This window comes from Uloborus diversus, chromosome 1 (genome assembly GCF_026930045.1).
Source record: "Uloborus diversus isolate 005 chromosome 1, Udiv.v.3.1, whole genome shotgun sequence".
Lineage (NCBI taxonomy): Eukaryota > Metazoa > Arthropoda > Arachnida > Araneae > Uloboridae > Uloborus > Uloborus diversus.
The window spans coordinates 190,965,400-191,037,488 of record NC_072731.1 but is presented as its reverse complement, the minus strand read 5'-3'; the positions used below and the strand labels follow the sequence as shown (position 1 = coordinate 191,037,488).

The following is a 72,089-nucleotide window of genomic DNA, read 5'->3' as shown; positions in this document are numbered from 1 at the left end:
GGCCAACTTGTGGCAAGTTAGGAAATTGTTTTGCATAGATCCTTGATTTTACGGGGAAATAGATGAAAACCCGTAAAATCTCGAAACGTTCCACAGAAATAATCGGTAACGTTACAGTTTTGTTTTTTTTTACAATGCAGATGCTTGTGCCCATATACATACATATATTCGAAGTAACATTTATTAAATTCATACTTTTTGACACCTATAAAAAATGTACAATATAGAGTTTTGAACTCTCAAAAAAAAATTTTTTTGTTTTTGTTAGCGTCATGTATTTAAAATTTGAAGGAGAACACTTCATTGTTTTGTAAGAAACTATGTTCGCAATAACTACTACAATGAAAGTAATTACTTAAAGCATTGGTTTTGAACAATTCTTCAATAACAACAATTTTGTTTTTAAATGAAATGAAAAAAAAAATGATACGAAAAAATAGTAATGATAATTTTCACAGTAAAAAAATGCATAAAAAAGCATTTTTTGAACTAGTTTTGAAAAAATTTTCATGGGGTTTGAACACCAAAAACTCACCTCTTAATTAATGCACTGACTTTACGTTATCTGCAACACGTTTAGTTCTCAGCAGAAAGATGAAAAGATAATCATTTTATGCTTCATACGTATTAGTAATGTGTGTCCCAAGACAATAAATAAACCTTTACTTCTTGCTGTTACTGAACAAAAAGCAAGCCAATAAAAACGACACACGTATGTAGCAAAAGTGGAAAAGTGTATTCAGTCGTTGTCGCCCTTGGCCACAACAAAAGAGACTTGTTCCAGGCCAGTGGTCCCCAACCTTTTTTGGGCCTATCACCCTCCTCTAGAAGTTGATTGACAACATCCCCCTCCCCATCTTAATTGAAAGAACACCATAAAGCCCCTTTCTAGATCGATATAATTTAAAATTTAAATGCCTAATTTTAATTTCAAGAAAAATTCAAATTTGAATGTATTTTTTTCCTATTACTCTTAAACCAAAAATTAATACGTAAATAAAAGTAAAATATGTAACTAAAAGAACCCTTTTTACTTTTATTTTGTTTCCTCTTTCTAAAATAAAGTGAGAGATATTTGATGGAAAGTACTTGAGAAGACCATTGACGTAATTTTCAAAGACAACATATTTCAATGAAATGATTTTTCTTTTAAAATTTGTTATCTGGAGAAATTAAAAACATGGCCCTTTAAAATAATAAAATGTGAAAATTTAAAAGTTTAAAAACTTGGCGCTGAATTTTGAAACAATTCCGTATGGCTCAAAGCAGTGATGGGCCAAGGCCGACTAGAGGAGGAAAAGGCCACCTCTGTCCGAAATGACGTCACGAAAATCGTCTGAGAGTGTTTAGCTTTTTCACCTCTGATCTGACTCTCGCTCTGTGTTCCCCATACAAATACAATACGCACAAGTGTGGATATATGTAAACGCACATGTATAAATGCATATAAATACACGCACAAACATGCACATGAATATACATCATTTCAGATTTTTTTGCAAGCAAATGTGCAATTTTTCGAAATGTTTTTATCATTTTTAAACAATAAGTACGAACACACTGCTCGTACCATATTTTAAATTACCAATGTGATTGACATTTAAATAAATAGCATAGAATAATGCAAGTGAATGGGATATAAGTAACTATATCATTCCATCTGTTCAGCTATCTCTATCTCCATACATATACACAGACATTCAGTTATGTACATAGGAAACTAAGAGATGCATTTTTAAAAAGTTTTCTAAGATTACGAAATTTAAGACTTAAATTTATTTAGATATTACGTAATACGATAAAAGAATTATGCACTCACCAGAAAAGTCGGTCATTTCTTGAATTTCTTTAACTTTCTTTCTTCGGAAGTGCACAAACGTTTGTCGATGCGACACCTCGTGTAATTGTTTAAACAAACGTTTGAAAACATTTCAATGGTCTTTTTCAGACCAGAATAAAATGGCTTGTGACATTCATCACAAGCATCATTTGGTGAAAACAGTTTTGAGTCAACTAGAAACGAACTAATCAATAGCACTAGTAGTGTGTGCTGTGGAATATGGCTTGTTATGAACATTTGTTCATACTCTTCACTTACTAATTTTTGAACGATCAAATATGTCACTGACAGAACAAGCATGGTATTTTTGGAGGGATATTTCAAACCACCTATGCTTATGATGTTGGTATATTTTTGATTTAATGAGTTTTCGGTGTTATCCGTCTCTAGGCATTTTTCTGAGGCAAAAAATTATTGGCATGTCGGGCAAACTATCTGAAGTTTGTGGACACAATATCCACCTATATAGGTCAAAATTTCAATGTCAGTAGACTTTATGGAATCCAGATCAATATCATCTACAATCAATTGAAACTCTGTTATGTCAACTTCAGCTGAGGGATCAACATGGACATCAGTGGATGAACAAATGTCATTAATTAATGTTTTCAATGGAATATTTCCATATTTGTTTGAATGCAACTGGAGAATTGATTTTAATCTTAATTTCCTTTCAGATTCTAAAATTTGCTGCACACTAATGTGATAATTTGCGCCACTCATTTGGCGGTAAATACCAAATCTGGATTCTAATTTATCTGATTGAAATTTTGTAGTTAAGACATATTGAGCTCCATTAGACAATAAACATTTAATTACTAAAATCATGGTTTCTGTTGTTTGAATTAAGGCGAAGAATGTTTCTTCCGATAAACATCCGTTTCTTGGTTTTTGTTTGATATTTCTCCAGTTATTTAACCATTTAACAATATTTTCCAACAGTAACAATCTGTTGTCATTGACACATTTAAATGGATGACTATTAGCATTTCTTTGAAAAATTCCTTTTCGAGGATGGCTGACATTCATAATATCCCACCAAGATTTAATGATTTCAATAAATTTTGCAGTATGTTTCCAGTTAAAAAATCTGCTATCTGTCTCGCCATATCTTTGTAAGGCTACAATATTGCTTTCGTCAAAAATTTTGCATGCTAAATTTACATTTTGCCTTTCTAAGTTTGAAGGGTACAGAGACTTATAATTTAGTTTGTAAGCATATTTTATTATTGAATCTTTTTCAGTCTTCAACATCAGTCTAAGCAAATTAAAGTGAACAGGTGTAATTACATTAAAATCTTCAAAATCAGGGCAAAGAAATGTATTTTCAACATCAGCTTGGTTTATCCAATTATTTCTGATCGATTTCAGCAAATGTACAGTATCAAACAATAAAAATAAGTCGTCAGAGGGATTTACTGGATTTTTAATTTTTCCCGTTGAGTCATCGCCGTTTGAGAGCTTTTTAAACATATTTCTGTTGACTCGATTATTGTCAGATATGAGACATAACACCGAAAACCCTGCTTCATGAAGGAGCTTTAGAGCTTGAAGGGTTAAGGAATGCAAATCGTCAGCAGTCATTCTACTTACTGGGACTAATGCAATAATTTCCTTAAAATTTGAAAATATTGAAGTTATCATAAAACTTTGCACTGAACTAGCTTCTGTATTTGGAGAATTTTGAGCAAAGCCTAGTAATGTTTTCCCTTTATATGTTATTTTGCTATTTACGTGAATTTCATCCAGAATTAAATTTACCACTTTGTCTTTATTGGATAATTTGCTACATTTTTGTTGGACATACTTCAGATTGGAAGAGCTATTGGTGGACATTTCAGTTAAACTTAAAGCTCAAATCAGTCTTTTTAAGTGATTTATTGACGGTATTGATAGCAACCGGCTTTTATAAATGGTTGAATAACTTGAAGGAGATACAATATATACAGAAAATGCAAATACAATTAAATGGCTACTATATCTTTTACCATGAATATTAATATTGCACAAACGCATTTGCTCCAATAAAAATTTCCTAGCGCAATAATTTTCTTCATCATTATTTTGGTCATTTGACTCTTCTATTGCTGATTCCCAGTGAAATATTGCTTTCTCATAATTAGACATGGGATCAATATTTTTTACAGACAAGTTTTTCTCAAAAGATAATAGATTTTCTAATTCGCTCCATAGTAACAATTTTTCTTGCTTTAATATGTGTTTAAACGTCGAATATTCAACAAGTTTGTTTTCAAAAGCAACACTTACGGTCAGATCGGTACTAACTTTTATTGATTTGTTTGAAAAGGGAATTGGTTCCCAGCTAAAGAGAAATAAATAAATTCCGTTTTGCCTTTTATGACACACGATATTTTCAAAACATGCAAAATTACAAATTTTTTGAAAAATTTCAGAAGAAAAATCAGCAAAATTGTTTACCTGTTCACTTGCCATGAATTTATCTAAAGTTATTTTGTCAATACACTGTAACAAATTTCGGAAACGTTTCTAGATATATCGGAAACGTTTCCGAAATAGTAGGAATCCTTCATCCAATAGCGAACTCCTCAATATTCAGAAAGCTTTTTGTTATTTCAAGATATCTAAAAGCGGAAGTGATGACGCAACGCTTCGAAACCTATTTCATCCTTCCAACACAGGCGCCAATGAGTCGGAAATAACGAGAACTTCTTTTTTTCTTATCTATGGTTGCTGCAGTCAGCAACTGTTTAGTTTCGACACATTTTACTACTCTCTAGACATGAAATAACAAGCAATCCAATGCTAATTTTACGTCTTTGCATTTTGGACTGCCCTTGATTTTTTAGACGATGTACGCAGCTATTAAGTTAGTTAATAACCATTTGCTTCTTTACAATTTCCAATGCGACCATAATTAGATATATATTGTGTGTTCAAGCGTGAATAGTTTTAACACCCGTGTTTATACTTAATGAAACGAAACCCTTTGGATTACTTATTCAGTTGTAATGGAGGTACTTAGATTTTCTTCCGCTCATGTTCACTTGTAAGTATTAATGAATATTTTAAAACATGTTGTTATATACATTTATATTTTTGTTGATTTGCATTTGATGAGGCTCCAATTGTAACTGTTTTTGGGTTTATCGAATTAATTTAAAGTTATCCTACATACCTATGTGCGCGGTGTATTATTTGTTGTAACCAACTGAAACTGATTAATTACGCAAAAGAAGTAAGATTTATATTTGAGAAGCAATCACAGAAAAGTTATTTCGAAATACTTGGATGTACATACATTTTGGTTCAAAAAGAAAAAAAAATCAATTGTTTAATTCATTAGAAATATGGTAATGCAAATATTTTCTAGTATTGTAATATGCTTCACAAAAAATGTGCCGGTATAATTTTTTTTTTTTTATTATAATTTATTCATTCATTTAAAAATATTTATACCATTAGAAAATGACCATGTTATCTATTAGTAAGAACATAGTTATGAAATTAATTCATCTGCTTATTCATTTTGTTAAATGCGGTTAACAATAAAAAAATTCCTTGACATTAGTTCCGAAGATAACATTTCCTTCGTGGATATACTAGTTTAATGTAGGACAGTCAGGAGGAATGAGTCAGTGGCAAAAATGGAACAGCTGCATTTACATGCTGAAATAAAAAGTAATATTATTTCATGTCATCGTTTTAAAAGTGATCAGTTTTTAAATACTATGTTATTAATATGCAATGCACATATGGTGAGAAGACGAGGGGCGTTCACCACGCAGACTGTGCCATTGACATTTTCAAGGGGTTGCTTTTTTTAAGGTGGGGGGTGCTTTATATCATTTTATGGGTGCACCATCACTCTTATGGTGTGGGGGGGGAACTCTCGTATATATGAAATGGAATAATCATGTAATAGAGTTCAATGTTTTAATAAATAAAATATGCATTTTGCGCACACTCTAAATCAGTAACCTATTTTGATTAAGTATCTATATTTGTGATAAACTGGAAAAGGGCAAGAACAGAGGAATAAACCCGAATGGTTCCAGCAGGGGGACTTTGGTGTCATATTTAAATTCATCAATTTCTCTGTTGGTACTTTTCGGTACACTTTGTTCGTCAAAGAAATTGACTCGACGTGAACGAATTTCGGAACGCAAAGTGTAGGTAAGTTCTGTCAAATTTTATCCGAAAATAAAAGCTATCAAGTTTGATACAAGATATGTTTTTAAGTTCTGCATTAAAAATACAATATGTTGATAATTTTGTCTTGAAAATATTGAGAGAAAAACTGAAGTTTAATATTGTTTAACAAACAATCCCACTTTTGAGAAAGTACTCCCCTTCCCTCCCCCGACGATTTTGTGATTATGAATGAAACTACTATATTATTTTATAAATTTTCAAAAATTTATAACTGTGCATATGTTATGCTGTTAACCATGCTATTTGTCATTAGAAATTCAGAAAAAAAAATCCACGAATGATTCTAAAATTGCTTGTTTCATTGCTCTTAGATATGAAAGAATTGAAACTGATATGGCATGCAATACTATTAAAAAAGAATTATTTTTTAGAAAAAATCACGGAAAAAGGATTCCGAAATTCTCAGAAACGTTTTTGAAAATTGTTCGGAGAATTCCGAAATACTCGGAAACGTTTTCGAAACTTTCATGAACCACAGCTGCACAGAATACTCAGAAACATTTCTGGAAATTACGGAAATAATATTCCGAAATACTCAGAAACGTTTCTGAAAATTACAGAAAGAGGATTCCAAAATACTCAGAAACATTTCTGGAAATTATAGAAAGAGGATTCCGAAATACTCAGACACGTTCTGGACATTACAGAAAGAGGATTCCGAAATACTCAGACACGTTTCCGGACATTACAGAAAGAGAATTCCGAAATACTCAGAAACGTTTTTGAAAATTTCATGAACCGCAGCTGCACGATATACTCAGAAACGTTTCCGAATTTTTTTTACAGTGTAGTCTCCAATTTGTCATCTCTGCTTACTCTTGATGGAAGTTGCTTTTCTGTTAAATATTTCGGACAGTTCAGGAATATTTTTGGATAAGCGCCAGTTTTCAATTTTGGAATTGATCTTCGAATTTTCGTTACAGTTCCATCTTTATTAGGTAATTCGTCAAACTTAATAACGTCTTCATCTGCGAAATGTTTTTCGCACACAACACTCCTAGCTGAAGGAACAAAGTTTTTTCGCGGTATTTTTCGAATCCATACATCACGAAGTTCGGGCTCCTTAGGAAATCGAAACACCGAGAAGTATTCATTAGAATTATCATAGTTTGATTTGCATCCAGTTACACAGCATTTATCAGGCATTTCTTTTTGACAAAAACAAAGGAAAGATTATTATTTTATGTCAATAATGTTTAAATCATGTTTGTACACAAATAAAATAACGAGAAAACACTAAGCATATGCCATGAAAGGAATGACCGTTGAAGAAAGGCGAATCAGACGTTCTTCGTGACGTAACATCACGTGGTTTCTCGTACTGAGGGGGCCTTTATCAGCTCTAGTCGGCCTTGGCATAGTCAAGAACTTTTGATAATCGAGGTCTCGGGAATCAATCCGAGCTGATAATCGATTGATCGATGATGGAGATCTTTTGAAATCGAGAACTCGTGCGATTAATAATCGAGATCTTTTGAAAGTGAGAACAATTGCTGTAATAATCAACAACTTGAGATGTGATAATCAAGAACTCGAGCTGTGATAATTGATAACTTGAAATACTATTATCGAGAGCTCGAGAAAACTAAGTTCTCGACCGATCTTGAATAATCGAGTGACTATGAGAACTCGATTATGCCCACCACTAGTTCAAAGAGGTGTGAAGAAGAAGTTATTGAACTTTAATTTGTTTATTTATTTATTTATTTATTTTTTATTTTATTTTATTTATTTGAATTCATGATTTCAAGCAATCTACTGACCGACAGCTCGGTTATCACATCCGGACTGGAAAACTGTGCTATCTATATATCGCAAGCAGTTATGCCTTAGCCCTGGCTTAGGAGCAGTAACTTACTGTTTCATGATTCCTTGGCTGAACTTTTGTATACGTTTTCAATCTCGATATTCGCTGGCTATTTATTGATATTATTATTTCGTCTTTTAAATACTCATCGCTCCCCTTTCCCCCTTCACTAACTTTTTGCCTCCTTGAAAAGCCGAATCGCCTTTTTTTGTGGGAGGGGGGGGGGAATCATTCACAGGTAGGAAACCACCAGAAACTGTTCCATGAACTTGAAGTTTAACATTATAAATTCATGGTGAGACAATTTTTCAAAATATTTTAATGTCATTTACAAGAAGATGGATAAGTGATTTTACTACCATACTAAAGGAATAGAAAAGAGGTATCAAGGTTCATGGTCTACACCCATAATGGCTGCCCGTATATACAAAAAAAAAACTTAAAAGTGAGCGAAAGGTTTAGGCTCTCTTTTTGGCAATTTTCCTTACGAAATAAGGGATCACTTAACCTCTCTCCGCCCTCTTTTATGAATTCTGAAAATTCATTACCTGTTTAGATACAATACTGCTGAGCATAATCCAAAAACACAAATTACAGTGGGTGACAGTTAATTAAAACAGTGGTTAGTTGATTCAACCGCTTTAATGAATCAAATCGTCTACAACAGAACAAAATCCAGCTTAATTTAATCAGCCGCTTTTTTGAATCAAAAAGGTTTAGAATAAACGTGATTCATATAAGCGGCAACCCCTGTATAAGTAAACCATTTGAAGCATATTTTAAATTCCCAAATTTTTCCCTTTTTTTTTTTTTTCTTTCAAAATTATGGAAATTGCGAGAATGATTTGATTTTGAAATTTAGTTTCCAAAAAGTCATGATGTCATGTGAGTGGGCCGTTCATTGTTAAACACGATGACATTCAGTTAACAACATTGTCTACAACGCTGGACGAATGTGGCAGTGTGATAGCTTTATGAACATGTTTTAAAATAACTCAAAATGTTTACATTTATGGCATTAACACCAATTGCAACGAAGTAAAGCAGTAAATTACGGCTCTAATGTTCAATGTCCTCCTTAGAATGAAATAGATCAGAGTTTCCCAAGCTATGGTCCGCGGACCCCTGGAAGTTTGCGAGTCCATGCCAGGGGTTCCGCGTTGCTATCCAACCAAAACGTTAAATATAATTGAGATTGAAGGTCGAGCAACAATATTTTAATTTCGGAACTCAACACAGTACTCGTTAATTAATTTTGTGTGCATGACTTAACACACTTAAACTAGGCTAACAGTATTTTGTTGACTAGACTTGTCTAACTTCAAAAATCATTTTTAGTAGTAAACTTGTTGTAAAAAATTTGGTGATAACATTTTTATTCCTAATTGAATTTCAAATAGAATTTTACTTCCATAACTCAAAATAATAATGTAAGAAATGAAAACCAGACAAGAGCTCTGAAAAAAAATATATACAGAACAATGAATAAATAAATTTAAAGGGAAAAATGTAAAAATGTATCAGAAAAAAAAATTCAACTGTGACAAATCATTTCTTTTTTTGGCGCGCGCGCCGGAGGGGGGGGGCGGAGTCCGCGAAGTTCGTAATTTTTCCGGAGGGGGTTCTGAGGAGGTCTGAAGTTTGGGAACCACTGAAATAGGTATTTATGTCACTTTTACTCTTAGGTTCGTAATATTTGCATGCTTTAAATTTATGTCGTCTGATTTCTCAAAAGGGTTTTCAGTAGCAATCATAACTGGAACTTACAAAATATTTTACGACTCTAAATATTGATTGGGTTCTTTAATGTTCAATATGCAACTGTATCTCCAGTTCAGCAAGTATATGGTTAGAGTATTGATCACAATGTTTTTTTAACAGCTCAAAAGGTATTAATTTATGACATTAAAACTAAGTTGAACAAAGTATAAACTCTTTATTATCTCAATAAAAGTGTAAAAGAATTAATTTCGTGAACATTTTATAGAATGTGATTTTCCTGTTAAAAGCTAACGTGAATGTAGAAATCTGTAACATTCTACAGTTTTCACTTCTCGAATGCAGTTCCATCGGAAAAGATATTCTTTTCCCGTTTTCATGATTCCTTTTGAATTTTAATACAGAATGTGGATTTGCCTATCATCCTTTAATTCCACCAAAATAAAAACGTGAATGAAAAATCTGCTCTTAACTTTTCGTTTTGTTCGTCTTGGTTACTTCTTGCTGGCCTAAATTCTTCAAACTGAAAGACGTAGAAGACTTCCGCCGACAAAGTGTTTTGAATTGCAAGTTTGACGAAATCCATGTAATAGGATAGCTTCCATTTGGGCTCTTTTCAAATGAAGAAGAATATTAGAAATCGACACTGCACTCTCAAATGCAAGCAGACTCTTTCTTCCCGCGACTCACTCATTTTGGAAAGAAGCAATTGGAGTGTTTTAGATGAAATTCCTCAAGAATTTCAAGTTTTCCGTAAATACAAGGCACCTGAATCCGCTGAGAGTGCTTTCTTCCCAAACTGTATTATATTTTCTTGCGTTATATCCGCTGGGAGAAAAGTGCTTGGATATATTTTGCTAAAGAATACAAATTTTCTTATTTGTTGAACACTTTCTTTAAGCGATTGGCTCGAGTTGGCCTGTTCTGTTGTTGAAAATTGCAAAGCAGTGCGTACAGTTTAGTGAAACGTTGAGAATGACTTAGATGTCTATTGTTTGAGTTATTAATTTAAAGAGAGACAACATAGCAAGGCATAAATTTCCTATAAATATTGTATACAGGAATTTTCGATTGCAGAAAATAGCATTTTCTCTTCATAGAATAATAAATTTCTCCCATTTAATTGTATATTTTGAGTAATAGCCGGTGCTAAAGTAATATTTTTAAATTTTATTGTTGCTAAAATCATACTACCCTATGAGTGAGATTATCTCATTTCAGAGATTTTCGTCACACATGAGGGTGATTCAAAGGTCACGTGTGGGAGAATTTGAACTACATTTTCCTTATAATGTCCGTTTTAAACTGCAAGACGTTTATTTTCGCAACCGTTCGTCCTAGATGCATACTTCCAAGTGCAAAAATTTTCAAAATCAGATGCAAGGTTAAGGTATTGAAAGTTTGAAGCAAAAAATAAAAATGGGTCAAAAAATACAAAATTTATATTTTATACGGGCCCCAGATCCCTTAAGTTATGTTTGGGGAAATATTCTCCATTGAAGAATAATTCCAACACAAAAAGTTTGAAATTAGTACGCCCAATATTCACCGAGATGTGAAACGCAGCGTTTTGTGACTTACACCACTTTACACTCGCCGTCAATAACACCTTTTGGGGGAAAATATAGAGGTTAACAAGTGTTTAAAATTATATGTGAAGAAAGTGGTTTTTCAAATTACTCGAGATTTAGTGGCGTGTTTTTGAGTATCACGACATAACATTTGCATTTATTTTTGAATAGCAATGAAAAATATACATTTTTTTATTTTATTTATTTTTTACTTTGACAACCCGTCATTCTTCTGAAAGGGCGATAAGTTCCTATTTCATCTTTTGTATGGTTCCTTGAAACTTTAAAAGGGAATATCTCCTTGAATTTTATTCGCACAAGTGTCAAGTTTCTTGTGTAAGTAATAGTTTTCAATGGAGAATATTTCCCTAAATATAACTTAGGGGACCAGGGGACTGTATAAAAAGTGACATTTTGTATTTTTTGAATTATTTTTATTTTCACTTCAAAATTTCAATACCTTTACTCTACATCTGATTTAAAAAATTTTTGCAATTAAAAGTATACATCTAGGACTAACGGTTGCGAAAATAAAGGTCTTGCAGGTTAAAACCGAACACCCTGTATATGCAAATTTATAAGAACTGAAAATTTAAAGTTTTTTGACCTTGTGAAAGCACTTGACGCGTGTGATTTATTATGCACGAAAACCTTTTCTAATTCCTTTTTAAATTGATGCCTTTGTAATGAAGTTTATCTTTACGTGTGGAACACACTTTCGGACATCAACTTTAGAATTCTTGATTGCATCAATATATCCTCCGTATCTGTTGCTGCAATTTATTAAATATATACGGGTGGTTCCCCAAAATCCTAACAATAATGTCCCTGGAGCCTAGCACAAGGATTGCTTGACTTAGATTTTTTTTTAATAGTTAGAAATAATTTTTCGCTGTTATTCCATTCCAAGGGTGCCCATATAGGGGGGCAAGGGGGGCTCGAGCCCCCCCCCCTTTGAAATTAGAACTTCCTTGCTTTTAGTACTTTTTTCTTTGCAAAAATGTAAAAACATTTCTTCTCCAGCCATTAATGAATGAGTTATTAAAAATGTCAAATTTTAATGACTCTAATCTGTCTTGAAATCAGTTTCCACGGGGAAAATATCCTGGAAACCCCAGGGAAAATCTTTGAGTCCCCCCCCCCCCTCCCTTGCAAATTTGCATATGGGCGCCCACGTTCCATTCTTATTAAAACAATAACTCATTTATTTTTTCCTACAAAAATTTTTGAAAAACCTGAAAGCATAAGTTTTATTATCTAAAATGTTTTTTTTTAATTATTATTTTCATTTTTTTATGTTGATAACAACTAAACAATAATGAAATCAACAATAGTACTCCTCCCACGCCGCCTTCTTTTTTTTAAATATGAAAATAAATAAATGAAAAATTTTTTACGCAACCAGTTTACGAAACATTACGAATACGTCTATTTTTCTACGGCAAAAATCACGAAAAAAATTGCGACAAAATTTGGTTTTCAAAGCCTACCTTACGAAATGAAGGTAAAAACAGCCGCACTTCCACGTCGCAAAAACCATTTAGGTAAACATTGCAAAAAGTGTACTAAAAACTCAACCCAGCACCAACAAGGCAAAAAACATTAATAAAAATAATCTTGCTTCACATTACATTTACCTCACATCTATGATCTAATCAAACAAAAAAGAAAAAGAAAAGACAGCATCAGAAATGGAAAAATACTAACATTAATATAATCATTGAACTAAATCAAAAACTAAATCTAATCTGGAGGCGAACAACGGAATGTCTAGAAACTGTGTCTAGGGATTTGATGGAGCAATTGCTATAGGGAGACTGGATTCCAGACACGTCTTCCAAGCTTCTCCCAACTGAAGTTTTTCCCTACCTACTTTACCCAATCTATCCTTATCCTCTTCTCTAGTGATTCCTTTTTGTTTTCATCCTATAAGAATGTTGAATTTTGAAACAAGATTCATTTGCCTCATCCTATTCATTCTTTTCCATCTAGCAGTTTTTGTTTGGAAACACGTTTTTTTCTTCATATTTTATTCGTTGAAAGCAATGGAAATTTCGTATTATGTAATAAAGTTTCATTTCAACACGAAATTCGTCCGGAACTAGCAAGTCTATTTTTCCGTTTACACAATCATCAGCCTTTCAGTAGTAACTATCGCAAAGATTCGAGGTCAAATTGTTTTAATGATTCCTCTCACTGGTTAAGAGAATTCTTTCGGAGCAAAAATTTTAATTATTTCGAATAATATATCAAATTTTTCCTTTTATTGCTTTAGGATTGAATCTAGATTCATTTTCTGCCTGTTATTTTATTTTATACCAGCGGTACCCGCACGGCTTTGCCCGTAGTAAAAAATTTAAATTACATTTGGTTCGCCTGTATATAAACAAAAAAAAAAAAGAATGATGAATTTCTCGCCAATGTGCTATGCTCGTCCACGTTATGGTAATTTGCTCGTGCATGTTATGGTAGTTTACTCGTTCATGTTATGATAATTTACTTGGAAAAATGCTCATAAAATTGGAATAGAAAACGAACAAAATCGAATTTTCAAAAAAGTTACTTCGAGGTGCACACCCCCACGTTACAAACTAATTTTGTGCCTAATTGCATGCAAATCGGCTCAACGATCTAGGAGCTATTCGCATCACAGATATCCAGACATCCAAACTTTTAGTCATTGAGACATCCAGACAGAGATCCAAATTTTCAGCTTTATTATTAGTAAAGAAGTTTAATTTCAATCAGAATTTCGTCCAGAACTAGCAAGTCTATTTTTCCGTTTACAATCATCAGTCTTTCAGTAGTAGCTATTAGTAGGGGGGCATACTACATTCCGTGGGAAATTTTGTGAGGAAATTGTGAGACCAACTTTAATATATTCCTTATGGTCTGTGTAGCTATGCCTCACCGGGTGTTTTGCTTGAATTTGTGTCAGACGGCCTGTATGACGTCATCAATCCAAGATGGCGGCTTTAATGAGTTTTTGCAATTATGAGTTAATTTTTGGGTATTTTGTGATAATTTTCTGGTGAATTCACTTGATTAATACTCTATTCATCTTCTTATTATAAATTAAAAACAAAATATTTAATTTTTTTGTTTATTAACTCATTTTTAAAAAAATTCTGATAAATCTTCTTTTTTCACTTTGGCTCTCAGAATTAGTTGTTTTAAAAGTACCTCGGGTAAACTTTCGCAGTTAAAAATACTTTAATTTTCAGGCTAAGATCACTAAACATTAGTACAGTCTAGTCTCGTTAATTCGAACACGATTATAACGAACTATTGCTAAAGCGAACTACATTTGCGATCCCCGTCCTTCTGTTGAAAATCACTTAACACGCACAACACTATTGTTTTTCGGATAAAACGAGCTACTGTTGAGACAAATTCACTTTGAAGGTCCCTTTGAATTCGTTTTAACGAAGTTTGACTGTATAATCGTTTGACAGAATTCTAATAACCTGTATACCCCCTAAACTCTTTGACCGGATATGACTATCGTACATTGGGGGTGCTCTTAAGGAATTTGTAGGGAAAGTAGAAGAGAAAGCTTCTGCGTAGAGAAAGTATTGTTTCTCGGTTCGTTGGTGAATAGTCTGTAAATCTTCAAGTACGGTTATTTTTTCCTTAACTTATCACTGCTATTTTATTCACGATGTCTTCTCTCCCAGAAACTCATTTACAAGTTTTTTTGCCTCCATCTTTGAAAAAAGCAAGGCATGCAGGATGCTAAGAGAAGTGCACTCATAAAGCAAGCATGGACAGAAGTAAGAGATTTCACGAAATGGATAAGAATAAACTATATTGTTCTACTTCCATTCATGAAGACAATGTTGTAGGCTACACACAACGAGATCCAAAATTGTCGTTGGTGACAAAAATAAGTGGTTTTTCTGCCTCGGAAAAGGCGGTGTAAGAAAACCATTGGTGGCGATAAAAACAGATTCTGCAGGTCAGCAAATAAAAAAAACCATTGAAATTTCCGAAAATGAAACTTTCAAAATTAAACTCAGTGACTGTACAGATCCAGGAGACTCTCATGCAAAGAACATTTTACACCATAAATATTGCTGAGCAAAACATATATTTAATGTTTTCCGAAAAAAATGCGATCCTGATGTAGTAACAAAGTAACAAGACATTATTTCTAATAAAGCAACAGACGTAGAATTCCTGTGTGCATTAAATGATTTTCTTGTTCAGGGAAATGTTACTACAATAGCAGACCTTGAAATGAATTATCAGTCAATTGCAAATAAAAATTTAGGAAAAAATAGAACGCAAAAAGAAATTAAAAATCTCATTCAAGAAGAAATTGATGACGCTTTATTTATAATAATCCAACAAGTGTAAATGAGTCGCAACGCGTATCTTTAAAGGAAATTGCAGATATTACCCTATCTAATGCAGAAGATGATTTTATAGACATTGGAAAAAACATGAGAACTATCTTTGAAGCTGCAAACATATTACGCAAAGCAGTTTCATCTGACCAGAAATGGACATTTACAGGACCTCTTGAACAGAATCAGACAGTTGATGCCGTTCCAATCGAAGTTGATCAGTTTTTTAAATGCTGCTGCAGCGGAAAATTCGAAATTAATTCTATTTCTGAGGTGCAGGACAATATCGTGCTGAATAAAGCAAAAAGACCATCACACATATTCATGTATATAATACTGTTTCCGCACCAAGCATCGAAAGAAACTGTTCATCGACACGCCCGAGATATGCCTTTGCAAGTAGGTGTTGGCCTTACTATGTACTCTGTTACCCGAAGCAAATATATAATTGATACTTTACATAAACTAGGTGTTTCGATTGATTATGCCAAAGTTCTACGTTTGGAAACATAGATAGCAAATGGGTTAATAAGGCGCATGGATGATAGTGACGGGATGTATATTCCTCCTGATTTGAAAAAGGCAAGATTTTTATTTTGTGCTGCAGATAACATTGATTTCCTTGAAGACACATCTTATGGGAAGGGTACTTTGCATGGCATTGTAATGGTACTTTATCAACAAAAAAAAAAAAAAAAAAAAGACTCGGATAGACAAATTCCACTTTCTCTTACCATACCTTCAGCATCCCGTTCCCTTTCGACATTACCTCAGTCTCTGACTGAAATAACGTCCTATGAAATTGCAAAGATAAGTAAGCCCAAACGTTCAGCATATGGGGAAGCATTAAAAGATAAAAAAACACAAAGAGAGATATTAAAGGCATTATGGACCAGAAAAAACTCAAGGAATATTAGGACTCCATGCTCTATCAGGATGTGATACAACAGGTTCACTTTCTGAGAAGGGAAACCATCTTTTTTAAAAAAATTTATAAGACGGCAAACAAAAACTCTTGATGCTCTGAGTCATCTGGGGTCAACCGAAGAATTTAATGCAAATGATAAAGTTGCTATTGAAGGATTTATTTACTCCTTGTATATGCCGCTGACCAAGATTTCAGGTATTGGAGAACTTCGTTGGTTCATGTTTTCCAAGCAGTGGGCTCAAAATGAAACTTTGCCCCCTACAGGAACATCTTTGTCCTCATATATTTTAAGAGCGCATTATCAGGTATTAGAGTGGCGTCTTGCTGATCATCAGCACCCAAATTCTTATCACCGTTTGACTTCGGATGGGAAAAGAAAGACAACTTCTATGCTTCAGTTATGTGTACTTCCTTGTGCACCTGAATCCATCTTGAAATTAGTTCGATGTAGCAAAGACAAGTAAACCCAAATTGCATTTGCATGAAACAATGCATATGCATAAAGGGCAAATGCATAGTTGCATGCAAATGCAAATCTTAAAACATTGCATGCACTGAACTTTGCATGTGTGGAGGTGATGAGGACTTATATGAAAAGCACAGCCAACAAAGCGATATTGATGACACTTTAAGTAAGACCTGTTTGTTTACTTTTAAATCTATATTTTTGAATTAAAATCAGAGTTTAAATAATTAATTCATTACTTAGAGCACAAAAAATGTATATAATAAAATTGTCATTGCTTCCGCTATTAAGTAACGGAGTTGTAAATTTTTTCTACATTTAAAAAAAAAAATTGCTTCTTATAACCCCAAAAACACGTGCATTCAAAAAATTTTACAGGTTTTTTGGAATAATAAATTTGATTTTTATCGTACAAGCTTTCCAAAATATTTTTAACTGCTATTGTTTACTAAAAAAAGTTCATAAAATCTGTATCGAAAATTAAAAATAACAAAATAATTAATTTATTTTATACAGATAATTTTTTTTTTAAATTTGAAATATAATAGTATTAAAATATTAAATACATAATAAAAGTTAAAACCTTTCATAATATGCCTTAAAAATGAGTCAAAACCGAAAATTTTCATCAATATCTAGTGCAGCCGCCATCTTGGATTAATGACGTCACACAGGTCGTCTGACACAAATTCAAGCAAAACACCCGGTGAGGCATAATTATATAGGCCATAAGGAATGCATTAGAATTGGTCTCACAATTTCCTCACGAAATTTCCCACGGAGGTTCTTTTACCCTAAGTGTGCAACTGGACTATATCGCAAAGATTCAGCAGCAAATTATCTTAATGATTCCTCTCACTGGTTAAGATAGTTGTTTCGATGCAACTTTTAATTATTTCGAATATTATATCAAATTTATTTCTTTAATTGCCTAAGAATTGAATCTAGATTCATTTTCTGCATGTCACTTTATTTTATTTTTATCACCAAGCCATGTTTTCATAAACAATGTCCTCTTTGCGTCTCATTCGTTGAAAGCAATGGAAAATTTGTATTCTGTAATTTAATACAATTTCAAAAAAGAACGTTGTCCAGAATTATACAAGTTCGTTTTTCCCATTACAATCATCAGTTTTCCAATGTTATCTATCACAGAGAATTGGCGTCAAATGATTTTCAATAATCCATTTGAAAATCATAATTTTATTTATTTCAAACTATGTATGAATTTAATTCTTTAAATGTTTTAGGATTGAAACTAGATTCATTAACCTCATCTTCTTTGTTCTTTTTCATCCAACTGTTTTTTGGACACACTATTTTCACCTTGTTTTAATTAAAGCAATGGCGAATTTGAATTCTGAAATAAAACGCGATTTAAAAAATGAAGATCGTCCAGAACTACAGGTGTCTGTTTTCCTGTTTACCCCATCATCATTTTTTTATTTTCATCGAACACGGATTCAGCACCAACTGATTTTTAACGATCCGTTAAAGAATCCTAATCTTACTTATTTTAAATAATGTATCAAATTTAATCTTTGCTTCAGGATTGAAACTAGATTAATTTATGCTTAGCTTTTTTGTTCGTCTTCATCCAGCAATTGTTTGAAAACACTATTTTTAACTTTTTTACTTCCTTCTACAAAAAAGGAATATTGTATTCGCGAAAATTTTTTCACTCGAAACAAATCGACTTCAATTTCCATTTCACTCACTCCCGAATGAAGATTCAGTTTTGTTTTTCGACTTTGACCACACGTGGATAAGTGCCCTAGACATACGAAATATCCATAATGATGATTCCCGAGTTAATTACAACGAATTTTCTCGTGACGTCTGCATGTACGTATTTGCGGATGTGCGTATGTGCATATGTATTCTTGAGTAATGCATAACTGAAGAACGGTAAGTTTTAGAAAGTTGAAATTTGGTACGTAGACTCCTAGTGGGGTCTAGTTGTGCACCTCCCCTTTTGGTTGCATTCGGGTATTTCTAAAGGGGTCTTTTGCCCCTTTTGCAGGTGCGGGGGAAATCATTGTTAATTTCCATGTAAACTCAAGTGTTGTTATAATTTGGCAGACACTTGGCGATATATCGCCAGTCTTTTGGTAGCCAAGTTTTGTCGCCAATTTGGCGACAAATTTGGCTATATTTTTTTTTTCTTTTTGTCTGTTCCAATTTGACCACTGTTGGTAATATTTAGAGAGTAAACTATTGAACCGCATTAAAATTGCCAGTAATGGGGAAATGATATTAAAGTGGAGTAAAAGGAAGTCATAAGATGCACACATCAGCTCGTTTCGTTAAAAGATATGGAGAGTTTGGATTCTTTAATAAAACTGGAAAGTCGCTCGTCAAGGTATGAAGTGTGAAAATTGCTTCTTTTCTTCTACATTTTAACAAAGCAATTGCCTGTTTGGTGATATTTTGATAGTTGAAATTCTAACCGTAACTCAGTGGATTAACCCTAAACTCCAGTAGATAACGTTCATAGTTGACCGCTTTTTCGTTTCTTCATTCCCCTGAAATGACTTAGTCTCACCAGTAAAACAGTTAAGTTACCGGATCGAGTCAGCCTTGTCACTATAAAGTCTTTCCCTGCATGTTAAACGTTACCAAAATACATTAGCAAATTATCAAGCCGTGGCGCGAGTTTCATTGTTGAAACACGCGCGCTACTCTATCATTGGCTATTATATATATGAGGATTGAACTTTATTAAGAACTTTTTCCAGAACAAAAAAGTCTATTTTCCCTTTCACAATCGTCAGTTTTACAATATTAGCTATCACAAAGACTCAGCGACAATTGTTTTAAATCTCCCATTTTACTAGTTTCTTAACAGCTGATTGAAAACAACACTTTTAATTATTGTCAGCCTTATTTGTTTCAAAGTTGTTGTTTCAAAGCGTTAGGTCTATGTTTTGCTAAGTCCAATTAAGAAGATTTTTTCCGCAAAAAATTTAAGTATTCATACGTTGTGTTTTCATACGTTAGCCTATTAACACGAAAAAATTAATTGTAGAACTGAGTTAAAACAAAAAACAATATTTCATTATGAAATCGCTAAATTTAATTTAAAAAAAACAGCGCAATTCAATTTTAATTGCTTACTTACCACGAAAAAAAGTCTTTACTCGTTGCTAAACAAGAAATAAGGATCTCTTACCGCGCTTCTTTGCAGGTTGAGCAGTTGCATAACTTTTACTTTTTTCTCTTTAAGTTTTTAATTTTTTTTTTTTTTTTAACATTAACATTTTAGCTTTTCAGAAGTGAGTAGTGGCATTTTATTTTTGAGATTTTATTTTTTCAATGCAGAAAATACCGACTAAAACATTGCTTTTTTGTCATTTGTTTAGTAATTACCAAATGCAAAAATAATGCAACAAAGTTATGTGCAGAAGGGTTAATCAAAAACTGCAGTTCTGTGCCTCTGATGTTATGCTTGAGTTTATTTATTTGTGAATCGTCCGAAAATGATAGATCAAGAGAGAATCAAAGCGTTTCAATCCCTCTCTCTGTTTTTTTTTTCTTTTTTAAGAGAAAATACATGAAAGAATCTTTTTTTTAGAAGTGCAGTAAAACCTCTCTAGTGCGGACACTAACGGGACAATTTTTTTTGTCCGTTATAGAGAGGTGTTCGAAAGACAGAGGTTTAATAATGTTATTTGCATAGAAGTGGGGAATTGAAAATTGTTCGCATAAGAGGGGTGTCCGTTTGGAGGGGTTTTACTGTACGTATCTCAAAAAAAAATCCAAAAACAAGTTAAGCAGTGCAAGCAGTATTGTATAATAAAAGTTTTAAAGTAGGATTTTGAGATAGGAAAATATGAGTGTGTCGAAATGTTGCTCTGCACCGTTTAGAGAAAATTTCGAAATTTAAGCAAACCACGTTTTTATCCAAAGAATTTGTTCACGTCCCTTTTATTCCGTGCTTCGATTTGTGATCTAAACAATGTAATTTCATTTCTGAACCGCTCAAGACAATTTTAGCGCCTATGTGGAAATGTTAGGCAAATATAAATCCCGAACTAAAATGTGAGTTTGCTTGGGAAAACATGAAGAGCAAGTAAAAAAAAAAAGTATTTTTGTCCCTCTGCTTCAGTAAATTTCACTTTGCAAAATTAACTTCATCAATGAAGAACTAAAAAGTGTTTTTTTTTTTTTTTTTTAATTTCAAGTCTGCAACCATGAAAGTGTTCAACATGGATTGAAGCTTCTTAGAGAACTGGTCAATAATAAATAGGAAATTTCAAAGATGTTAATGGAAAATATTATCGTACATTTTATAGCATTCCGTAAGTTAAAATAAAACTAATTTTTAATGAGTAAAAAATGGATTCTTAGGTCATTTTTGAGGTGTACAAAATATTTTTAGCCGCATTTAAAGTTTAATAAAATTCAAAGCTTTTTATTAAAAAAAAATCTTTGAATAAATAAAAAATTATCTGATTTTAAAAAACTTCATGTTTTATTTTATTATTTTTTTTTCAAACTGATAGATTCCTCACATTTCATTTTGGAGAAAGAAAATAAATTTGTGCATATAGCAAAAGAACATTTTTCCTCTACTCAAAATTTATTAACCAAAAACTTAAATTTAATTAAAGTTTTTAGCAGATTTTGACGAAGACAGAGAACAGTTTTGTTTCTCATATAATGATTTGCGAAATGGTTGGTTAGAAATAGTTTATGTGTTCTTATTTTTAGAAGTGTGTCGATAAATATCTTAATAAATATTTTTAAAAAACACTTTAAAAAGTGATTAATTCACGTTTTTCTACTTTTAAAATACATATGATGTCTCTTTTTTAGGTAAGTTTTTTTTCTTTTTACTTAAATTACATTTTTTATGCCCCTTTTAAACGCTTTGTTTCTTAAAATTATTATGGTAGGTGATGAACTGAATGTTTTACTCAATTTGATACTAAAACCTCGCTAATAAATAACACAAACATTGGGCCGACGTTCGGGAAAATATACTCATTTATCAGAAACCTTTTATGCCAGAATTGCAGGCGCGTAAAATTTCTGATACTTACTTGCAATTCTGTCTTAGCTTTGGCCATGTTTGCAATACTGCTTTTTGAACTTTCTGCATAAATCAGGAAAGTGTCAAGCTATTATATCATTCCCACCAAAGTTTACTCTGAAATTTCAGAAACACGACTGGCTTTAAACTGATAGGTTCCTGAATTTTCTCGGATAATTTTAAGAAGGTTATTGAATTTTAGTGGAAAACGTTCCTGGTTTCTGCAAGATACGTTACTGGCAGAAATTAGGCACATTACCTGCCCATTATTTTCCAGGAACGTTTCTGAATCGTTTTTATTGTGTAGTAACAAGCTTCAGGATAGAATGCTAATTTTGTTTTGTAGAGAAAATTAATTTCTCGGTAAAAAAATTTATACAGAAATCGTCATTTCTTTATATGATTGTTTATGATTGTTTTTTTTCTCATTTAAATTTGAATTCTATTTTGAAATATATTTTCAGGTTTAATTTATTTGGATACATTTTTCTCTTCATTTTTATGTGCACGTAGATATTGAAAAACAATTTTTATTTATTTATTTATTTTTATTTTTTTTTAAATTTACCTGATTGAGTACATGGGAGTAAAGGCTGTAACAATAGCCTGACTGGCTCCTACAACTCAGAAAAGAACTTAATGAAATAGAACTTAATAATTAAATCTTTGAAGTAGGAATGCTTTAAAATTGAAAAAAAAGTTGAATTTATTGAACTAAAATGCTTAACATACAGTACAAGAGACTCATTTTAATATGATTTTTTTATAACGTTGCTTACTTTCTTTTCACATATCGTCGCCTCAAAGCAACAGTAAGATAAATAATCCTCAGAATAACATTAGATGACTTACTGTTGTTCTAAGATCACGGTTCGTTATATTTTGTTTTCAAATGTCCTGTTAACATTTTAAAACATATATTTTGGTAAAAGTTGATATCTGCTGTAATCAAGAACGGCAGAGATCTGTCTGAAGTTGAAAATTCGGTTGTGATATATGGAAAAGTAGACTTCCTTAGTTTTGGACAAACTTCTTGTTTAAAATGAAGTGCAAAGCGAGAAACCACATTAAAAAATATTTTCCATCGAATGATCCAAAATACGTAAGATTTAAAAGTATGAAAAAGATTTTAAAAAAATAGGGGGAAATTAAATTCTCAAAAAATATAGATAAATAAACAACAATTTTATTAATAATACATTTAAAGAATAAGAAACGATTTCCTATTATTTTCAAGTCCATAAAAGCTGTTTTCACAGCAAAAAGATCTGTAAAATAAATGTACGAAAATTGTTCTACTCTGAAATGTTCTTTTCGTAATGAAATCTGAAGAAACGATTGAACAGCTTTCACACAAGCTCAAAATGCATTCCATGTTAAACCAGGAGACAAGTTTCAAGTGCTCTACATTTAGAGTAAACTTCAAAATCTAGTTCAATTTCTGATAAAACAACCAGCTACTGCATTTTCCTTAAACATATTGAAGGCAATAGAATTTGAAGGACTGAATCCGGTTTATATTTTTAGATACTTGTTTGGCGTTAAGGAAATGGGAAGCATTGAGTAAACATTTTTTTGTTGAAACTGTTCTTTGTTTTAAGAGTTGCGTTTTAAAATTTTTAGTGCGATTCCATACATACAGGGTGACAAGCGATAACTTGGACACACACGATAGATAATAATTTTAATGCTAATGGAAATATTATCACAATACTTCAAAACTAATACAAATACATCATTTCATCTAATAAATTTGCAAATTTTCAAAGTGGTTACCTTTAGCCTCAATAATGAGCTTTAAACGTGTCATAAGATTTTCGGCCATGGTTACTCATCTACTGACATTTCATCATATTCCTTGCACAAGGATTTCTGTAAGGCTCCGAAAGTTTTATGAGATTTAGCACACAACCATATCTCTAAGACCTTCTTTTATTGTTGAGGCAGGGCTGCGAAATGGCAGGAAAAATGACCGACTCCAACTCCCAGAATTTTTGAGCCTTCGACTCCGACTCCAACTCCTTTACCCCAAAATCAATTCGACTCCGACTGTGACTGACTCCTAAAGCACTGGCAGAGTTTCGGACTTTATGGGAAAAAGGCAGACTTCGACTCCGAATCTTCCGAACCTTCTCTCCGAACCTTCGACTCTAGATTCCGACTCCGACTCTTTAATCTCGAAATCGGTCCAACTCCAGCTCTTTGGCTCAGACTCCGACTCTGACGTCACAGCCTTGGTTGAGTGGCGTCCACGACCACAATCTGTAATGGTTTGACGTGGGGTATGTGCTAGTGGGAAAACATTTTTTTTTTTTTTTTTTTGATCAAGGGATAAAGATTCATCAAGAAACATATCGCAAAGTCATTTTGGAAGACGTTGTTTTGCCTTGGTCACAAAAGCTCTTTGGAAACAAAAAGTGGGCCTTACCAATAGTATTCCGTACCTGCACACAGAGGTAAGGCACTCAAAAGGGGTACAAGACACATTTTCCAGACTTCATTGGAGCTCCAGAATGATCACCGTATTCCCCAGATTTGAACCCAATGGATTACTCTGTTCAGTTCATCTTGGAGACAAGGGTGCTACACCTCATAAAACTTTTGAATCCCAGAAGAAATCCGTATGCAAGGAATGGGATAAAATATCAGTAAGAGAGTTGCGGCACATCCCTGAAAATTTTGTAACACGTTTAAAACTATTCAGGCTGAAGGTTGCCACTTTGAAAATTTGTAAGTATTATTAGACGAAATAATTTATTTTGAAGTTTGATCGTAATATTTTCATTAGCATTAAAGCTATAATGTATCGTGTGTGCCCAAGTTATTTCCTATCACTCTGTACTTAGTATAGTTTTATAAGTGAATATATTGCTAAAAGTTTTCTATGGTTTAAATTTAACTTAAAAAACTAACAGTTACTTTTAAAGTTGTCTATCAAACATAAGGCTCAAATCTGAGTAAGCTACTTTGTGCGTGAATGTGTTTTAATTCCTAAAAGCAAAGTACAATCCAAAAAGATAAGGAAGATAAATTTATATTAAGGCAATAGGATTTTTCTAATAAACCAATTGAAAAGTATGCCGACATGGAAGAAAAACGAGCAAGTTGATGCATCATTCCAAAATATTTTCGTTATATTACAGCAAGTGTTTCGCAACAATTTAAGAGTAGAGATATATTTATTTTATAAGACTTTATTCTGTACCGACATTTACGCAATTCTGCATCAACTTAACCAATTTTTGCCACAAGCAGCAATCTCAAAACATAAGGTGAAAATGACTGTCAGCTTTCAACAAAAGCAGGCCCGCCCCTTATTTCTTTTTGATTGAACGCCATTTCCACTCAGTTTCGCAAATTCTTATTTTCGAAAACGGAAAATATTGCAATACTATTTGTAAATGCCCTTTTTACTTCCTTTTACAAAAGAGGAAGTATTGTATTCGCAAAAAGACTCACTCAAAAATCGACCTTAATTTCCATTTTGCTCCCCCCGAATGCATGTTGAGTTTTTTTTTTTTTTTCGACTCGACCACACGTGGATAAATGCCTAAGAACGTATAGACACGCGAAATATCCATTTTGACGATTCCCGAGTTAGTTACAAAGAGTTTTCTCGCGACGTCTGTATGTACGTATGTATGTATGTGCGTATATGCGTATGTGCGGATGTGCATGTGCATATGTGCGATGTGCGTATGTGCGTATGTATGTCGCATAACTCAAAAACGGTATGTCCTAGAAAGTTGGAATTTGGTACGGAGACTCCTAGTGGGGTCTAGTTGTGCACTTCTCCTTTTCGTTGCGTTCGGGTGTTTCTAACGGGGTCTTTTGCCCCTTTTTGGGGGGAAATCATTGTTAATTTCGATGTAAATTCAAGTGGTATTAGAATTTAGCGGACACTTGGCGATATGTCGCCAGTCTTTTGATCGCCAAGTTTTGTCCCCAACTTGGCGTCAAATTTGGTGATTATTTTTTTTTAATTTTATAATCTGGTTTCAATTTGGCCACTATTGGTGAAATTTAGAGAGTGAACTATTGAATCACATTAAAATTGCCAATGATGAGAAAAAGACATTAAATTGGAGTAAAAGGAAGTCGTGTGAGGTACACATCAGCTCGTAATTTATTAACATATGTTTATCTAGTTATATTTGACATATTTGTTAAGGGGTAAGCTATTAACTGAATGTTTCGATTTCAATTTCGATTCCGAGTCACAACTGACTACAACTGTATTTATGTCGAGGACTGCATACTAAATGCCTTGCCTCCATTATTTTTTTATACCGATAGATGGCAGCATCATCACCGGATCGAACAGTTAATGAGAATTTAGAACTAGACCAGGAGCTAATAGCTACCTGGAGCTAGCCCCCCAGAGGTATCGTTTCACTTGGAGGACATTGAGACCACGAGCATATTTAACGTCGCCCAGTCCCCTTTAATGACGACGGTGGATCTTCGACCATCGAGGTTCGAACTCAGGACCCTCCGGCCCCGAATCCGACACTCTACCGACCGGGCTACCACGGCCCCAAACTGAATGTCAGAGCGTTTTTCCATTTTAGGTTTTCACTTCATGTAGAGCAGGAAACCGCCATATTATGAAATAGGATGTTCCTATTTTGTCCCCTGCCAAGATTGGAGTAAAAGACGATGATGCAGAATATTCCATGCATACATTTTCATGTACACAAGCAAGAAGAAATGTAGATGCATTGAACTCAATGTGGGCAACAAAAAGTAGCTTCTGGGTGAAGGGATAAATAATCAGTTTAACTATTATTAATTGCATAATTCGCACTAAAAATGTAGAGTTAGTGATACTTTTCTTTAATGTAATTCTCAATCTTTATTTATCGATTTTACTTGTTTATTAATCCATTATTACTTCTTACACAGGGTGCATTGGAGAGGAGACGAAAATACAATAACTATTTTCAATTATGGTAAATTTTTTTTTTTTTACTATTTTTCTTAAAACTGAAAACAAATTGTTTTTAATGTGTGTAAGCTTAAATACCTACAGGCTTAGCCGGTGGTGTTCTACATGAATGTATTTTTTACTGAAGTTATTCATCACAATGTATGGTACTTAGAGGCTAACAAAGTTTGGGGGGACCGAAATATGGCAATTTTACTTTAAATCTTTTGAACTTTTTTTTTTTAAATGGATATATATACTTTTTTGTTTTTTAATTAAATGTTGGAACAGGATAAACAGAAAAAATCACGAATCAAGGACATAAAATGACAATCTTTTTTAATTATAAATCTAAACATATTTAATACAAACATTTTTCATGCAAGTATCCGGGTGATTTGGGTCCGTATAGCACCAAAAGGTTGTTCCTTTCCTGATTTTCTGGAGAAATAAATTTCTATTCCACATGAAATTGGTCTCGACTTCATTTTTTTCTCGTTGGTGTTTCAGTTGTCGGAAGGTTTCGAATCAAAAGGGAAAATTTACAGCTTCTTGTAGGTACTTAACCTCCTGAGAAAAAATGATTTGTCTTCTTTCTTTTTATTTGCTTCATAACTAATTTTACTTAACGTGTTTCACGTGAGAAAATAACGTAAAGATGTTTATCTATCATTGAAAGGAGATTAAAAATTTCTTCACTTTTGAATACGTTCCTTTTCTCTACGAAAATAATAAAATAAATTATCAGGATTTGAAATCAACAAATCTATCAGAATGCTTTTTGTAGAACCTTTAGATATTTTCATGCTAAATTTTGAAATCAAATGCCAGAAAGTTTTTTTCAGTAAGTTATCGCCTTATAGCCAGGGCTAAGGCAGAACACCGTCAACTCAGCACTTTAAATAATCAAACACTTTTTTAACGTTTTTTGCGTACGTACACTTGTCTCCTTTTTGAGAACACTATTTTTGTAATAGTGATTAGAACCGTTTTGAGAACACATGTCATAATACTTTTTGAACACGGGCAGCACTTGTCCCCTTTTTTAGAACACTTTTTTGGTCAGTTTTCAAAACACATCTAGAAACACTGTTCGGAACATGTATTTTCTTTTTAGCGCAAGTTTTAGATACTTCATGGATAGTATAAAAGAATGGTTTCTGAACAAACTCCCAACTATAGGTCTCCCAACTGTAAAATATTACATTTTGATAGTAGTAGATAATACTCCAGTTTAAAAAATTTTTGCTGATTCATTACCATTAATTGTTTATAATAGTAATTATTCAAAAGCACGTTTTTTGACAGCTGTAGAAAAAAAATTTAAGTATACATTTCTGCATCCTTAAATTGTTATTTCTGTTTACTACAAGATATGGCTTCCAGAAAAGAATATGGCTCAACTTTCTAAAGCCAATTTCAAAGCGTCGTTGTTCCCTTGGATACAATAAATCAAGACGTAAATTGGAAAAATGAACCCCGCCCATGCACGAAAAAGAGCAACAAAAGGCCATAGACAGACTTTTCTTTTTCAATTTTAGTCTTTGCATACTACATATACATAGAAAATGTACCAAATACGATCTTGTGAATCCGTCACAGACTCAGACAGATTATTTTTCCATATTAAAATCATATATCAACAAAGAAAGAAGAAAGTTGGAAAACTTGATGAAAACATCGTATAAAATCTGTGGGCAAAGAAAAGAGATTTGGATGCATATTCGTCTGTCAAGGGATTTGATGCAATTGACAAAGCCTCCATGATTCTAGACACGTCTAAGGCATTTCCCAAGTGCTCTGTTTGTGCGGACTTGTTTCAAACTCTTATCCAGTATTTCTTTCGTACATTTTTATCTTTTTGTTTTCTTTTTGAGCGAATTCTGAATATAGAATACAGATTTATTCACTTCTTTGTTAGTTAGTTTCGTTTCTTTCCACAAACTTGAGTGATATCAAATTTTGTGTCACATAAACGATTACTGAAATTGTTTTTAAACTAAGTTAATTTCCATTTTAAGATGAGGGAAATGCAAGCTTTCATATAATTCGTTTAATGAAAGTAAATGTACAATTGAAAAATTGAGAATATAATGCAAGTTTTAGTTTGAAAAAGATTTCAAATTAAAAATCTTATAGGGTTATGGTCGGGGTTTTATGTTTGGTACACGAGATTAAACCTTAAATTTATGGGGATGTCTTAAAGATGTAGATAAAAAAAGTTTAAATCCTTCTTCTTTCCATTTTTGGTGTAAGAATCGCACTTTTAAAAGGGTTTTTCTTAAATACTGCTTCAGTTTCCTCTCATCTCTAGCAGATGTTTTTGGTTATCGGCCGACATTTTGGCGATTATTTTGAAATTTTCCATTTTTTGAATATTGTATTAGTATTTCACTAACGATTGATTCCGAAAAATGTAAATAATTCGCAAAATAACATTGATTTCTACTGTGCCGATACAAATCTACCATCGAAGTTTGATTCATTCGATAAATCCCTCACGCGACCCATTTCTGAACGAAAAAGCAAACAAACTGCAAAAAGAGTACCGATTTTAAATAAAATCGATTGCATTTAATCGATGATGCCACCAGTTATGATTTGATGACAATTTAAGGATAATTAATGTGAAATATTCTAATACTTTGAACTACTTGAATAAGTACTCCAATATTTTGACTTATCTCTCTTTACTTTTAATTTTTCAAAACTTTAAGATAATGAAAACAGTTTATTTAACAATAAGTCCTTGATGCAAGTATCGTTCAGACATTTTTGCATTAAAAGACGTTACATTAGCAGGTGATATTTTCAATTTATGCAGAAAATGTCAGTACTCTAACATTTTGAACATGAGCTGTATGAGTGTTCTATCTGATACATTATGTAAATTATACGTAATTGTAACGTTTTTTGAGCTTAACAGAAAATATGTATTGATATTTTGGTTCTTAAAGTATATAATGAAGGATAACAGATTTGTGATCATTTGTAGATATTGTAAAAAACTTTTTTGTACGCAAATTAGGCTTAAAAATAATACAGGGTTTTAATTTTACCTTTACTTATTTATCTAGAAAGCTATACTTAAGAGGAATTTAACTTTGTTAGATTTTATTCTTGCTTATTTACTATTAATCATGACTTAACCATCAGAATAACTTATAACATTGAACATTTGCGCAAACGTTTATTTACGCATAGTAATTTTTTAATAGTTAAAACTTTTCAAAACAATATTTTTCCTACAGAAAGCTCTATTTTTGAGGAAATGAAATTATAGGAATTAACTCTCAATTATTTAATTAGTCGTCAAGAAATTAGGTACAAATGTGAATGTCAAGCATTCATCAACAATTCATGAAATCTTCAAGAGTTCTGAAAAATATAATTCTTTATCGCAAACTGTTTTTCAACCAAATAATCCCAGTTTATATTTGAAAAAAAAATGGTTCAACGCAAAAATCTTTTTTTTTGTTTTTTTAAATAGTTTTTTTTTAGCCATGGTTAGCCATACCATTGTATACCATAAATATCATGTCATTAGTGGCTCATCTGAAATTTTTAATATTTGAGGGCCGACCATTCTTCAGATGAGATATGATAAAAGGTATACATGCATAGTTTCAAACTAGTTTCTTTTTTTTTTTTTGGTCAAAATAAAATTATCTTCCTAAAATTAAGATGTTTTGTGTGTGTGATATCATTTTTATAAGAAATTGTTTTAAAAATGTTTGGTATCTTTCTAGCATATTGATTATATAATGTATCATTATTTAGCATCAAAAATAGTTATGTTAGCTGTAAAAATAACTAAATTAATAACATAAATGATGTAAGAAAACTATTTATTAAGTAAAATAAATAAATTTATCTCAATTTATACAGAAGCTCAAGGGCTTTAGAGAAAATGTTAAAAAAAAAAAGAGAGAGAGAGAGAGAGAGATTCTGTAAAAAGATTTAATTCCTGAGTGAGCAAAATATTTTGTTTGATTAAGAATAAATTGATCTTTTATGCATCATTTCTGTAACGATTTAAATATTGCGCAATATATGTGCTGAGTAAGTAAAAATTATTTTTAACTACACAAGACTTTTAAAAAAATCTATTGATGCTTCATTTTTTCTTCAAACATTTAATTGTAATGCTGTTGTATTTTACTGTGCATATGCAAATTTATATATTTATACTTTTCCTGTGGCATAGCCTCTGGGATTGCAGTTTTATACTGCGGTCTCTGGGACGAGCGGCAGAGACAGTAAGACTGCGGCGGCATGATGTACACAATATAATTGTTCTTTAATAAAACCAAGCAAAACTACAATTGTGTCAGCCTCAGCTATTTCTCAAAATAAGTTATACAGTCCACTACCAGCGATCAACATATGGTCCAGCAGCCGGATAATAAAATGGCTAAAACATATAATAAAGCTGAGTTGAACCGATTAAGGGGACGCGTAAAAGCAAAGCTCACGATTATAACTAAATTTGATGAAAAAGATAAAGAATTGTGTGAGAAGACTAAAGTTGAATGCGAAAGTAAATTACGTGATATCTCGGAATTAAAACAAGAATTGAAAAGGCTCTTCGAGTTATACGGTGAGTTAAAGTTGGATGAAAAAGAAGAATTCGAGTGTGATGAAATCTTCATGGAATTGGATTCGATCTGCGACACTCTGGAGGTAAACATTAAATATTTCCTTACTGGGTTTACTGATAAAACGGATAAGTCTAAAACTGAAGACTTTAGCGCTAACAATTCATTAAAGTTTGATTTGGCTGCAAAATTGCCTACTATCCCGTTACCTAAATTTAGCGGTAGAATTGAAGAATTTGCTAACTTTAAGGGTCAGTTTCAATCCATGATTTCTGCTAATGAAAATATTTCAGAAACTCAAAAATTGTTCTATTTAAAAGCTGCCTTACAAGGTGAAGCAAAAATGTTAGAAACTAGTGAGGACACGTTTAAATTCTTGTTTAGTGCATTAGAGGCTAGGTATGAAAATAAACGTGCAATAGTGGATCTCCATATTCAGGAAATATTGGGATTAGAAAAAATAAATTTCGAAAACTCAAAATTATTGAGAAATTTATCTCATAAAGTTAAAAAGAATTTAAGAGGCTTAAAAGCGCTTAATTTAGAATGTAATGATCATTCAAATGCGATAATAACGAACATTGTTCTTCAAAAGTTAGGCAAAGATTCTAGAAAGGCATTCGAATTATCTGTAGCTACTAAAGAAATTCCGTCATTACATGAATTATTACAATTTATAGATAACAGATCTAATGTGCTTGATCAATTAAATACGAGTATTTCTAACAAAAATGTAAAAGGGTTTCAAAATCCTATGTCAAAACCCAGAAATTTATTGATTAATGCCGATGAAAACATTAAGCTTTGTATTATGTGTAATGAACAACATTCTTTATTTAAATGTAAGCAGTTTAACAATTTAGACATTTCACAACGCTTAGAATTTGTAAAGAATCACAAATTGTGTAGAAATTGCTTAAGGCAACACAAGTCTGATTGTCGTTCAACATTCAAATACTCTGTATGCTTTAAAAGGCATAATACATTGCTACATTATGAAAAAGACAAAAATAGCAGTAATTCAGTACCTTCAAATGTAAATGTTAACAATTCGTTTTCCGCGATAAAAGAATTTTCGTACAAACAAGAAGCGTCACTCGTCAGTGTGCTTCAAGGTCAGAAACCTGAAAATAGTGGGGTAAATCAGAATGTTCCTATTAAAGAGTTGTATAGCGAGGAATATTTCAGTAAAACGGCTAAACGCGATGATTCTGGTAGAGATATAGTAAAACTTCCAATAGAGGAAAAGAGTAGGTCATTAAGCAATTTGAGAAGCTCCAGAGATGTCGCAGAGAGACATTCGCCATTTCTTGCCACTCGCATTCGAAGGACTTTGATAGATGAAGGACATCAAGATTTTCCCGATACATGTGAAGTCGCACGCGGGGACTTTTGTGTCAATGACGTTCTGTCAGGTTCGGAAAATTTGGATCAGGCAAAGTTCCAACAGTCTGATCTCATTCAAGTTTTGCATAAAGAAGAAATGGAACTTCATAAATCGATGCCTAACCATCCCGACTTACTACACACAAACTGTGAACATTCGTTTACGCCTCAAGAAATGACTGGAAAGACATTGGAAATGTTGCGTTCAAATTCGTATTATTTTACATTTAAGGTGACTGTGAATCTCAAGGAAAATTACACGAAAGGTGAAGTTCCTTTTATGATTTCTAGAATTTTCGAACCCCAGGGTCCAATACAATGATTCATTTTGAAGGATAACATGTTCCATCAGAGACTTTGGGTGTTGTTACTCAACTGGTCGGATCCTTATCCCCCTAAGGAGTGGTGGAGTTGTTTGAAACAACTTCCTGTTATAAATCAAGTGCAAATTCCAAGGTACAGTCATCTTTCTAACGCAATTACTATTCAGCTACGCGGATTCGCTGTTGCTTCAAAACAAACCTTTGGAACAGTCGTCTATTTGAATTCGATAGATGCGTTTAGATACGCAAATACGAATCTCTTATGCAGTAAATTAGCTGTAGCTTCTCTACAGACCTCAACAATTTCTCGTTTGGAGTTGTCAGCGTTCCTTCTATTAGCGCGACTTACATCCAAGATTGTACCTGTGTTGCAGTTGCCAATGGACCATATTTACTTGTATAGTGGCTCGACCATTGTTCTCACCTGGATTAAAACCCCTCCCGAGAAGTTGAAGCCGTTTGTATCCAATAGAATGAAGGTAAGTCAATCGATGAATCAAATTTACCAGTGGCGACATACCTCTTCTAAAGATAATATAGCGGATATTATCTCCCGTGGACAAGATGCAAGTGTTCTCTTGTCAAATCAGCAGAGGTGGGAAGAACCAAAGATTTTAATACCTCTATTAAGTGAACATTATTTTGAACTGAATGATCTCAATCAATCGTTATATTTCAGTAAACTGAAAGATACTCTTGAAACTGTTTTAATTGTTACAAAAAATGTGCTTTTGGTAAATTTCCTGAATTTGAGTAATACTTATCGAAAATTAATTAATGTAGTTAGTTATATTCTTAAGTTCAATTATAACTGCAAGAATGAAATGAAGAAGGTTGAATCTTTTACTGCAGATGAGGTCACTGGCAGTGAATTGAAACTTTTATCGTTTGTCCAGTATGAATATCTTAGTAATGATTTTCAGGAGCTAAAATCGGGAAACCCGTTTAAAATTTCAGGTAAATTAAAATTGTTACCTTTTCATGATAAAGATTTAAATATAAGACTTGGAGGTCGTTTATCAAATTCCGAATTATCCTTTGATGCGAAGCATCCAATAGCAATGCCTAAACATCATAATTTATCAAGACTTATTTTATTAGATTCATACGTTAGAATTTCCCATCTAGGTGTGCAAGCACGATTGCATGCATTTACATTAAAATTTTGGATAATTCAGGGGAGAGATCTCTCTCGGACAATTGTACATGAATGTGTGATTTGTGCAAAATACAAACCACGAATTTTAGAACATAAAATGGGAGACCTCCCACCCGAACGCTGCAAACAAACCTTTCCCTTTTTAAATACTGGCACTGACTTCGCAGGTCTATTCTATATCAAAATTCAATATCAATTTAAAGATGCATTACAAAAGGTATTTACAAAATTTGTATGTTTATCATCTCATACTTTTCATTTTGAAATTGTGTCGGATTTAGCATCTGATTCGTTTATTGCTTTGCTAAAGAGATTTATGCCTTGTCTGGGAAAATGTGCTGGTTTATTTAGCGATAACGCAAAAACCTATATCGGTGCTCACAACGAACTCTATCGTTTGCACAATTCAGTAAGCCAACCAGATGAGACTTCATCAAAATTTATTTGCTTTAAAATAATCAAATGGAATTTTACTCCATCTAAATTTCAATATGGTGTCAAATCAATTGAAGTTCATTTAAAACGCGCAATGGGCAAATTGATTTTTACTTACGAAGAACTTTTAATAATCAGAAATCAAATCGAAAGAGTTCAGTGTAAAGGATATTTGCTTTATTGTGTATACATATTTTCATGTTTGAATGTTTCGATTGTAATTGAGTTTTATATCTGTTCAATTTACTTCTGTGCATTTTATGGTATTTTACTGATAATTTTATTGGTAAATATTTTTGAAATCTATCAATTTCAACGCCGGGAGTATGTATTTTACTGTGCATATGCAAATTTATATATTTATACTTTTCCTGTGGCATAGCCTCTGGGATTGCAGTTTTATACTGCGGTCTCTGGGACGAGCGCCAGAAACTGTAAGACTGCGGCGGCATGATGTATTCAATGTAATGGTTCTTCAATAAAACCAAGCAAAACTACAATTGTGTCAGCCTCAGCTATTTCTCAAAATAAGTTATACAGTCCACTACCAGCGACCAACAGCTGTGTTTAGTTAAAGTTTATTTTAAAAACACAGTTTTGTACAAAAGTGATGAAGTATTAATGTAGCATACTTTTTTTATTTAAAACATTGTTTTAAACGTACTTTTTTATTTTAATCAAAATGTATTTTCCTTTGCTACGAAAAATTTGAATGCTGTAAAAGCACAATTTGTATCAAAAATCATTATCTTTAAATATTACGCTAAGGTTTTAAAAATTATCATTACTTTTAGCTTCGGAAAATGGACTTATGTTGTAATTAAACTAAAAGCTTTATAATTAGTAAATGAGCTGCATTAATCCTTCTAAGCAGCTTATAAAATTTAATAATAATTGCAAAACAGAAAAAAGTAAAAATGAACTGTATTTCTTAAGATTTATTCAGAAAACCTTTTATTTTCGATTAAATTGCATAAGGTTTACACATTTACTTTGGATGCGTGATGCGAGGTATTTTCGTCCTCCCCCCCCCCCCCCTCCCCTCCAGAACTCTTTTAACACATATCATAAATTCTAGCATGGTAATTTAATACAGGTAAACATATTAATGATATTAATGCCTCCCTCCCCAAGGTACATTTAGTCGGCGCTAGTTTTTTGTTTTAAATTTGAAATTCGGTTTTTTATGAAATATTTCTCAATATATTTTGGAAATTTATTTGCTAAAAATAGAAATTAGTTGTTGATATTTCATTGAAAGTTTAAAGTATCAACTCTATAGTTTAGTAATTACTAATTACTTTTCCTCGCTTTTAAATGCGTTTCGTTGGTTGATAAAAATAATTTGGGCCGATGAGGTTTGTTCTTTCAGTCGTTTTGGGATGAAAGAAAAAAAATTGTTGAATCATTTAAACAATGTTAACCTTAAACAAAAATCCAATAAAAATTAAGCTAGTATGAATGGTATTAATTAATAATAATTTTCTGTTCATCTTCAAATGAATTTTATCCAAACCATTATTTTGTAATATTTCTAAAGCATCTTTTTTTTCTCTTAAATTGAACTCATAATATTCTACCTGGATTATAAAAATACAGAACGATGTGAGATACTATCTGGATAATAATAGAATATGGTGAAAATGAATAACGTTCACATTTTTAGCGAATGAATGAATTTATCAAAAGTAAACAAAAGATACATTAAAAGTACAATAGTATTTCTACCACGAGACCAATTTGCATCTACACACAATACCATTCTAATAAATGAATGGTTACCCTAGTCGTAAAAGAACGCAACAAGAGATGCAAAAACCGTAAAGCTAGATAGTTCATCGCCATATCGTTCAATAACTTTTCTTTCAGTTTATTTATTTGTGATTGAAGTATGAAGGAGAAAAAGAAAGATTTATGTTATTAGAGTTGTAGAAGATCCACCCTTTAAAAGAATAATTCTAGACTTCTCCGTCCAATTTCTCAATATGTTGTAAGCAGTCTTTTTGATTTGCGTCAAAATGACGCTTCTTTAGCTCACACCTGCCCATCTGTTTCTCGACTGGTGCACTAGTTTTTGGCATGTTCTTGCTCGTATTGGCTATCATCCCAACGTACCCCTTTTCTGTGTCGTTAGCTATGCGTCCTCACAACCAAACCATTTTAGTTTTACTAGAATGGTAAGCTTTCTGGTAGCTGATGCTTAACTGTTAAGTTTTAATTACATGCAGGTAATTTAAATTTAAAACAATAAATTTATTTCAATGGACGTTTAATTGCAATGCTTTTATAAATCAGACATAAAATTACAAGTCTGAGGGGACAATTTGCGAGAACGCTGAACTTGTTGTTCTTTAAAAAGTTAGTTAATACTTGCTCTAGCTTGATCAAATAAAAAAGCAAACCATTCTTAACAGAAGCTTTTTTCGATACTAACTGTTTAGTAAGTTAAAAACGAATACAATTTTTCGTGGATTTATGGTGTGAACTCCATGAGGTAATTCACAGAAATGTCAGCTAATTCTTAATTAGCAGATATTGCTGAGAATTACCTTTCATTAAAAAAATATTGCAGTATTTTGGTTTCAATGTAGGAATACACACTGTCGCTCAAACTTTTATAAAAAACGAAATTCATAGAATGGGGTTGTTTCCTTCTGTCAAAAGTACCAATTTTAGTCACTGAAATTGATAGAATAAGCAAAAATAATAACATGGGTTCAGAAAATACTTTCATTTTCCCAACAGTTATTTTTTAATTATTTTTTTTAAATTTTCGATTTTTCAAACAAGGTGTGCTCTTGATGACGTCACAAATGATGCATTTTGGTGCATCTTTCTACAGCGTTTCCACGTTCAAGAAGCGAATTAAACATTGCGCTCTACGCTCGCTATCAACCATATCGTTGCCAATACACGTGAGTAAAGATGCGAATTAAATATTTTGCTCTGTGAATGGCAACACTGAATGACATTTCATCATGTGTGATGTCATCGGCAGAAATATGAACAATTAAAACGCACCAATTTAAGTTTTTTTTAAATATTAAACTTAATCAAATTGTTTTAAGAAAAAAGGTCAGATTCTACGTTTTAATAACATGCTCTTTCAGAAAAAAAATACTTTTAAATTTTTGGAAACTACTCCATTATTGCTGTAGCTTTGTATACTTTTTAGTCATTTATCCCCTTCAGAGTTTGACATACCCCAACCCCAAGGGGTACGGTTGTTTAATTCACATTTTTCAGAACCCTTAACAGTTGGAGCATCTTAACTTTTTACATCTTAACTTATTGGAAGACACTGAGTAAGTCAAAAAAAAAAAAAAGATTTTTCGCGGGAATTATAAAAATTGATCTTCTATTAGTGCTGTTGTAGAACAGTTTTAGCGCTCAAGTATTTCGATACTGATACATTACTACCCTACATAGCTACTAGGATGTGTGTTTCCATCGTCTTAAATAGAGACGCTTAATAAACCTGTATCCGTAAATTGTTACACAACATTGATTTCGTAACGTAGTTGATTCAATTTCCTCCATTTTTAATCCCTCACTCTCATTATTTGTATAAAATAAAAAAATCACTAACGCAATTTTATTTTTAGCTTTTTTCTCTCAGTTCACTTTAAGCGGCGCAATTTTCTTAAAGCGAAAACGCAAGTGGCGGATTAGAAAATAACTTGCGTGAATGACCTATGAATTTTAATGCCTCCACGAGGAAGTTCACATAATTTTTATGGCCTAAATAGAGTCATTTAAAACCTCATAATCCTAAATGACACTTCGGGACAATTAGCTACGAGTTACTAAACAAGGGATGGCGTGACTGGGCTCCATTACGAGCAGTTGTTACTGCTCCTCTTAACTCATTTTGTTAGCTGAACAGGCATTTTTAAAACAAAAATCGTGTACGAAGAAAGTACAGACGTCTTTATTGTGAAACTTGAAGAGAAATTAAATGTAAAAATTGGGGGTGGAGGCTGTTTCTCGGGTTTTTTTTGAATCTTCGCGCTGCCGTTGTATATATTTTTTCCGCATGAAGTAGCCTTGAAATTAAGGTGGTGTTGCACAAAATTCTAATTAAACTTTCCGGGGTGAAATGTAAGGGTTTGGATTTAACATGTTGATGTTTCAATTGATGATATTCGTTCAGCTGATGATACTTCTTAAACCTCATATTATTCAGTTAGTTTACTTTTTTTTTCCATTAAAAGATTCAAATTGATGTTTTTAGGAGAAAAATAATAGTATAGTCTTTTTCAATTTTAGTTATTTTATATGGCAACTTTAAAGAAATAAGCTGTTTAAATCAATGAGTTTAAAGAAAGTGAATTAATACATGTTTCCTAATAGACAATGCGGAAGGCAGTGAAAGCGCTCAAGTTTTGTAACTTGACTACTTATTCTCACTAGTACTTTTAGCGAGATGTCACTTTTTAGAATGAGAGTTTTTAGAATACTAATTTCCAGAGTTTGCTCAAGATCAAGCTTTTTTTTTCCCAGCATGATCATATCTTTATTACATTAATTAAGTTTATGTATTGTGTGCTTTTCTTTCCTACAAAAAAAAAAGGAAGAACTGATTTCGCGAATATTGTCTCACTCAGATTTCAGTGTAAAATTTCGTTTTCCATATTACTGCAATCAATCTTTACTAGTAATCAATAATCCCCCCCTCAAGTTCAATGGCGCAAATGCCCCCCCCCCCACCCAAAAAAAAATTTCTCAACTCTATTATATATCTCCCTTATTTATTTTTTATTTTTAGCTCTCTTTTTTATTTTATTTATTTTTTAAGTATTATATACTTATTTATTATTTATTTTTAATCATTATTATTTTATTGGAAAAGTTTTGTCTTTGGATGACATACACACACACACTCATACAAACTAAATAAATAAATCAAATAAAACAAATAAAATAAAATTAAATTAAATAAAAAAATATAAATTAAAAATAAATAAATAAATAAATTTAAATAAATAAATAAATAAAGTAACCCCCCCCCCCCAGTGAGCACCCCTGATAATAATGCATGGATACCAGAGATTAATTGATACCGGAATGCACTGGAGCGTCGTTCCGGTAGTGGGCCATTTCACCATCACGTGAGGGACAATCCGAAACGATGATTTCATCAACATTTTGTTACAGGTAGATCTTAATATTTTTAACTAAACAAGAGTAAGCACATTTTTTAATCTTCACATTTGTTACAAAGATACTCCTAACACGGTATTATTTTAAGTAAATAACTTTGTTACTTACAATTTAATTAATTTGCATGCTTCACGCAATGGACATCGAAAGTCAATACTACTCAATATTTTTGTACTGTACGCATTACTCAATATTTTTGCTCTATTATAGCAATGGCGCAATAAATTGTAGGTTTTGAAAGCAAAGGAATCAACGTAAAGAAAACATATCTCATCTCTTGAGAAATAATAATTTAAACCGTTGAAAAAAAAAAAGTATGAATCTGACCATTCCACTGAAAGCGGTCATTTTGTCCCGCACGTGACAGTTCCTATATTTCATAAAAAAAGAAACAATATAAAAATATAAGACGAACATTTTTGATTATGAAGTCACGCATACATTTTTTAATTCTTAAAGCAATAATATTTTGTTCCTTTTAAATTACTATTTTTAATGAGCTGTATGAAGCGTCACGATCGGAGCAAAATTACTGTTTTCCTTGGAATTGCCCTACCGTTTTTTCTGGAAACAAATTTCCCTTCTACAGAAGATTGGTGTCTACTCGAAAGATTGCATTACTTCTCATTGGCGTTCCGGTATTTAAAAAGTTAAGAATTTACCCGTGGTACGTTTGTACGCATAGCTACTAAAATGTCCATTAAAAAAAAAATCTTTAAAACAGCTGTGGCAAGGTTTTTTTTTTTTTTTTTTTTTGTGATGCCTGTACGTACGAACGTATCTGTGTATGTATTTTTCATAACTCAGCGATCGTCAGCCGTAGAAAAATAAAATGTCGCGTTTAGGATCTGTAAAACATTCAAGTGTGCACGTATCTTTTAGGTTGCAGATTCCTCTTCCGAAAGGGGCCATTTTCTGTGTTTCTTTGTGTCGAGTCGATATCCATCTAAGTCGTTTTTCGGAAAAAAGACTGAGAAAAAATGTATTTTCTCCTCAATACACCAAAGAATTTACCTCTATCCTCATCTAAGTATTTTACGCCGCTTGACAAGTATTTGCGAAAACAACTTATCAATATCTTTCGATTAGTACTTTATTGAACAATTTAAAAAAAAAGGGTTACTCACGAAAAATGTTTCGGTGCCGCTGCTATTTATCGAAGTAGGTGCCGCGTTTGTGAAACCAAACTCAATGTTAGTCATTAAAAATATGCACCGCTGTTAGAAAACTATCTGACTACATTTTTGTGTAAACATATGTTGGACGTGAGTAAAACGCACTTATCTGAGCCAACTTTGAACCTTTTTGCGCATACTTGAATTTGTTCCTATCTGTCAATGCTGAAAACGTCATAATCAAGTGGAGAAATCGTCACCGAAAACCGTCTTCATCTTTCGAATGTTTCCAACTAGCTGTCGTCTAGTTTCTGTGAAAGTGGGGATGCAATAGTACTGCTCCAATCGTTCTGTTATTTTTCTTAAAGTTAATTAAATCGACGCAAGCCTTGCACACTAATTCAGTCAAACTCCGTTTGTCAGCAACTGACGTTACTGACAGACGGGAAAAAATTCATGCACACCGACAAAGGTTCATTGTCAGCTTATGCATGTGCGCTTGATTCATATCCATCTTGTTTTCATAAAATAAGTAAGGTTTAATACTTTTCTAACATGGAGTGTATGTAAATAATGAGCGCACCACGTTACAGTGTCCACATCAGATATTCGTTAAAGATTTTAATCTTTACACTCTGATGTTCAAAAATTACCAATTGTTGTAAAACTCATGTTTTATATTTCTTTCTCCGATACTGAACATGAGTATAAAACGTAAACCATGTTTAAAAGTTGACACAAGTCAAACTTGAGCTTGTCGTGAAAGAAAGTAAAACTATCATTTGGCTTGACGCTTATCCCTTCCTATTTAGGATTACTGCCAATAGAGTTTGACTTCAGGACAAAAGTAAATGTTTTAAAGCAAACTTTAAAAGTTAAATAATCTTACTTTCAACAACACAAGTCTTCTAGATATTTTTACATTGAAAGCTGATCGATTTTGAGAATATGATTAAAACTTAAAGCAATGCAAAAATGTTTTTGTTGTATAGCAGTGTTAAAAAAAAACCGGTGCTGACGTATCAAAAAATGGTTGGAGGGATAAATTATGCTTGGAATGAAGTTGTTTAGCTTAGAAAAAGATTGAGATGAAACAAACAGTTATTTGAAATGCTTAATAAACGTTTATCTAGGCACTTTATTTATTTATTTATTTAGTTAGTTAGTTAGTTAGTCAGTCAGTTAGTTAGTTTTTAGTTGTTTTTCTTTCTGTTTGAAGATAAAAATTGAAGATAAACATCTTGTCAATTTTATTAATTAGGAGAATTCGGGGCAAAGTAAAATAGCAAAGATAACTTACCTTTTTCAAAAAGAACAAACTGGAAATTTGTTATGAGAATTACAGTACGTAAGGAAAATACAATGTATTTCACAACAAAACTTGCATTGAAACAGTTTTTTTTTTTTTTTTTTTTTTTGGCAGTAAATTTATACATTTAAAAAAAAGGTGGAGTTTTTTTTTTTTTTTTGTTTGCATGGGGTTAAGGTGAGTTTTTTTTTTTTTTTTTTTGAAATATTTTGCATTTGCTTAAAAAAATAGTTTTGATCAAATGACTCAGTAAATAAAAGGTTGAATGAGTATATGGATAAATAATGAAACAATAGACTAAAGAATAAATTATTTAATTAGTTGATGTATGAGAAAAAATAAATGAGAGAATAAAATGGTATTTGAATATGAAAATAAGTGGATGAATAAATAAGTGAATTTTTACAATGAAGGGATGTAAATGAAATAACTAATAAATGAATACGTAAGTGATTTAACAAATGATTCAATAAGTAAACGAAATGAACAACATCATTTTGCCCCATTGCCCTTGTACGCATGGACTTGACAAATTGTACAAAACTTTTAAAATAGAAATCCACTTAATATTAAATAAATAAATACTGCTTCGACTATTAGTAAGTCTCAATTAAAACAAAATGTTAATTACAAGATTTTTATCATTTAAAAAATAATAATAATTTTTGACTTACAACGAAATATTACAATATGGGTAACTATTTTTGAAAATTACTGATATTATCATGTGCTTTAATCTTCAGGGATAACTTTCCCTGTACTACATAGTTAAAAATAGTACCAAATAGGTAACGCTAAAAACAGAGTAAAAAAATTCCCCATTCCACTTTGTCCCACATTCCCCGACTATTAAACATTCATTACGTTTTGTTAAAAATTTCCAAAAAATGCAAAATAATGGAAACCATATATGATTCATGCGTTGATCTGCCGTCTTCAAGTAAACATATTAGTCGATACAATTTTCTTCTTATTTTCCAATCTTTGTGCGCTGAACTTCCTTCTTAACGAAAACAGACACAAATAAAATATAGTAGACTGACATAGAGTTTTTTAATGATAGTAACTTGATTTTTGAATTTTGAAGCAATACTTATCTTAGGACGAAAATAAACTAAATCTACATACAAATACTTGTCTTCTTCTAGTATTTTAAAAATCGCTTTTAAATGTTACTGCTAGTTCAAAAACAAAGATTGCAATTGGCAAAATGATTTACGTACTGTTCTAAGAATATATTTATAAATTTTTTTCTTGTTATTTCCACTGAAGAATTACACTAAAAAAATTATTTGCAAGCACCAGGTGCTAGCACACATTTGCAAGTAGCTTTCCCCCTCTTTTTTACGTAGCTCATATTTAAAAATAATATTTATCAATTCAGCGAGGAAACACATTTATACCGACTTTCCGCCTCAATTTTATTTAATTTTTATGTAAGGTTAAAGAAAAAAAGGGCCTAAAGATGGGAGTAAGGCTAAAGATGGCTATAGTAGAGATTTAGTAGTTTTTCATAATTCTCTCGTTAGGAGCATTTATGTTGAATTTTTCACTTATCTGGAGCACATTTCAAGAGCAATTTTTTTAGCAAAATAAAATCTAGCTATGTTTTAATACAACTTCAAAATTATACTTTACGGGCCACCTTAGAATCACGCTGTTCCAAAGGTGGTCCATGTGTTGAAATCTCTTTTAAAATGTGAATAGAATCTTAGACAAACTATTTTTAATTCTGAATGAATAAAACAATCTTCCATTGAAAGAAAACAAATAAATACAAGGAAATAACAAGGAAAATAGAAGATCAAAAACTTTTTCGATCCTACGCTGCCGCTGCTTCATTGCTTCTGAGGGAAAAAAACAAGCATAATAGCAAAACAATGTGCAGTGATGAAAAATAACATAATGCAGTGGAGCACCGTACATTAGTACTTTAGTTTTCTTAAGGTGGCCATCTTGGGAACATTCATTTGGCGAATTACGTAACATTATTAATCTGTTAAATTTATTAGAATTAAATTAAATTAAAGCGAATAAGATCAAAGAGAAATAAATCATCTTTTAGAAAACGCTTCTTAACACAAAGTTTCTATCAATCAAAAATTATGCAGCTTAAAATATATTCTTAATTGAAAATAAAACGATTCCTCCTCAAAAAATAAATATTTGTGTACAATGGCAACCGATCAAAGTAATCTCTTAAAATTCAGTCCTCTGCACTGCAGACAAATATTTTACAATACAGTATGAGTACCGCAATTTTGTGATAAAAAGAAAAATTAATTCCTCTTCTGAGGGAGGGTCTACTTTATTTACACTAGCCTGCTTTGGTTCACTTTCAAATATTTATGAATGTTTCGAAAAAAAAAGAAAAATGTTAAAAATTGTTTTTAATATTATTTTCTTTATTTTATAATTTTTTTGAATTGTTTTTAAGAATATTTAAAAGTTTCATTTAATAATAGGGAAGGGTGGCCCAAAGCGGGTAGGTTTTCGAAGAACGCTCGAAAATTGTGGTTTTTGGATTTTAATCGCAACAATTTCTGTTTTATTTCCTAGCAGGGTTCTTGAACTTCAAAATAAAAAGTGATTTTTGTATTATTTCAAATCCAATATTCATGTATTATCAAACTTAACAAACATGTAAAAAACCCGCTTTGTCCTACAATTGAGCCCAAAGCGGGTAAGCTTAACTAATTGTGGTTTGGTACATTTGCCAATCAAATATGAAGTTATAAATGATTAAAACAGTTAATAGCTACCTGCCATTATATAAAAAAATGTAAACCAGTTGTACTTATCCAGTTTAAAATCAGTACATTTGTTTATAAAGCATAAAGAAATAACTGAGTATAAATAGACAAATTAATTAAAATCCTAAAAAATAACTATTTATAACTATTAAAAAATAGCAACTAACCCTAAAAATAACTAACTATAAGTTATACTTATCCTAATGAAAGAGAAAATCTAAGTCAGCACATGTTTCAAGAAATTATAAATAAATACATGATTAAATCCTATACCTATTTTTTTTTTCAATAATTATAACCTTAAATTAATAATTTTAAAATCCGGAATGACCATCGCAGTTTATAGGTGGATAGTGTCAGAATAAGTTAATATTATTGACAATAAAAAAAATAAGCTGGTGTTCGACTCTTGTCACAAGTTACAAAACTTCATTTCTTTTTTAAATGTATCATTTTTTTATTTTAAGCCTGGTTGCGCCATGCCGCTTCACTGCTGCTTCGCTGGGACTGATAACAACTCGGGGGTGTTCAGGTAAACACAACATACGTATTCATCGCCGCAAATACACCATGGGGGGGGCATACGAAGGCCTGCCCGCTTTGGACCACCCTCCCCTAAATGACCACACAGAGAAAACAAACTAGCTTACAATATTGAGGTCGTTTCCAAAATTTTAAAAGTATTTTTTTTTTCTGAAAGAGCAAGCTTAAAAACGTAGGATTTGACTATTTTAAAAATAATTTGACAATATTGAATATTTTCAAAAAAAGATGTTTTAATCGGTGCGCTGATTGAATTTCATTTTTTTTTTTTTTTTTTTTTTTTTTTTTTTCGCTTCTGTTCATGACATCACAAGAGAAGAAATGTCATTTACTGATGTTATTAGCGCGCAAAGCGCAATATTTAATTCGCATCTTTACTCGGATGTACTGGCAACGATGTGGTTGATAGCTAAAGTAGAACGGAATATTTAATTCCCTTCTGAATTAGCATAAGCTGGAAACTTTGTAGACAACAAGCGTCAGAACTCAAGGCATAAGTGTTGTACTCGCCAAAGTTCATCACTTGTGACCTCATAAAGACAACACCTTGTTTGCAAAATCGGAAATTTAAAAAAAAAAAATCTTATATCTTTAAACGAGCAATTCTTGTGGGTATGTATATATTTCGTATCTCGGAAACGGCTCTAAGGATTTGGATGAAATTTTGGATTTAATTGTAGTTTAGCATTCTAAGTTCATCTACATCAGCGTTTTTTTCTGTAAAAACGCGATTTTTTCAAAAAAGAGTTTTTTAATATAAAGTCTAATTGAGTTCAGCCTTGAAAAAGACTGAATTGATACAAAAGGCAGACGATTTGCAACCATAACAATGAAAATTTGTCCCTTCTCGCTTTAAAATTTTAAACTTGCTTAGGGTTGCCAGGCTTGACTGATATTAGCCACTTTGGCTCATTTCAATCACACTTGGATAAAAACAAATTCAAATCACTATGTAAGTCGATGTAAGGCATTTTTTTTTTTTTAAGAAAAACTATTGCTTGACCGCCTTATTTTATTTTATTTACTTATATTCTTTTTTACACTTCAAATAGTTTTATATGTTTTTTTAAATCACGCATCTAAATTTCATTTCGAAAAAACATAATTCTAGAGACTTTATATTTTGTTGTTATAATTTGTTGGAGTGGCTTGTGGATCATCAGTTTTTATGGATAGCGTGCTGTATGTAGCATTTTCTGGCGTAAAATGACCAACTACACTAAAAGTATTTATTCCAAGTGAAAATCTCGACTAGGATAAAATTAGGTGAATTGCGACATAGTATGGAAGGAAGTTTTGGGTTAAAAACCGATTTATCCACAGTAAAATTGGCTCCAAGTTCAAAATCTTTTAATTAATGACAGAAAAATTGTACAGTGGAAACAAAATGTAGGGGAGGTCGGGGTAATAAGAGACTCGGGTAATGAGAGATGCAGTCAAAAAATCACAAAAAAAAAAAAAAAATTCTTACACAACTTTAAAATTATGGTAATATAAAGAACCATATGTATACTTTACTGCAATACACTTATTTAAAAGTTTATAACATGTTTTGATTTTTTTTTTCTTCATGCAATGAAAAAATCTTCACGTTGATCTTATCTTAAAAGTTCGCGATATTTTGTAGTTGAAGTGTTTGAGAGTTATTAATGTGTAAATTTCTGACCAATACTTTTTTTTGAAATCTTGAAAGTTTCCTTTTTTTAGAGGTTGTGGGCCAGTCTCTTATTACCCTATTTTTATTTTTTGTAGTATTGGGTAAAGGGGTTAGCATGGAGTAATAAGAGACAGGTGTCTCTTATTACCCCATACCTAACTCCTCATAGATGGGGTGATTAGAGACAAGAATTTATTGAAATTTTTGAACGCTTTTTAAAACAAAATATTTGTTAAATAATCGCCTAAAAAATCAAGTGGAGTTCATTTTATGCAGTTAATATGAGAGTTGTTTCAAGTTTTTTTAGAATATTAGTATACATTTTATTTTATTTTACTTTTGTCTCTTACTACCCCAGCCTCCCCTAACAGATAGTTTAAAGCAAAATGTTGATTTAATTGCATTCAAAATCTTATTTGTTTGGTACTTTAGTGTTATAAGAAGGTAGCGGCGCATTTTCAATCATTTGCTTCATATTTATTGTCGCTATGTTTGGTCTTAGAAACTACTTTTTTGGCAATACCGTGCGTTACATATTTATACGCAACCAATGCAGAGCTTTCGTAGGTTGATGACTGTGGGGGAGAGGAGGCCAATATTCAGTAGCAGGCTTCTTATAGCTGAAATGATTATAATGCTGATGAAGTGTTTACATGTATATCTCTCGTTTCTCAGAAGCATCGAGAACCTTAATATTTCGTTAACGTGATACTTTTCAAGTATATTTGAAAAAGTATCGAACCTTAGAAAAACACAAGTTGACAAAAAAAATTATTATAAAGCCGAGCGAGGCTCGGTCGTCCAGGTACTTAAATTTAAACGCTTTAAAAATAAAAGATTTTCCTCGCTCCATATGTTTTTTTTTTTCACTCATTCTATCAACTTCACTGCCTAAAAGTATATTTTTTGACTAACCCCAATTTAATTTTATTTCTAAATTCAACGTACATTTGAACGTTTAACATTTTTTAAAAAATAATAACACGCAGGCAAACAAAAAAGTGAGTACTCACATATATTTCTCTCTTTCGTGAAACTGAATTTGTTCCATAAAATTTCGTTTAATAATTTTATTGTTCGAAATCCAATAGTCACCGCCGTATCTAGAAGGCGTCTGCTATATTATGTAGCCTGATGTATCCAGACGGAGAAGAGAGCCGAAGAGAAAACTCAAGAGCCACTTTTTATTTTATTTTTTATTTATTTATTTATTTATTTATTTATTTGTTTGCTTGTCTCTTTAGTTGAAAAATTCCTCTTAGGTCGAAATCAGACCGTAACTTTCATTTGAGAAAAATGTAAATTATTTATAATAATTATACAAACAGATTTTATGCAAAGTGAAAGAAAATCAGAACCTCGTTTCACTTCAGGCATGTTTACCAAGTTCACACGAGAGACTAGCAGGAAAAAAATAAGTTTTCTCTCTCTTTAGTTGACCTCTCACTTCAGTTGAGGGAATAACTAAATTATGTTCAACTCGTACAAACAGACGAAATACAAAGTGAAAGAGGATCAGAAGGGTGCTTAACTGTAGACCTGGTGGGGAGAAAAAGGGGGAAATACAAGAGGTAGCTGTGTAGTTTAAACTATGCAGGCACATATATGCATCCAAATGACGCAATAAAGTAATCTTTGGATATTATTACAAAAACACTATGTAATGGACATATTATATAAAAATGAAAAACAAACCTAAAAAATTATTTGCTTAAAGAACAACCGTGTATTATTACAGTATCTAAACTAGGGATGAACCGATTAATAAGCAGTATCGATTGATCGGCCATAATCGACCACTTTGTCAGCCACATTTTGCCGATTAATCGTCGGAGAAAAAACATTTTTGAAATTTTTTTTCAACATACCTTTAACAAGAAACTATGATGAATACTTTTATGAACAATAAATAAACGTAATTTGCTGCATACATTATTTTAGAACTACAGTATGAATGTGTACTGAGTAAAAACAAATAGTTTAAAAAGTGCGTAAAACTGAATACAATATTAAAAAATAACTTTCAAATTGGAATGCGAAATATATTTATCCCAACTAGCACCCCCCCTCCCCCTTCACTTTTTATATTACCTGCCTTACAGATGCTTTTTATTTTTATGTTATTAATGTTATTTTATTCATCTTTTAAAGGTCATAAATGTAACATAAATAAACAAGTGTGAGTATGATCCCACTGAAAACTCCCCTTAACTCTCTCCAACGAAAAAGAAAAAACTCCCAAATGCTTTTGTTTTATTTTTTTTTTTATAGAAAATCAGGATAATTTCCTAAAGTTTACGATGATGCCCTAACCCCAAATTTTGGTGACACAATTTGGTTATTTTTTCAGTTTTTTTGTTCCTCGAAACTATAAATATGATTAGATCACACAACTTACTATATACGAGGGCTGTTCAATAAGTAATAAGACTAAATTTATAAAAAATACAAAACAACTTTAATCGCCATAATTTACATGATTTTTTTTAAGAATAACTTCTGCCGGACTAAAGGCATTTATTCCAACGTTCTGTCCACTTCTTAAAAACTCGTGAACGTTAAGCTTGTGAGAGCTTTTTCAAAACCGCCTCCGCAGAGTTTAGACATGCTTTGTTGCTTGTTGCCTTCCAAATGTTTGCCTCGTAATGGTTTCTTATGTAGAGGAAACAGACAAAATCACTAAACACTGCTTCCTCGTTGAAAACTTCATGAAATATATCAAAGATCTCCAAAGTTGATTTTTGCAGACGAAAACAAACTTAATTTTGTTTCAACAATGCTTCCATTTTGACAACAGGCTGCGTCTTGTACGCGCCCGCCAACAGGCTTCATTTTAATAACTTAGGAACATGAGTCTGTACACGCCAACTATCGGTACCTTTTGTTAATACAGACAACAGACATTTTTCATGCCACAGAAATTAATTTTTCGATGAGTGATTTCGCGGCCGTAAAATTAGTCTTATTACTTATTGAACAGCCTACGTAAATTTAATTTTTGATTCAACAAAAAAAAATATTTTTCAAATTTTATTTGATGTTAAAAAAATCTGAACATACTTGACTATTATAATTTTCTTTTTTACAAAATAATGGTTAAAGTATTAGAGGAAATTGCTGTACCCACGGACAAAATTTACTTTTCAATTTCTGCTGGTCTCTGGGAATGAATGGATAATCGATCGAAAAAAAAATTCTGGCAGAATATACAACTTATCATCTAATTTGGCAATTTTTGTCAGGTGAAAATCTCAAAGCTTTCAAACTCAAAATTTATTTCTTAAAAACCATCGTTTTTTTTCCGTGGGTACAACAATTCGTTCACCCCGCGGACAGGTGCCTTTGTACCCATGAACATGTAAAAAAATAATACATAAATAGGTCTGAGTAACTCAATTATCTTCAATACATTTTCATAAGCCATTTTATATTAAATACTTTAAACATCCATTGAAAATAACATTACATAAAATATCCAACAGAAATTAAACTTTGAAAATTGATCGAAGGCTTTCCCCTTTTTTAATTTTCTTTAATCTTTAACATCAGTGAACTCTTTAAAAAAAGTTATTAGTCTTAAGAGAGTTAATGATGTTATGAATAATTAATATGTTTTTAAACAAAAAAATAACTAGATTCATAATAGTATGGCTCTCTATGTACCTACATAATAACTTCAATTTATATGCAAATTGAAACCTTTAACCAAAATCAACTCATTACAAAAAACTCAGTTTAGATTAAACAAACAAAAATCTAGAAAAGTCGACTTCAAATGAAAACAGGTGGGATTGACGGTCTGTAGATCCTACAACAGGTGGAGGTTACTTCAACATTGTATCTTCAAGCCCTACTTCAAATTCATCATCATTGTTGAAAGCAAATTTCGGACGTTGATGACAAGGCAAAATTTTGAGGTACCTCACATTGTAAGAAGACTCAGGTGTAACACAAGAAGACTAAAAATTGTCGTCCGTGGGTACACATGGTTGTGTGTCCTTGGGTACGAAGGTATGCCATTTCGGTTTTGCAAGGCAGCCACATCGACAGGACCACAGTTTTACAACATTAAAAATCAGAAACAAAACCTTCAAAATATATGGAATCATAATACCTACAACAAGAATGAATAATACAATCTACGACGGACCAAAAAAAAAAAAAAAAATTACTCTTTTTTTTTACTTAGATCCTACTAAAAACAAAATAATGTGATAGAATCTTAAATGTTCGTTTGATGGCGTTGAAACTTTCTGGGGGTAATGGAGAGGGCTGTGACATACACGACGTTGAACCCCAATTAGGATCTCTCTCGACGATACCCGAAATTTCCCGACCAACGTCCGTAGGTACAACCGTCCGTGGGTACAGCAGCTTCACCTACAGTTTTTTTTTTTTTTTTTTTGAACATATATGCACGTATATATAATGTTGCATGATGTTTCATGAGTTGATACTGTCCTTTGGAATAATGCTTTTAGAAAACCATATATTTTTTTAATCTTTACTAATAATAAAGCTAAAAGTATCTCTGTCTGGATGTCCGGAGGATGTTTGGATGTCTGGATCTCTGTGACGCGCCTAGCGCCTAGACCGTTCGGCCGATTTTCATGAAATTTGGAACAAAGTTAGTTTGTATCATGGGGATGTGAACCTCGAAGCGATTTTTCGAAAATTCAATGTGGTTCTTTTTCTATTCCAATTTTAAGAACAAAACTTATCATAAGATAGACGAGTAAATTACGAAATTATCATAACGTGGAACCGTAACATGGGCACAAGCCAGTTTGCGAGATACGAAATTATCATAACGTGAAACCGTTACATGGGCACAAGCCAATTGGCGAGATACGAAATTATCATAACGTGGAACTGTAACATGGGTACAAGCCTATTGGCAAGAAAATTCACCATACATTATTTGTAAATATACAGGCAAACCAAAAGACCTTTTAATTTTTCTATTACGGACAAAGCCGTGCGGGTACCACTAGTTAATAAATAAAAAACTTGGATTAAATGGCTATTAATAACTTAAAATTAAATTTAAATTTAAAAATGCTCCTAAATTTGCCTGCTGACCACAGGCTGCCCCTAGTATTTTTAAATTTTCATGTCTAGTTAACATTATGCGATTTCATTAACATTAATATGAAAATTGACTGAAAGAAATTGCATGAAATTTTGAAATTATTTTTGGAAAATTATGAAAGAAGAGAAAAATCGTCTCTCAGAAATAAACTGTTGACTATTTCTAAAGTCAAAAAAAAAAGTGACGGAGGAATTGGTAGAATTAAAAATAATCACTATGATTATTAATCGACCGATTATCAGCAGCCGATTAATCGGTAATCGGTAATCGGCCAATTGCTTATGGTGCATCCCTAATCTAAACGTTTAAAGTTAAGTTCAAAAAAAAAATCGATCCAAAAGAAATTGCGAAATAAATAATACATTTAAAAATCCGTATTATTCAAAAATATTTATCTAAAATGATTGAATAAAAAAAACGCAAAAAATAAATAAATAAATAAATAAATATTATGCGAGAAGATTTATCGAAGAAGATGCGATTTTCTTTTGGATCGATTTTTTTTTTTTTTTTTTTGGAACTTAACTTTAAACGTTTAGATTAGGGATGCATCATAAGCAAATTGGCCGATTACCGATTGCCGATTAATCGGCTGCTGATAATCAGTCGATTAATGATCATAGTGATTATTTTTAATTCTACCAATTCCTCCGTCACTTTTTTTTTTTTTTTTGACTTTAGAAATAGTCAACAGTTTATTTCTGAGAGACGATTTTTCTCCTCTTTCCTAATTTTCCTTGGCAAAAATAAATAAATTAAACGAAATAGAAGCCTCGGAAGCGCAGTTGCTTGACGCGTCATTGTAGTAATCCCGAGGTGGTGGGCTCGATTCCCGCCCATTGCCCTGGTTGTAACTTCCTTCTCTGTGCTGTTAATTCTGTCGTACACTATGTGCCTGTATTGTGCTATCTGTCATATTGGACGTGAGTTCATAAACGGGTCCTATGTGACCAAGTACATGAACTCGAAATGTATATTGTCAATAAACCAAATAAAACGAAACGAAAAAAGATTTTTCGTACCTTATTAAGGTGCTATTTGCACCTCAATAACGTGCTTTTCGCACCTCAGTAAGGAGCGAGTTTTCGTCTGAGTCACTGTCTACTAGTAATGAGATATCGTTGTCGATGTTTTCGAAACATTAAAGTTTTTTTTCTTAAACATCTGTATTTTTAAAGGGTCGATGTTTTTTCTAGCATCAATAGTTTGCGTTCGATATTTTTTCGATGTCAATGTTTTACTTGAATAATGCAGTGTGAATAAAATGAGACCCCTACTTGTATAATGTAGTGTAAATAAAATGAGAATGGATATTATTAGAATCAGAAGTACTTTTCCGAAATTTAAGCTGTTTCAAATTCTTCTTTGCTGCAAGTTGTTTTAACTCCATTAAATTCAATAAATTCATTGCATAAAATAAAATAAAAAAAATAATGGATATTTTAGTTTTCTATAATAACCACCGATTAACGTGAAAGATTATAAATATCTTTCATTAAAAGGGTAAAAGGGCTGTTCATAAATGATGTCACACAATTTTTCATGATAATTGACTTCCTCTCCTCGTTGGTCACAAAGTGTAATACTCTATCTAACCTCCTCCCCACCAGTGGCGCCCCGAACTTTTTTTGCAGGGACTCGTTTCCAAATGGAAACTCGACATTGATCCACATGATAACAATTTCGCCGAATCGTCAGACGAAATTTGCTAAATGAGGACAATTTTTGAAGGTCACAGTGACGTCCCATTGGAACGCTTCTGCATGTCACGTAATATTGCATACGCATTTTTTTTTAATGAAAAATGCTCCATGTCTCACTTGTGTGTTCCCCCTCCTTCCTTTTTGTCCTAATTTCACAAAAGCCCTCCCCCAATAGACGACCCTAAACATTTACGACATCATCCAACGGATAAATATTAAAATTAAAAAAAATAATAATAAATAAAAAATAATTTGAATTTTGGCATCTTGAATTCAAATTATGCTTTTCGTAATCACGAGTGTGTGTTTGTATGTAGGCGTGTGTGTTTGTGTGTGGGGGGAAGGGTATCTGTATGTGTGTGTTTCTGTTTGTGGGGAGGGGTATCTGTATGTGTGTGTTTCTGTGTGTGGTAGGTATCTGTATGTGTGTGTTTGTGTGTGTGGGGGGTATCTGTATATGTGTGTAGGCATGTGTGTTTGTGTCTGTGTGCAGGCATCAGTGTGTGGGTAGTTGTGTGTGTATGTGTGTGTATGTGTGTGTTTGTGTTTGTGTGCGTGTATGTGCTGGTGTCTGTATGTATGCGTGTGTGTGTTTGTGTGTGTGTGTAGGTGTATCTGCGCGCGCGTGTGTGTAGGTGTATCTGCGCGCCTGTGTGTGTAGGTGTATCTACGTGTGTGTATGTGCAGGTGTCTGTATGTATGCGTGTGTGTGTTTGTGTGTGTAGGTGTATCTGCGCGTGTGTGTGTGTAGGTGTATCTGCGCGCGTGTGTGTGTAGGTGTATCTACGTGTGTGTACGTGCGTGTATGTATGCGCGTGTGTGTGTGTGTGTGTGTGTGTGTGTGTGTGTGTGTAGGATATTGAAGCAACCTGGAGACTGTTTTCGCTAGAGGAGCAGCATCGGGAGGGGCCGGCCAACGATGGTGCTGCAGAGGGAGGCGGGGGGAAAATAAAATCATTGGACATCAAAACCATCAAGTGAGAACAATAAGCAATCGTGATTGCCCCCCCCCCCCCCAAAAAAAATGTTTTACACATTCATGTATTTATAAATATTTCTTTTTCATGCAGTACAGTCCACGCCATTTCTTCAAACAATCAACTCATCCACCAAAAGTAGCAGACACAAAGTTACATTTTCCACTCTCCACGGCGCTTGTCTTAACCTTGCTTGTGTGCACACATTTTAAAAGCGCATTGATGCAGATAGTCAGCCATTGTGTAGATCCGGAAAAGCCATTACGCTACGCATGATACGAACAAAACAGATAGTCAACAATGAAAAAAATTAACAAGAAAATGCGAGTATACAAAAAAAAAAAACTTTGACAATGCATAATTGAAAGGGAATGGAACTCCAACGACCTTGGCGACCCTTGCTTGGCGAGTTCTGCTCGATATTGCGGCAACCCGGCTCAGGATCTCGCTCTTGGCAGCATCCGTAGCATTTTGTGCCGTCTCCGAGCGCTCTCAGACAGAGCAACTGCGGCAGCCGTGCGATGTGGTTTGCGTTCGCAGATAATAGTCGGAAGATAATTTGGACGAGAGAAGGCGCCGCTTTTTTTTATGGGCAGGAAAAAAGGGGGTGGCAGAGAGGTCACGCCCGGTTTAGGCTTAGCCACAGAGACTCTGCTGGACCTTTGGACTACCTGAATAGCCCTCTTCGTGTTGAATTCGATAGAAGATGCATATTTCTCAAAAGTATGTTGGTGCGGTATTTTACGAAAAGTTTTGGTTTGTGTTTCGCAAGGAAAGAACTTCTTCAATTTCTACACTGTATGCACAGGATTGCTTAACAGAGATGCAGCGGTGGAGGTAAGCTACTTATTAAATATTTAAATAATATTCAAGGTTTAACTTTACCGAAAGCAAAGGAGAAGAAAAGTTTACTTATTTTACAATGAACAGTTTTAATTAAAGCATTGCTCAAGAGCCGAACGAAACTAAAACCTCGATGAAAGTATCAAAAGGGTCAGAAAGTTCAATTGATAAAAAAAAATAATTTTAAATAAATCAGTTTCAGCAGTTAATCAAAATATTTTCTAAGTATATTTTTGCAAAATTCGGAGATTTTTGTTAGTATTTCAAGAACAGACTGAGAAAAAAAAAAGTGTTTGAACTTAATTTTTAAGATATCTTGGTTTTTTTCAAGAAAATAGAGCTGCTTCGTCGTAAAATAATCCCAATGTTAATAATTTAATATATGTGATTGGTGGTGGAAGAGGTTTTTTTTTTTCTGTTACTATTTTTTTACGTATTGAAATTTTCTCTCTTTAAAATTAAGTTTTTCAGAATAGAAATTTCATAGGTACAAATTAGAAATAAACATACCATTACAAAATATAACGTAAATGAAGAGCAGAAATCTAAAAAAATGAAAAGTGCCGAAAGTTTGTTTAAATTTACTTATCTAAAATATTTTTTCCCCTGCATTTCAACTGAAATGCTTTTCCTTATCAAAAGTCATACTTCAATTTTCGTTTTTAAGCGGGGGGATTTCCTTCTTTTTTCTTTTTTAACTTGAATTTCGCGCGCGTATTGCGGATTCATTTATCTATAATCTTACTTTTCGTGACAAATACTTAAAAAACAGTCTTTACTTAAAAATTTATAGATAAAAGAAATTTCATCATTTGCGTTTGTGTGTGTGTTTTTGTCGTTGAAGAACAGACATAATTGCATCATTATCAGGAACTCAAGTTAGTAAATCGTAGTGAAATTTCAAAACTCTTTATCATATATTTCAGGCTTTCCTATTTGCGTATTTATTTCGTTTTTTTTTTTATTATGAATAAAATGTAAAAATTTTATTTTAAGTATTTTATTTAAACTGATCAATCCCCCCCCTCCTAGAAATCGTGTTTTAATACACCATTTTTTAAAACTTTCGTCCTACACATCATTTTTAAAGATTAAAACTATTTAGTTAACTGGAAAACATTTTTTTTTTTTAACATTTTCTTCGGACAATATAATACGAATAACGTAATTTATTGCGCTTATTATAGTTGCAGATTATTATTTTTGTTTATTTTAACTTTTTATTTCAAGAAGGAGAGAAATATTTTTCCAAAGTCACTGTAATAATTCTTAGCTTAGTAAAAAATAAGAGCTAAAATTCTAGAATAATACGTGTTTCTTTCCATCTATGACGTACAGCGTGCATAAATTATAATGAAACATTTTAAATCTCTGTAAATGTATTGGGATTTTCTTTTGTTAATGCTTATAAATAATAAATTCATTTAGCTTGAGCAAGTATTTTTTTAAATATATCTTTCACGGAACCATATTTGTTATTAAAAAGCAAAAATAGCAAAAGAGTTCAAAAAATAGCTAACTTCATTCCTCAGTTGGCAATTCGTGAACAATGGCTCATTTATTATTTATTTTTCTTTAGAAAGTGTCTAACATATTCATTCATACGATATTTTCCAATGGGCTCACTTTTTTTTCTGGGGGTAATATTCAGGCCTAATCTTTTACATATGCTGAAAAAATATTTTTCTGGAAAATACGTATTTCTATGCATTGCAGAAAACTCCTTTTTTGCATCCGACAGTTTTTGAGCAAAGTTAACTCTTACTCGGGGTACAATGCTCCCATTCTTTTTTTCAGGGGTGAGGGGTAAATAATGTTTTGAACTAATTTGTTGCATTTGCTTTTAGAGTAATATTTTTCTGTGAAATAAGCATCAGAATCTATTAAAAGAAATGGCTTCCTTTTCATGCCTGGCAATTTTTGAGGAACCTTTTTCTCCCTTTCCACACATAGCACTTTTCATATTTTTATTACTGGGGGGGGGGGGCAGGGAGTAATATTTAGGGTTTTTTTTTTAAATTTTTAAAAGTAATCTTTTTGACAAATAACCTTTTGAATGTATTTAAAATAATTCTTATTTGAGCCTAGCAGTTTGCAGCTTTTTTTTTTTTTTTTTTGCCGAGAAAAGCTAAACTTTTAAAAATGTTCATACGGTCTGAACCCTTCCCGAAATGAATTTAAAAAATGAAATACGTTTTTTTTTCCCCGCATTTTTCCTAGCACCTACACTAGCAATTTTCTTCCTAATGTGGAACCGTGAATGCTATTTCGGTAGTATAGTACACAAGTCTGAGTGAGCATATGAAGCGCAAGAAATTTATTCCCCATTTAGGTTTTTGATGTTATGTTTTATTGTAATTTGTGCGAAATATGTCCATTTTTGTTTCAAACTATTGTTCGTGATAATTAGAACAATGTTATCATACATGGAAAAATACTGTAAGTCCATTTGCATATATTTATTTGTGCGTAATATTCGTATATTGTGGGCATCAATTTTGGTTAACTTCTTAGTTCCAAAAAATTAAGACTTGACCGTAATTACTAGATCCCTCCCCCTCTTTTTTTTTTATTATTGCGCATTGAAAGAGCTATGGATTGAATTTGTTTTATTTATCATATTCAATACCTTCTTAATGATTCCGTATTTTAGAAATATTGGTTTTACCGAAAAGGGTTTCAGATTTTAAGGAGGAATACCCTCTATATTTCAATTTAGAAATAAATTGAGTAAAAACCTGTTTCCGGGTGTTAACTATATTTTCGCCGGACGCCACTGCATAAAGGCGCTCAAAAGACATTTGCACGACGGCGCCGATCAGGCTTGGCGCGGGCCCGTGTGTGCCGTTTGCGTAATTGAACGAAGTCCGGTAACTTTTAAGTGAAAGAGAGAATGCTATGGTGCCCTTCTGTTACATGCACGTTAATAAGAATAAACTCAAAACAGTCGTTTTATAACTAGCTTGAAGGGACAATATTTTCCCCCAAACAATTTTGAACTGTCACTCTTAACTTAAATAACTACTAGCCTTTGATTGGCTTTAGAATGTTGAATTATTTTTGTAAGAAAAGATTTTCTGAGTTTAAAATGGGAAAGGCAATAGAATTTTAATGAATTTTTAACCGGGGTTTATTCGTTAAAAGCATGTTGTGTCCGTACCGATTTAAAATTGTCCCACACCACACATACGGATATGTCATTTTTTCGTTAAATAAGGACTCGTTATAAGCGATTTCAACTGCATTATGAGTAGTAAAGTAAGACAACGCGTAAATAAAAGTACGAAAGTTAAAAATTAGTTTTTTAACTCTTATTTCATAATTTTTTAATGTTTGTTTTGATTTATGTTATCTCATTTACTTCTCATTTCTTTACAAAGTTTTCAATTGTTTGTTTATTTCTCATAAAATTTATGGGTATTTAAAACCAAATGCTATCATGTAGAGAAATGTCGCATAATAGAAGAAATAGATTTGCATCGTTCATAAATCGTGCTCTTTTCAAAACTACGAATTTTCGAAGCTTTCTAATTATTTCCATTTGCAAATGGTTATTTAAATACTAATAATACTTTATAAGCTTCGACTTTATAAGCAAACACGTTTCAAATAATGGGGCGCTTTTGTACTGCATTTAGGTTCAGTAATTAATCAGGTTTGAAAGCATTGACAAATCTACTGTAAGGCAGAAATTTGCATTAAAATTGTTACAGATATGTTTCGGACTTTTAAGAATTAGAGTTATACTGAAAAAATTAGCTGCCTAGAAACAATTGCGGACAAAGTTATCTTCGCAATGCATTACCAAAAGACGCTAAATTTATAAATGTATTCAAATGGAATTTGGGTAGTCATTCTATTTATCAGTTTGAATGAAAACGCTAATATATTTTGGTGTGGCGATTAATGAACTCTTTCGTTAACAGATTCATTTGCTAATTGCCATTACAATACTGAAAAGGATTCAGATATGTAGAACGCAATGGTTTTTAATATGTTGGGTGCGCCTCCCTATGGAATCATAAAATCATGTTAAAGGGGCACAAACTATTTCCAACGTATAGTTTTCAAGTTCAAGCACTCACACCAATAACATCGATATCGCCGAGCTATAGAATTTAGCCCTTTAAAATTTTAAGTATCTCGATGTTTTTGAATCTGAAAGAAGAAAAAAGAACACCGGAGTCCATGGGCGCCCATATGCAAAATACTAAGGGGGGGGACTCAGAAATTTTCCCAATGGTTTAGCAGAACATTTTCCCCATGGAAACCAATTTCAGTACAAATTAGAGATAGTAAAATTTGACATTTTTAATAACTTATTCACTGATGGATAGAAAAGAATTTTTTTTACATTTTTGCAAAGAAAAAAGCACTAAAAGCAAGGAAGTTCTCATCTGAAAGGGGTGGGCTTGAGCCCCCCCCCCTTGCCCTCTATATGGGCGCCTTTGCCGATGTCTTTTGTAATAAATGTTCCCCCCCCCAAAAAAAAAGAGATAAATAAATACTGCAGTTAAAACTCTGATTTTGAACAGATTTTCAATATTAATTTGATTTAAAATAAAATTTAAGAAAAAATAATAATAAAATTGAAAAAACAAAATGATAATAATTTTTTCAGCAATAAAAGTATGATAAAAAACACTTTTTGGAATACTTTTGAAAATTTTAGAGGGTGTTTGAATATTTAAAACCCACCTCTTAGTACAGCCCTGATTACGTGGTATTTTAAGCATCTATTTATCTGCAATTTTGCATTAGTTGTAAAATGTAGCAAAATAATTAATGCTCGTAATACCAATATAATAAAAAATGAATATGCTTTGGTGCATAAAACTATTTTACAAAAATATAGTAGTTTTTTAAAGCCATTAAATCAACTGCTGGATAGCATTTATGAAATTGGCTTACTACGAAAATAGGGGAGGGTGTAATTTCTTTCTGAAAAAAAGGGGACAAAGGTATGAGAAGTTTGTAAACCACTGGTATCACATTACTGTCAGATATTGCAGAAATTTTCGAATGAAAAATTGTTTCCCGTATGCTGATGCTCAATATTTCAAAAATGGATTGGAGGGGGGAGGAAGGACATCAAGGGAATCTGGAACGCATATTTTGAGAGAAGAAGCTTACGCTCTTCTAATAAGTCATGATAATGTTTTCTGGGGAACAATTTTTGAAAGACAACTAAAATTTCTTCAAATAAGATCTCCTCAAATATTGCGCCGGTTTTTTTTTATTTATTTTTATTTTGTCTTAGGATTTGTTGATTCAAACGAAGGGGTTTAAGCTTCTTAAAAAATATGCAACAATGAGGACTTTTCGAGTTTCGAAGCAGTTTCGATCTTTTTTTTTAATTACTTTCTTCAATAAAAACTAATAGAAGTTATTGATCTGCTGTTTATGTTGTGTACAGCTGTCACTAATGCAGGTCGTATGTACTTGGAGTGTCAATACAAAATAAAAATTTATGCTGGAAATGATTTTGGTACACCTGCTTTGTTTTCCTTTTTCTTTTGTTAAACTTTTATAAATTAATTTTATCAACTAAAGCTTTGTTAAAACATTTTTTGGAATAACATTTGCATAATAATCAGGATTCGCCGATATATATATCAGTCGATACAAATCATGATATATATCACGATTATATCCGATGTTTTGAAAATATCATGATATTTTGATATTTTCGATATTTATTTTTGAACCACGGTATTTTCAATATAAAAATTATATTAATCATAGTAATATTGTTCCTTTATTTTTGAAAATAAACAAAAAGTTAGTACTTTATTTTTTATGATGTATTAATACGTCATTAGAGATGTACCGAGTAGCACTTTCGCCGAGTACCGAGTACTCGGCCTTTTACTACTCGGCCGAGTACCGAGTTACCGAGTACTCGGCCTTTCACAACTCGGCCGAGTTACCAAGTACCAATTATGTTTTATGAAGAACCACCGACACATATGTAATGAATTTTGAACTTATTGGAATAGTAGTATAGACCTCCTTGTCCATATAATAGTTTTTAAAACTAAATTCCTGCTGAAATTCAATTTACGCATTATATAAACAATTTTGTTTGTGTCAAAAATTTTACAAAAAAAAATATTTTTAAAATTAAAAATAAATAAAAGGTTTGATTAATCAAGTTGGAATTAAAACAAATTTATACCAATCAATTATAGTTTTAGTCCGCAAAACATAAAAAATTTTAATACAACAAATGTGCAGGAACACTGCAGACATGTGTTTCTGCCCCCCCCCCCCCGTTACAAGGAACGTCTTTTTCAGTGCATAACATGTGAGCTAAAGAATGTTAAGACATTCGACAAAAAAATCTGACTTTTGTCGGATGCCTTTAAATCCACGAGCTCCCATGCTGTGCATTGAAAAAGGAATTCCTTGCAATGCCAAAACACATGTCTGCAGTGTTCCTGCACTGTGCTTTTAACGTTGTTTTATTTCCTTTTATTTTTTAAGCAAAGGTATTTTCATAATTTTTGTTTGTAACAAAAATCCATTTTTAACATAAAAATTCCATATTTTCTATACTTTTTTTTGCATAATTTTACATAAATAATTTTTATCAACTTTGGGGACATTAAAATAAAGATTTATTCCATTGAAGCATTACAAACTTCATTATTCTCAAAATTTAAAATTTGACTTATAAATTTTGATTGTAAATGTTTGCAGAATATAATGCTTGCTCTTTTTTCTATAAATTTTAGTATCTGCCTTGGACAATATTCAATTTTTTGCAACTACTCGGTATTGACCGAGTATCTGATCAGAATTTGGCCGAGTACCGAGTACTCGGCAAATCGGCCGAGTACCGAGTAGTTACCGAGTACTCAGTACGTCTCTATACGTCATTAATATAATAAAGTAATATAGTATTCCTTTTTTATTTTATATTCATAAACTTATTAGTTATGTAACAATTTTATCAGATTAAAAGTGCCTAATTTAATATTAAACGTTGATCAGAAAAGAAAATGTCATATGACTGTGCATCAACTAACACATATTTTTTATTTCTGTATCCTATAACTGTGTAAAACTAGCTAAGAGAAGAAAAACGAGTAAAATAGCTGTTGCTAAATTAATTCCGTTACAATTGATTAAAATGTGAGATGAAATGTTAGATATAAATAATAAAAGGCATAATATAAGAAAATAAAGAGTAATTTGAGGATGCATTTACTATTTTGAAGACATGAGTTTGTTCTGATTATAAATACCATATATTTATCAAAATATCGGATATTTTCGATATTTTCAAACCCTGATAATAATAGCATAAAAAATAAGCTATTAAAAATATACCCGTTATCGAAAGATAAAATCTCAAAATATGCCGAAGTTAAAAATAAAAAATTGCCAAATTTAGCGAGTTTCAGTGAGTAACGGATGACATCTCTCACACCTAGTGATGTAAAATACCCGGGTATTTATTTTTAGGGGTAAAAACCCAGGGTATATACCTGGGTATTTACCCGGGTATTTATTTCAAAAATTTATATTCAATTAAAATACTTTTCTGTTTGTATTCCATTATGTTTATGTAACCAACCATATACAAAACAATAAATTTTTGCCCAAAAATTGTATTTTGATCACATATATTTAAAGAATTATTGTATGAAACAACTTAGCAATCTAATATGATATTCACATTAAATGTGTTGGATATGCCTACTCAACGATGCTACCCAAATTTCAGATATAAAAAGCCATTCTACAAAAAGTAAAATGCTTAACTGGTTACAAAAAAAAGCAAACATCCTATTTAAGTTTTAGAATAGTTCATTCTGACAGTTTTTTTTTCTTTTTGATAAGATTTCATTAAGCTTTTAATAAAAAAAAATATAATACATAAATTTTTATATTTTTTATCTTTTTCATTTTATGGTTTATGTTTTAAAAAGAAAATCATCACCTTTTGACAGCACCCAAAATTTTTTTGCAAAATGCGCAATTACTAAGGGATTTACCCTTCCCTCGGATGAATACCCCCCCCCCCAAAAAAAATTACCTTCCCACCCTACATCAATAATTGCATGTATTAAAAATAATTTGAATAAATCTTCATCATGAAGTAAGTACCCGGGAGCAAATGCAAATGAGCAAGGCAACAGAAAACTATATTTTGATTTTTTTTTTTTCTTATTATGTGAAAGCTGTTTCTATATTTGCCACGTTATCGCTTAAACAGCAATAAAATAAATAAATAACATCAGTCTTAATAACTTATCAGTTTATTCTTCAAAACATCCCTCATGCTTCCTTTTTTTTCATTTTGGATATGACTAACATAGATTGTGATTTTGAAATTCTGAAGTTCATCGTTGAGCTGCTTATACTTTTACAATTATGACATTGAAAAGAAAGATTCTTTGTTTCACGATGTTTTTCTTTCATAATTTCATCAAGTCTTTCAATAAAAAATATTATAAATTGTGTAATACATATGTATGTATCAGTTTTACCAATTATTTCATATTTAGGTTTAAAAAAAAAATTCACATTCACTTTTTGCATTTTTTTGTAAAATACCCAGTTTTTGGGTATTTACCCAGGCCTTGGGTAAATACCCGGGTAAATACCCAAAAAATATTTACCTACCCGCTGGGTATTTACCCAATCCACATCACTACTCACACCCTTTGCAGATGGATGTCGTACCATATGTAGACGGTGAAATCGCAGGTGAGAAATTATTATCTTCAAATTCTTGCCGAGTCTTTGAAATTGACACATTTCTTAACAATTTCAGACTTTGAGAACTTATATCGATGATTGGGGCACAAGGGCGAATACTTTTCATGTCGATTACCACCTATTTCAACTTTGTTCATTATTACACTATTCGTGTGGTTCCCTGCTAATTACACCTAAATTTAATCAAGTTGATGATAGAATTTCACCGTTCTATAAATAGGAAAAGTAGTTCATTGCTTTGGGCGGCTTATTTCCTTTTAATACATACTTTAACTATGAAAACGAAATATCAAAACTAGAATTACGGGAGGGGTCACTTTGCTAACTTCTTTTCGCACTGGTTTATTTAAGAGCATTTTAAACTCTTTTTAATACTTTATATACATACTTGCTGCCTGCAGCAACCAGCTGGTTCAACTTTTTACTCTAGGGTTGCAGCCTTCGGCGTTTGCTTAGATAAATTTGGTGACGGCATTAATCAATCGATATCTATTTTCATCAACACTAATTTGAATAAAATATTTTCTAGATCTATCTCTAGCTCCGCCGTTGGGAATTTTTCTAAAGGAGGGGGATGGGGCGGAAGTAAAGGGCTCTCAATAACCAGAAAATAACCGAGGATAAATAAGGGGGCATTGACCCCCCCCCCCTTCAGTTAAAATCCATAAATGAAGTTCCTTTCATTTTCCTGTTTTGTGTTTGAATTAAAAATTTGGCATCGTGGAAAATTTTGAAAAAAAAAATTGATTTTTAAAATGTTACATTTAAATGCTTCGTCAGTCTTTTAAATGCAAAATTCAAAATAAAATGCCAAACATTGTTACTGTTATAAAAACAAGCAAAACAGTGCTCATATCTTTTCCTGCCAAATTCCGTTTCATCCTTGAAAAGTCTTACTTTTTTAAGGAATTGATTACTATTCTACACTATTTTCATATATTTCACTCCTCTAAAATGAATGTTACTCCTCGAAAAAATGTCAAGGAGTATTTTGAAAGAAAAAAATCCCTACCTATCTCTCTCTTGTTTACTTTGTTTATCGTGCATTTTTAAGATACTAATTTAAATAAAAAAAAACTCTGATTCGTGCAATAACCTAATCTGATTGCTTTATTTCATCAAAAATATATTACATTTAGTTATCTTTCAAACATATTTTTTTTAGAACTTCCAAAGAAATAAATCAATTAGTTCTAAACTAGAAATGCAATTAAGTTCAATTTTCATTACAGCATAAAAATGTTTAATTTATTAGTATTTAGCAAAGATAAACGTTTGTTAAAAAATCTACATTTGAACTGCAGTTTTCGTTTGAAAATAAATGAACTGATAAGAAATGTTTAATTTTATTTCCTTCATATTTATTTGTAACGATTTTCAATTTAGAAGATAAAAATTTCTAATTCATTTTTTTTAATGAAAAATGCATAAACTTTCTAAGGCTATTATTAGATGTACGTTTATAAATTATTTTTAATTTGGTTTAGCTGCGATTTTAGCTGTAACATTTTTTTATAAGGACTATGTTTTTGATATTTTATTAAGTAAGATAAAGCAAATGTTTGAGCACTGTTACTGAAGTATTGAAAATACCACAGGGTTATGTAGTACAGTCAATAGGTAGAAAAAAACGGGGTTGCCTTACAAAAAATGGGGTCAAAGATTTTTTTTTTAAATTTGTATATACTAGTACCAATATGAAAAAACCAAGTTATCCAACACGAAAGACTTCGGGAGAAGTTTTGGGGGCCGAAAACCCCCAAAAATTTGTGACTTTTTGTAGTACTTCCAAAATATCTCAAAAATGGTTAGTTAGAAAAAAAACTTCAAGTGTAAGTGTTGAAGAAGATTAAATTTCCTTCAACTTTTGTCATTACAACATTTTTGTAGTATGAAAAGCAAGCGAGTTACAACTTCTTGAAAGTCACACTTTTTCTGAACCCCTCAGCAAAGTGCGTAAAGGCGCATCGGATAACGGAGGAAAAAATGAGAAACGCCAGCTGCCTGACCTTGGAAATGATTTGTCTTTCGCAGTGAGGGTAAATCAGCCTCTGTTCCTTTTAACATAAACAAAACACCCCCATTCTATCCCTTTTTTTTCTCCAAATGCGATGTATCGACTCAATAGCTACGCGTATTATATTGGTCATTTCAGAGTTCGAGCAAGAGTATGTTTTATCAATTTGTGTGTTCTGTAATACAATTTTTTTTGTAGAAATGATTACGCCTGACCAAGATGTTTTTTTTTTTATTTGCGAAATCAGTTTGAACGAAGGCGAAATAAAGATTGTGAAGAAAGGAATAGAAAATCTTCAGAGATGCAGTTCAAAACGTCAAAATGAGGAACATCAGTGATTTTTGAAGGATTTAAAAGAAGTGACAATTCACACTGCCTGTCACAAATGCTATATCAATGAGCAATCAATCTCTTCCCTTATGAAGTAATGGTTTAACCTAACTTGGTAAGCTAAATTCCTCAAGAAAGATTTCTGGCAAATTATAAGAACAAGAATCGTCTAAGAGGGTGGCGTTGAAGCCAGGTAGGCTCAAGAAGATGCCGACTTACTTACTGCTCTTTCAAAGATGAAGGAAAGTGAAAAGATTGTTATTGCGGGCGAGGATATGGATCTGTGGGTGCTGATGACAGCTTTAGGACAGCCTTTCAGCAACTTGTTCTTTTTAAAACCTGGAAGAGGAAATGTGATTTGTTTTTGTTTTTTTCTACTAAATCCTTTAAGTTTGACTCCAGCAATATTCTTTTTATCTATGCGTTTAGCGGTTGTGATACAACATCGGCAATCTTTGGCCAAAGCAAAATTAAGTCGTGCAACATAGTCAAAAAAACTCTTGAACTTTCGGAAGCTATTGAAGTATTTATGGATCAAATTAGTCATCATGATGCGGTAGCTGCAGCTGGAGAAAATATTCTGAAAATATTATACTCAGGTGACGTAAGGTATTTGAACCTATCTTTGGATACTTTGCGATTTAATCTTTTTATAAAACTAGTATACATAGCGAAAATAAATCTTGCAGGGCTACCTCCAGCGTGCAAAAAAAAAGAAAAAAAATGCTGGACGTTATCACTTATATTGGTGCTACCAACAAAGTCTAAGTTGGTTGGACAACATAATTGATCTAGGGAAATGGGGTTGGGAACGCAGAATGCAAGGTCTATTGCCTGTTGACTTGAAAAGAGATTCAGCTCCTTAGACTCTTTTGAAGATTGTATCTTATTGTACCTGCAAAAAAATTGTACTAGAGCCAATTCTTGTTGCAAGGTGGGTTTGAAATGCTCTAGCATGTGCAAACACTGCAGTGGCATAAATTGTGAAAATGTTGCACAAATTTCATCTTTGGATGAGACTGCAGAAGATGATTTGTTCCAGGAGCTTTTGGAATCACCGCAACAAGGAGATGAACAATTCAAGGACCACAGCTTCTTTCTACCCCCTACAGATTCTGAATAAGGAGAACCTGGGCCTTCAAAACGGCTTCAAGAAGATAAACAACGTATTTTGTTGTCTTTTCTCTATTTGCTTTAAGGTCGAATGAATCTCCGTGTATTTAGATGTACGTATTAAACTTCTACAGTTGGATTTTCATTTTGAACGGGAATTCTTTTGGGTTTTTCATGCCTTAAAAAGTCAGTTTCTGCAGAATATTTTCAAAGTGTTCATTACGTATTACTATTGTAAACTTCATTTGGGCATTATTTGTGTCTATTGTTAGCTCATTAGCACCCTAATATTTATTAATTCACATTTATATTCAACTATCGCGTTTTCGCTTGTAATAGTTAGAAAAGATGGTACGAATTATGTGCTTTAAATGAATGCGTAGATTATGTAATTAAATTAAAAACTGAAATATAAATCAAATAATATTGGAGTCTGATGAAGACTACCTCTATCAGATCCGAAATATTAGTTCATGAGCAGTGGGGGGAGGCTTTGTTATTATTGTATCAACATTAGGATGCATGATTGTGTTGATTGTTTGCTTATTAGCTGCCTAATATTCATTCCTTCACATTAACATTTAAAGATCGCATCTTTGTAATAATTAGACTAGAATGTACGAATTATATGCCTCAAATGAATGTATATAATGTGTAGTCCATTTACAAACTGCAATATATCACCTGTTATTAGAGTCTGATGAAGACTACCCCTGTCAGACCGGAAATGTTAGTCCGTGAGCAGTGTGGGAAGGGGCAGGAAACTCAAACTGTCGATAAACTCTCTGAAACTTAAGTTTCTATTCGAGTTCTAATAATTGTGACGCCTTGTTACTTTTTTTGAAAAGTGGAGGAAAACTGCCTATTTTCAAAGAGCTATAGCAAGCTTGTTATTTGTGCTACAAAAAAGTTGTAAATACGAAAGTTGTAGGAAATTTAATGTTCTTTAAACTTTGTATTTAATACTTTTCCTAAGTTGAACCATTTCGGAGATATTTTGAAAAAAATAAAAAAAGTCATAAATTTTTGAGGTTTTTCGGCTCCCAAAAGTTTTCCCGGGGTCTTTCGTGTTGGATAACTTGGTTTTCCCATGTCGGCATTATTAATATGTACAAATTTAAAAAATAAAAAAAAACCTTTGACCCCATTTTTTGTAAGGTAAAATGTATCTATTGACTGGACTAATGGTATTTTGAATAACTACGATGTTATTAATTTTATAATGATTTAAAGAAAAAAAACTCCTTTTTATTTCAAAAGTATCTATTTGAAAAACTCGGACAGAGTTCTTATTTAAATTTACAGGAAAAATGTACACATTTAAATATTTTGTCTGAAAAAATATACACGTGATAAATTTCAATGTAAAATATTTTTTCTACTTTTAAAACTGAAACTTGGTCTAAAGCAGCCCTCTCTATACTGTCCCCTGATATTTGGCAGCTCCGTGCACAGATCCTGAGAGAGGATAATGTAATTCATACCCCCTCCCCCCTCTAGTGACCAAAGATTGCCTAAAGCTAAGTTTCAGAGGCATATGCTTAAAAAAAATTAGCCACAGATTTTATTACTCCACCGGATATATTTTCTATTTATGCTACACTTCTGACCCTCACCCCTCCAGAAATGACCCCTCTCTAAATTAGAATCTGGATCCACCCAAAACAGCCTCGAAAACGGATTGCAAACAGATATGATCTTGACCACTAAAGTGGTCTTTTGACGTGATTTCCCCCGCAAGTCTGAAGAAGAAATAAAGTAGGAGAATGTGGGACAAAGTGAAATTCTGAAATATTTACTCTGCTCATAGCGCTACCTATCTAGAAAAATGAAAAACTATATAGCAAGTAACACATTTAGTCTATCCCAGTCATAAAAAAATTACACCTGAAAATCGAAAAATATGATAATACAAGCAATTTTTAAAATATACATATTTTATATTTTGTAGTAAGTCAAAAATTATGTTGGTTATAATTAAATGAGAAAGTTCTTGTTATTAAAATTTGAAATATTGAGATCTGCAATTATTCAAAGCAATAGATAATTGTTTAATATTAAGCTTATTTGAACTTTAAATGCTTTGTACAGTTAAGTACATACGGGGCAAAGGGAAAAACCTAATTTCATTTGCTTAGTCAACCTTTTATGAAATCTCTTATTATTCATTTACAAATTATTTTGTCATTTACATTCCTTCATTTAATTTTCTTATTTTTCATTTATTTTTTTATTCATTCACTATTTTATTAAGTGATTTATTTTTTCTCATTTAATTTATTGGTTTATTATTTCATTTCTTTTTTTTTCATTCATTCTTTACTTAGTCATTTATTTGATCAAAAATATTTTTAATAATCGAATAGAAAGTATTTAATTACGCAAATATTTTATTTTTCACTTTGCCCCATGAAATAAAGGAAGTGAAAAATTTCCATCTTTCTTTGGAAGCACAAATTTACTGCCAAAAATAAAACAACGTTGTTTCATTGCAAGTTTTATTATAAAATATATTGTTCTTCTGTATGCACGGTAGTTTGTCACTGAAGTAATGGGAACAGGGGGCTCTCGGGGTGATGTATGCACCGTAATTTTCAGAGCGAATTTCCAACTTGTTTCCCCTTACACAGATCACACTTTCTTCAGGAGCCTCAATCAAATGAGATGCTGTCAATGCCTCGGCGCATTACTATGATCGCTGAGGATATTTGCTATTAATCAATTTTGTATTAAAAGCATGCTTAAGATGTGATTGATGAATTAACAAGTTCTTTCTTCAAATAGTTTATTTTTGCATCTTTACTGCCTGTCTGTATACATTATTATCCGTATAACAAGATCTGTACCAATATGCTTCGAATGCTTGATCCTCTCCATCTTAAGAAAAGAAACGCATACAAAGGAGTAATAAATCAACACAGCTTCGGAAATTGTTATTACATAATCAACTTATAAGTTACACAGGATTTGCAACGATAAGAAAGACTTTGAAGATAATATCAATGAACGTTTTTTGTGTCTAGTAATAAATCTTTTATCTATTCACAGTTTCATTTATACAACTTTAAATCACTCACGTTTATTGTTGTTTTCGATGAAAACTACTTTTTTTTCCTACTACTTTTTTTAACCCATCACCAGTCGAATTACTCCAATGCCTTAAATTTAATTGATATTCTATGTGAAAACACAGCTGAAGAGAATTGTTTCCATATTTTTTCAATATAGAGTATAACTTCAATTCAACGATACCTCATTTAACGATTTCCTCAATTTAATGGTGCATTTCACTGGTCCGGGTTTGACTGCACTGAATCACTATGTTCATCGATTTAACGATTTACTTTTTCTAGTCCCTTGACAATCGTTAAATCAGGGTTAGACTACTTTTCTCGCAATATCAATGAGGGGTTGTCCACAAATAACGTAAGGAGGGAGAACGTTCGTCAACGTGTGATAGTTTGTGAGAAGATGTAAGGAGGAGGTAACAAGAAGTGTGACCTTGCCTTTTTTTACAATAATATGTTTATGAAAACTGTCATGTGACAAGGGGACGATAGAGGGTAAGATATAGTGTGACACTTTTGATAAAAGGGACAAAAAGAGTTGATTTTTCGGAGAAAATTTTGAAATTTATGGACAGCCCCATAGTAGAAAGCGACCGTCGAGTTTGAAAACTGATTTTTTTTTTCAACAGAAGAATAATTTTAGTCTTCAGATTTTTCGCGAATTTCTTAAATTGTTAGTTTAAGAATCTATAAAGAAAAGGGAGGGGAGATGCTTAACGTAAAAATGAAAATCAATGCAACGATTAAATAAAGCATATTTTTATTTCATAGAAATAAATTTTTCTAAATCCCAAATATCTTTACTAATAATAAAGCTGAAAATATCTCTGTCCGAATGTCTTTGGCTGGATGTCTCTCTGTCTGGATCTCTGTGACGCGCATAGCGCCTAGACCGTTCGGCTGATTTTCATTGAATTTGGCACAAAGTTAGTTTATAGC

At 32.2% G+C, this 72,089-nt stretch overlaps 1 protein-coding gene across 1 annotated transcript; it reads left to right on the top strand.

Annotated features, from left to right (window-relative positions):
• Window positions 1–33,160: 33,160 nt before the first annotated feature.
• LOC129217863 (uncharacterized) lies at window positions 33,161–47,459 on the top strand. The gene is made up of 2 exons (XM_054852183.1): window positions 33,161–34,711; window positions 47,373–47,459. Exons 1-2 carry the CDS (start codon window positions 33,161–33,163, stop codon window positions 47,457–47,459), a joined length of 1,638 nt encoding a protein of 545 aa, XP_054708158.1.
• Window positions 47,460–72,089: the final 24,630 nt, after the last annotated feature.

What these genes read in the sequence shown, in the direction of transcription:
- LOC129217863 (XM_054852183.1), top strand. Translation starts at nt 33,161, where the DNA reads ATGTTCCATCAGAGACTTTGGGTGTTGTTACTCAACTGGTCGGATCCT. An exon ending in TCTATCGTTTGCACAATTCA is followed by an intron (nt 34,712 to 47,372) that starts GTAAGCCAACCA and finishes TATTTTTTGTAG; the next exon opens with TATTGGGTAAAGGGGTTAGC.